Source organism: Aegilops tauschii, chromosome 7 (assembly GCF_002575655.3).
Source record: "Aegilops tauschii subsp. strangulata cultivar AL8/78 chromosome 7, Aet v6.0, whole genome shotgun sequence".
Lineage (NCBI taxonomy): Eukaryota > Viridiplantae > Streptophyta > Magnoliopsida > Poales > Poaceae > Aegilops > Aegilops tauschii.
In genome coordinates this window covers 56,849,398-56,920,542 of record NC_053041.3, presented here as the reverse complement: position 1 = coordinate 56,920,542, position 71,145 = coordinate 56,849,398, and the positions used below count along the sequence as shown (strand labels likewise).

The window sequence follows — 71,145 nt, the reverse complement described above, 5'->3', positions numbered from 1 at the left end:
AATTGCGAACAAAGTTTGAAATAGGAACATTTTTTGAAACTCCCAAACAAAATTTGAAAACATTAACATTTTTTGAAAACAAATTGCGAATAATTTTCCGAAAATTGTGAACGGTCTTTGAGATGAAATCATTTTTTTGAAGTTCTTGAACAACTTTTGAAAAGTTCTGAAATTTTGAAAAAAATCATAAAGAAAAGAAAACAAAAACGAAAAAAAATATAGAAATAGAAAAGGAAAAAAAGAATAGAAACAGAAAAGGAAAACGAAAACGAAAAATAAAAAAAGGAACCAGAAAACTAGTCCAAAAATCGGTTCAGGAACCTGCTAGAAGATTCCGAAAACCATTAGAAACCTGGGCTGGAACCTTCCTGAAAGTTCCTAAAACCATGTGCGATCTTCTCATTAGCTATACTAGCAAAAGGGCCCGTGCGTTGCAACGGGAGAAAAAGTATATCTTTAACACGGCATCCAACCATCATCGTGGCTATCCTTTATCCCGGACAAACTTGCTGGTCGATACTTTTGGCCACAACAATGTACACACGTGTACATGATTTGGAAGCAGGCAAATGGATGAATTTTCTGAGAGGCTTCCTAGCTAGTATGCCAAGCTATCTTTTTTTGGTGAGTAGAAGCACACATACACAATGCACCAAGTCATGATGGACTTCATGCGACATCACCGCTCCATGGCGGTGTCTGCTTGATTTCACCGGGTCCTCGAATTTTACAAGGTGGTGTCGGTGTTGTAGTACGTGTTGGGTTAGTGTTGGCGCACACCTGAACACGTAGTATAGGTTTCGACGAGCATAATGTGTGACCCTAGCAGTCGGTACTTTTGGACGAAGAAACACATCAACAGAATTACTTTGCGGTACATGCAAAGCTAATTCAGGGAAATGCCTTAATTGATCTGTACACTGGATCAAGTACGTAGCAAGAGCTAGCTGGACTGATTAAAATTTCAGCCCAAGCTGGACAAACACTAATAAGTTTAGCCCAAGCTGGAAGAACACTGATTATGGCTTTTTAGAAAACTCGCATGACAAATAGGGTGTCTTCCTTTCTTTGCCGGGTTAGTTAGTTGCCGCGGGTCGATCTATTCCGATGGCCCATGCACATTGTAGCATTTTGGACTTTTTTTTTATCATCGACTCACTCTCTTTCCCGGTGCTCTCTCTCTCTATCTCTCTCTCTCTCCACTCTCTTGCGCATTAAGAACAACTTACTGATTGAAGCTAAGCTAAGCTAAATCATCATAAGTCAATACTTTAGCTGGCACAACAATCAGGGACAGTTGCTCCTTTTGATCCATTCTCGGTGTTCCTTCGTTTCCTTGTTGGGTTAATTCTTTTTCGCCTCCTTTCCTTGGGTACCCAATTCTTCTTGTTGATCCTCCAAACTGCTTAAGTATATGAACCGGTAGAATTGTATCTAAAGAAGCGAGGTGGGACAGGAGGAGAGGTTCTGAGTTCTATCCAAGCTCGTATACACCTTTTTTTTTAGCAACAAGCTCGTATACACCTGATTCTGAAAAGTCCACTCACGTGCTCACAGCCCATAAAAAACTTCAGTACAAAGCCCACTTGCCTGGCTCATTGCTACACGGAAACAAAATCGGCCCAGTTGAACGTTGCTTAGACAACGTACGGCTTATTCTAGATGGACAAATTTTTAGTACCACCTCAAATCTATAACTACTAATAATACCACCTCGGATGTAGAAAATAATATAGGTGAAAAAAACTGAAAGCGTAAATTCACGGAAAGAAGCGTGTTGTGACGGTGAACCCACGGAGTCAATCCGTACTTTATTATTATTATTATTATTATTATTATTACTAGCAAATATGCCCGTGCGTTGCAACGGAAGAAAAAAAACTCAATCTTAGGAAAAGAGTGGTTTAAGAGCCCACATAGATACACGCCCACCATTTCAACACGGCAGAGAAGCAGTAATAGCATAAACCATGAATATGAAATATTACTAAAGCTTAATTTCCCAAATCAAGTTTAATAGTGCCAACAATAGTTACAGAGGCATGCATTGTTTTCCACTATAGAGATTGCTACAGAGTATCTACTTCTAGTGTGGATTTTCTAACATGTAGTTGTATTTTTACATGGTCTTCCTTGGTCTTTGTACCCGAAATATGACTGTTTCTTGCAAAAAGAAAACAAAAACTCAAATGTGCAGTTATTTTTTTTCATGTAGAGCATACATGTTTTGATTGTTTGAACCTATTCTTTAAAGATGTTTTGATTGTTTGCATCTAATTTTAAATTTAGAAAAGAGAAAATACACTCAAATCGTTGCTCCAAACATCAATTTTGTGAGTGCCCGTGAGTTTTATACAATTTTATATGGGTGTTCGGCTCGGCTCCCATCCCCATGGACATATGTTCATGTTCTTACAAACGCTTGTAGACGGTGGCAACTGCTGACGCGGATGGTGGTATGTGTGCATGGCATGGTGATCTTGGCTCCCACTCACCGCCGACCATGCTTCTCGACAGATTGGTCCTAGAGTATTCCTATTCCTATCGTCTTGAAGCTAGCGTTTATCAGGTGTCGTTGGAGGAATAACCTGAGGAGCATGGCGTGCTTCCTCATTGCATCACTCACCGCCGAGTCCATACTGGGTTATTCCTCTTTATTTTTTTGGCAGCAACATACACGGTGTGTTTTTCTAATTGAAATCAACCGATGTGCTTGCGGGAACCATGGGAGTATTTTTCCGTGATGGAAATAAATTCATGAGTTTTTCCTTGTGTACACGACTTGCCCATCTACTACTCCCTCCGTCCCAAAATTCTTGTCTTAGATTTGTCTATAAATACGGATGTATCTAGTTACATTTTAGTGTTACATACATCCGTATCTAGAGAAATCTAAGACAAGAATTTTGGGATGAAGGGAGTATTTGTTTGTGTATATTCATCATTTTACCAAACTTGCCCATCTTCTATCGAGTGAACCGCGTTTCGGCTAGCTCTGAGGCATAGTGATCCGTGTATATTTGTTTTCAATTAAATTTAAATTCCTCCATCATGACCAAATCCTATATGTTCCTGGATTAAGCACATTTAAATTGATCCAGGGCAAATATCCTCACTTCAAAACTCGAGGGGAATTTTCCTCACTTCTTTTAGTTCTCTGTTTATTCTAAATTAGAAAGAAATAAAAACAGCAGAGAGAGAGAGAGAGGCCCACTTGCCTAGCTGGTCTAGCAAAGGCCCATCTCCTGTTTCTCTTACCCTACCAGAAGTTGCTCAAAAAAAAAACCTAGAGCAGACCGATCCTAAAATTCCTCTCCTCTCTCTCTCGATCCTTTCCCTCTTGCACCGCCATACAGGCACGCTAGCCCCCATGCCCCGATCTCCTCGCTTCCCCCGCTGCCCGCGCCTCTGGCACGGCGTTGCCGCCGGCGAGCTCCTCCTCCGCGCCTCCTCTCCTTCCTTTTCTTCCCTCCCCTGACCTCGACGGTGAACCAACGCCGCCCAAGTTTGCCCGCTGCCGGCCCACCCTCCCACAGTCCATCGCCACCTCTGTTCTGGCCATGACATCGCCTGAGTTCCCTCTATTCTTTTGCCCTCCCACAGTCGACCACTGCCTCTGCTCGGGCCATGACATCGCCTGAGTTCCCTCTGTTCTCTTTCTTTGTTAATTCCTTTGATTCTTGAGGTAGCATCTCCCGCTCCATTTATTCCATCTTTGACCAACTCCTTTGATGCTACTTGTTGTCGTCAACTCACAAACACATTTAAATTGGTGGGACTGTCTACAAGTAAACGATGTGGGACTATCTATTAACCATAATCTTCTACATTTTATTACAGAAACACTCGCTGGGGCTGGAACATCTCACACAGACAGGCTGAGGCCCAAGTGGCAACGCATCAGCCACGAAACGATCGCAATTGGTCGATGGCACGCTCATTGAACGAGGCATTATCAAACACAATCATAAGCACAGAAGAAACTCACCTACATCTATCTCTGTGAACCCGCAAAGACATCCAAAATCCCACAACAATTCCACCATATTGCCCAATGCCATGCAGCAGCCATAAAATCCCAGTCACACATATGCAGATCCGCAACTGTAATTAGCGTTCATGATCCAGGGGTCAGTGGAGAAACATCCCTGTCACATACTTCCTGAGTAGTCATTAAAGTAAATCAGTAAATCTCTTTGAATTAATTGCATACATACCTGGCCTTCGTCTCTGATTGATGCGCAGGATGCACCTTGGCTGTGTCCCAGACCACCACCTCCTCGCTCTTCACCTCTCGTCCACGGACGGCCTCAACGCCAAGGAGTTCGCGCTGCTCCGCTCCATCGTGGCCGCGCGCGCGCCCAGCAGGCTGCTTGTGTTCGGCCTCTCGCCGCAGCTCCTCGCGCTCGCCGCGGTCAACTCCGGGCAGGGCGCTGCCACCGCCTCCGTCACCGACAGCGCCGAGGACGCGGGGGGCATGCTCGTTGGGCGTGGCCCCAGCAGCTCGGCGGCCGTCCATGTTTCAAGGTACCCCGACCCGGCAGGGGAGGCGTGGGCGGTGCTGCGGCGCGCGAGGTCGAGCCCGGTGTGCCGGCGCCCGACGGGGACGGTGCGCAAGTTGGGTTGCCGGCTGGTGCTGACCTCCTTGCCGCGGGAGGTGCTAGACGCGAGGTGGGACGTGGTCGTCGTCGACGGGCCGAGCGGGGCAGGTGAGGTCCCGGGGGGCCGGGGAGGATGGGCGCCATGTACACCACGGCCGCGCGCGTGACGGGGCCGAAGCGGTGGACGTGACGGTGCACGAGATGAACCGGACGACGGGAAGATCTGACGCCACCGCCAATCTTCTCCACCCAGCGGCGCCATGGCTGCCGACCGACGAGCGCCTCATCGCGGCTGCTGGCCAACGAGGACAGGGGAGCTCAGGTGCTGGGATGGAGACGCACCTAAGGGGGGCCGGGGACGCCGGAGGCGGAGGAGAGGCCGAGAGGGACAGAGGCGGAGGGGAGAGCCGGACGGCCGACGAGTTCGCCGACGAGAGCCCCGCCGGAGCCGTCCCCCATTCGACCTTCTCTGCTCGGCGGCGCAGCTCACGCGCGTATCCATGATGGCGTCCACGATGTTCGATCGGCGTGGTTCAGCGTTCTCTCAGATCTCGCTACTTATAGATGTGCCGCTCCTATCCCGATGGCTACGGAGGTGACAGAGTCTCCGAAACGTTTTAAGAAAATTTTAGCTACAAGTTTGGGCACATAAAACATATAGTACCACCTTGTGTATATGTTTTAAATTTAAAGTGAAAGCGTAAACTTACGGGAAGAAGCGTATTGTGACGGTGAACCCGACAAAGTCAATCCGTGCTTTATTATTAGGGAATATATATATATATATATATATATATATATATATATATATATATATATATATATATATTGCACACCTGCCCGTGCGTTGCAACGGGGTAATATATATGGTAGGCCCCTAGCTAAATTAGCATGTCTTAAGACTTCCATATCTTCACTGCTTATTTTTTTTTGCCCTCATCGATGGAGGCCATGGTGTCCACCTGATGACAAACATGTCCGAAAGTGGTCAATTCTATGATAAAACACACGACACACCTGTCATTAAACTTCACCAACGTACGACACACCTGTCATTAAACCTCACCAACGCAAGAGAATGTTTAAAGTTTAAAAACTATAGTTGCCAAGTTCGACGTGATGGCCACCCTCCGTGAGCTACTCCTCACACTTGGTCTATGCACCATTATCCTCTACAGTTTGGAGCAAGAGTTGCGCATCTAGACAACACATGGACCTTGCAGTTAAGAAGTGAGTTCTAGGCCACAATAGCGCTACCTTCGGCAGACCAGTTTAGAACTGCCAAACTAATCCCATTTGTGCATCATATAGCCAGAGAATGGGGGGTTTAAATTATATGCGTCATTGTGTCAGCCATGTCCGCCTTTCTAAACTAAATATTATGTCTGGAATATAAAAAATCTGAAATATTTGTGCATTAGTAATTGCAAGAAGTAGAAATTCACGTCTATAAGAAGCAGTAGCGCACACAACCAAAAATTACCTCACCACAAATAACCTAGATTCTGACCTTAGGTGGTTGGATCCGGTGACGGCGACTATTGAGCGTCGCTCCCTTTCTGAAGGCGTTGCTGTTGAAGAATCTCGTCGTTCATTTGGTGTAATAAGATGGTTGGTGTGGATATGGTCATTGATGTAGTTTTCCGATTATGGATTTGATCGATTCAGGGTTTTTTTTTCTCACCTATGCATAGCTTTGGTCTTGTATGACTTTGCTATTTGTTGGTATGTTCTTGTGTGCGTGTGTTGGTGTTGGCTGTGTGCATCCTAGCTATGCAGAGGCCGGGTGTGCTCATTATGTTTGTATCTTCTTGATGCTCTATTTTGAGCCAATAAAATTCACCCTTTGTCGAAAAACAAATAGCTACAATTTTAGTGTGTAAGCAGCAGCACATCCAATTTCCACGCATGCACACGCACAAAGATCAAGTGCCACACCGCCTTGATGCCACAAGACCTGAAGGAAAAAATAGAGTGGTTGAAAATATGGGCTCTCTTTCGCAAAAAAAACGAGCTCTCATCGTCTTGTGTGCACGCCGACGACTTTGGGCAAGAAGACACCATGCATCCACAAGCCTAGATCTAGGCAGTTGGAAGACTTTTTACACGAGCCATATACCAGATTCTTATCTCTTCTTGAAAAGCTTTGTCTATGGCCACCATATGCAGCCATGGATTGGTGCAACCGTGAGAGGGAAAAGGTTGACCAACACCTGGGAACTATTATGAGTACGATGTGCAGATGCGGTGGCCAGTAGGGATGCATCCAAGCACCTTCAATCTGCCTCACACCGCCACCTCTGCCTTGCTGCCTTCGCTGTTGCCACCAAACGCGCGACGGCCGGAGTGCCGGACGTAGTCCCTGCATGTGAGCTCATTGCCATCCTACGATGCCACCTGGCTGGGAAGATCAGGCCATCCAGTCGTGGCTACGCATGGCGCCCAGCGCCTCTACAACATCCTTTTTTAACACGGCCATAACAGCGGCCGGCGGCGATCATGATGGACCAGGTCCATGCCGGCAAGACCAACGACGGTTCGGCTGTCGGTGAGGCGGAGGGAGAGCATCAGGCATGTGGATGGCATCGGCGAGTTCCTGCCGTGATGGTGGCCCGGCTGTCGGCGAGGGCGATGGAGAGAATCAAGCTCTTGGACTTGCGGTGGTTTGGCGGCGGCATCATCGAGTTCGTGCGATATATGAGGAGGAAATCGAGGGGATTCTCTATGCGCATGTTCTCTTTGTATTAGGGATTAGTAACGTAGTTATTTATAAGTTTGGGAGTTTCCCAGTTCGTTCTTCAACGGGAGTTATCTCTGGAGTCTGAAACCTACACGTAACGTAGGACAAGGTGTCGGCTTAAAGTAACATCTAAAAAGGGACCGTAGATTTAATTAGTACCACCTTGAATTTTGGAAAAAATATGGACGTGTCGGAAAAAAACTGAAAACGTAAATTCACGAGAAGAAGCGTATTGTGACGGTGAACCCGACAAAGTCAATCCGTGCTTTATATATATATATATATATATATATATATATATATATATATATATATATATATAGGGAGAGATTATATTATTATTATTATTATTATTATTATTATTATTATAGCAAAAAGTCCCGTGCGTTGCAACGGAAAGAAACAACAATGCAAACTTGTGGTGGCCGTGTGACCTTGACGTCTCCATCGACGCCTAGCTTCCAATGGTATTGTTTTCCTAGCGCATCACAATATTTTGTTGGATCCTAACAAATATGTCCGTGTGTTGCATTAGGAAATTTTTTTATCATAATCCCATTCCCAACACCTCCCCCACACAGCCCACAACATCTATTTCAACGTGACACCCCATTTGTCGACGATTATCCTCTTTTCCACCATCACCAACGGTCTAACAGGTCGCAAGGCATCTGAACATGGTCAATCCCAAGACGACGAGCTCACCCATCCATTAAACCATACCAATACAAGGAAATGTTTATAACTTAAAAACACATTCCACTTGAGCTAGGCGTGAAGAGCTACTCTATGGTGTCCATGTATTGGTAAAGAATACAAAATCTCTTACAAACAACATATTTTACCTCGGTAAAATCGTACTCCAACATTGACCTCCATAATTGGAGTAGTTGATCAGAAAAAGCGAAATATTATTATTTGCAACAAAAATCTAAATTGTTAACAAATCACCTAATAAAATACACATTTCCATCTATTAATGGAATATAAAGGATACAAAAATCACACTCATTATTTAATATATTTTTAGGGGAACTCATTATTTAATATCACTCATTAAGCTTTCAATTTGCGCGTACATGCATGATTGCATGCCATTTGAGCGTGATAGATATGAAGGCTCCTGTTTGTTGGTTTTTTTCTAAACACCAGCTCGACTCAGACAACACACACATTCACATGAGGACACGGCAACAGAATAGCTCGGCCATGGCCATAATTTAAGCATCTCTGCTTCTTTTTTATGGGAGGTCTGCTGTTTGATCTACTACATAAAGACGTAGAACAGGGCATGTGTCCTGTAATGGGAAAGAGAAGATGTTTAAACGCCAATGTGTTCCATGTTAATGAAAGAAGCCTATTAGTGTCCACAAGCCGTACGTGTTAATTTGTCGTTCATGACAACTGCAAGTACACATCACTAATTCCTCCAGCCTGTTCGTCGCTGCTACCACAATCGTCTACTTACCTCTGCCTCCCGCTGTGCTGTCTTGCCGCTGCCGCCGGGCACGAGACGGCTGGAGTGCTGATGCAGTCCGTGGAGGTGTCTTACATGCGAAATCATTGTCCTCCTACGGTGCGACCTGATCGGGAACGACAGGCGTGCGCAGTCATGGCCACACGCGATACCCAGCGCTGTACGATATCTCGTTCGACCAGTGCATCGGCTGGCGGCGTTCATCGCGGACCGGGACCGTGCCATGCCTGCATGACGGCGGACCGTCTGTTGGCGAGGCGGATGGAGGGCATCTTGCTCATGGGCCGGCGGATAGCATGACGGCGGTCCGGCTGTCGGCTAGGAGGAGGGAGATCCTCAGGCTCCTCGACTTTCTGCTGATGACGACACAACGGACGACATCGGCGAGTTCCTATATGGCACCTATCATTGCCGGCACGGCCGTCTGTTTCTGCACCGCCTTCACATATCCAGGTCTCCGTCTCTGCCGAGACGATATTTATGGAAGGAATTGGGAAGTCAGTCGGCCAGGGATATCGGTGTTCGACTCCAACTGTCCTCGTCCTCTAGAGTCACGAAGGAAAAATAGTACTACGTGTTGGGTAACACCGTAGCAGGGGAGCGACGTACGAAAAGGCCGAGCCAGATAAAGTCAGGTCGTGGTTATCTCCAATTCATCGTCCGTCTAGCTTCAACTGGACGTGGCCTCGTGGGCCAGGCTTAGTTAGAAAAAAGAACTGAATTTGGCATATAACTTGCTGGATGAGTTGCCCGACTGCGTGAACAAGCATATTATGACATGAGAAGAAAGTGTATTGTGACGGTGAACACACGGAGTCAATCCGTGCTTTATTATTAATTATATATATATTATATTATTATTATATAGGGAAAGAAAAATTAGGGAATGATATATAGATGGGCCGGCCCAGTCGTTCGGTTAGTATCGTCGCTGTGTGCGTTACCTCGACATTTCGACGCAGAGAGCGTCGAATAGGAAATTCCAGGTTTAGCACCAACGCACCACCGGCCACCCTCTCACCCATGCCACTGCTTCTGACTCTCCGTTATTATCATCGCCGGTCTTCCTCCTCCTTCCTCTCTCGCCTAGCCGACCTGTGTTGGCAGTCATAGACGGCACACTCCACACTCCACAGTACATGCCCCTGCCCGGATGCCGCTACGTATTGAGCCCGAAACTGCTGCATCAATCTAAAATGTGATGACCACCATCACGGTTGCATCAATCTATGGTTCAGGTTTGAGACAGGTCTGCAACATTGGTGCTAGGAGGAGACGCCTGGGCCTGGCCGAAAAGACATGTGCGCCAGCCTGTGCTCGTCCGTCGCCAATTGGGAGTCCAAAGTTCATACTCTATCCAGGGACACGTATCTATTAGATTGATTCTCATCATAGTAGTAGCTCTATCTGTTGTGTCAGTGAACAAACACGCGAGGCTGCAGGATTCTAATCACTGACTCAATTTTAATTTTTGATCTGCCTTCTAAGGTAAGCGTGGAGTTATGGTTTGACCTTTTCATTGCCGTGTTTGCAAAATGGTGTGGCAGTAGCATTGGACAATTAGAGGGTGTTTGGATCCAAGGGACTTATTTTAGTCTGACTAAAAATAATCTTTTTAAGAGGCTAAAGTTCCAAGCACCCCTGACTAAAGAGAGACTAAAACTAATTTTAAGACTAAAATTTTTTAGTCAGGGGTACCCCTACTAAAATGTGGATTAGTCCTCTCTCTTCTCATTTAACTTCTCTCCTTTTGCGAGTTCTGGATTGGAGGCTTTGGAAGATAATAAATGCTCATTAACTTGATTTTAGTCTCTTTAGTATTTGGATCCAAGCATGGATGAGGCTAGCAAGTTTTAGTCCCACTACTTTTAGTCATAGCACTAAAACGTATCCAAGCTCCCTCTTAACCAGTGACGAGGAGCAACATCACAACTCTTCTCATAGTGCCCACAAGTTGTGGAGCCGCCGGCCTTCCCAAGCCGCCCTGATCAGGCAATAAAGTAAGCGAGTCTGTCCATGCATTTTTAGTTGCTCAACTTTTGATAATGTTTTTTTTAAAGGAGGTTTAAACCCCGGGCCTCTGCATCAAGCGATGCATGCGGCCATTTTTATTTATTATTTCACCAAGGTCTAACAAGAACATACATCAAACCACCCGAAGCCACCACTCTCACCTACAAAACTTGATTATGTGGAGTGCTCTCACTCCCCATATCTAAACCGATGTCGTCGCCGATTCATCCACATAACGTATCGGAACGAACAGCCGGTGCAGCAGGCCTAAAGTGTACACCACACATACACATCTTTTAGACGCCGCCATCATCATCGGACTGCTGACCCATCTTCAAGAGAGAGATCCGCATCATCCTTGTCAGTCCGTCCATCCATCGACGCCACCACGGCACACAATGGCGCCACCACCCCGCGCTCGTCCATCCAGACGCAAAGATTCTGGAAGATCTGTCGTGCGTAGCACCTGCCGACCAGGCATGACACAGCGTAGCACCTGTCGGCCAGGCATGACTTGACATCTCCACCGAAGCTCCGTGCAAGACGAAGCCGCTCCATCTCCTGCCTCTGTCTTCCAGCGCTGCTTCACAAACGATGCTCCCAAGAGAGAAACGACACCGCAGTACCACCATCGTCCGATCTGGAAGACCAGGTCCTAGGGTTTCCCTCGGAGCAGCACGAGTTGGTCGACAGTCGTTGCATGACGATGCGTTCATCAAGGTAACGGCGCATAGCGTCGTCATCGTCTGTCATCGGCTCGGTTTTCATCGGCAACTATGTCATCCCGACTCGCAGCCGGAACTAGATGACAGATCTCGAGCTCTGACCATCCAGCCTCAGGCCGACCACCTCCGACGGAGGAGATGGACACCACCGTTGGCTGCACCGGCCAGATCGGATCTGGCCGGAGGCGCCGCCAAGCCGCTTACCGGACAAAATCAACGTGAAGGACACCCGACCGCCGGAGGTAGCCGCCGCCACCATCATGGTTGATCCTGCTGCCAGACTGGACGCCATCCGCGCGCGTGCGCCCGCGCTGCGACCACCATGCCTCCATGGATCTGAGCAGGATCCCATTCCTGAAGAAGAGGGTTGCGGTGACATGGGCGCACTGCCGTGACCACCGCCGTCCTCCACCACCACCGGGCCTAGCGACGCGGGCGGTGGAGCGCCGCGCCGTCCACCCATCGCTCGAGCCTCCCGCCCGAGGACAAGCCACACCAGGGTGCCAGGGGCCCCATCGCCGCCGGATCTGCACGGGCTTAGCCAGGCCGAGTCCATAGGGCGGCGGCGAGGGGGGAGAGAAGGTGCGAGAGGGACCTGGCGGAGTAGATCTCGCTGCCGCCCGAGTCACCCTGGGAGGTGGGCGACGCGGGGGCCTGGGACAACTTCTTATAATAATAGTGACTTTATGTGATAATCACAGTTCAGTTAATCCTAGCAGGTTACTCACCATGCATTGTATTTTTTTTCTTACAAAGGACCAGAATATATGGCTCGGTAAGTATGCTCTCACTAAAAAAAATCTGGAAATAACTGCACTGTGAATACTTGTATGAACTGACAACAAATTTTGTGTTCCGAATATATGTTGTGTGACATAGGTGATTTTGGCAAAAGTATTGACTTCTGATGATTTAGCTTCGTCAGTAAGTTGTTCTTGCTCAACCCCTACATATGTAGGTCTTTCTCTTTCTAAGTTGCTTATGATTTGATATACCGTGTCTCTTTTGAAGGTTGTAGGAACTCCCAGTTACATATGCCCTGAACTTCTTGCTAACATTCCATTTGGCTCCAAGTCCGACATATGGTTTCTAGGCAAGTATTCCTATCTAATATTCAGACAAGGTGGAAGAAGAGAGAGAGAGAGAGAGAGAGAGAGAGAGAGAGAGAGCAGTGGGTGAGTGAGAGATTGAGGAAGAAGAGTGATCCTGCAGTACTATAAGCAAAAAATGCCATGATGTGCATGAACCATCAGAGTAGATCGGCCCCGTTGCAATGCACGGGCAATTACCTAGTCCAATAAAATGTCATTAGTACTAGTTCCAAGAAATCATGAATAGCCACGGTCATGATGTCTTATCGATAGGGCCTACTCCCCTCCTTTCAAAATAGAGTGCATATTTGTTTTGTTTGATTACACTTTGATCTAGTTTATAAGAAAGAAATATTAACATATACGATACTGATCAATATCGTCAAACCTATCATAAAAAAGTTTTCATATTATATTTTGGGGAAGAATTGGTCTGTGCGACTACCAAAATTGCATATCCGAGTCCTGCCACTTAAACTTCCATATTTCGGTTTGGGCCATTAGCGATTTTTAAAAAATAGGTGCATTTCCCCACAAGTCGTCACTACCAGTTACCGTCGACTTTGCGTCGTTTCCTCCCATTTTGGACCCTCCACTTCGCCACATCAAGAGCAACCATGAGGAGACTCGATTGACCCTTTTGGGCAATGTGGGGGGCCCACTGTTGAGGCCATAACTTCCATGTTCCACTCTGAAGTGTACCAACCAATATTGTTGACAAGACTCTTTAAGTGTTCTCGTCGATGTGGGAGCCCGCCATCAGGGGCGGAGCCAGGATTTGAGTATAGGCGGAGCCGAGCCAAGTTGAAAAAAAAATTATGTGCAACGTGAAAAATAAGTACCATAATAATGTGTCGTTTCAACGCAAAACACAAGTACATTTGTATTAGTTTATTTTTTTCCTACAATTGCCAATAAGATAAAAAAAATTAATAATTTCATCCAAAGATAACCTAATTGCTAGTAATTTCCTATGAATGTATATCATCATGTAATGTCAAAGTAAGTAATATTCCATTGGACTAGGATTGGTAACTCGCGCATTAGCCTTGTGTTTCAAAATCAAATCAAATCAATCTTTATGATGTTTTGCTCTTCATGATCACATCACAAATCAAACAATCAAATGAAATTAAAAATGAATTATAATCATTGACGTCGCCATCAAAATAACTAAAATTGGATGTATAATTTCAACACGTACAAGATGATAGTTGAGAGGGGTAGCACTCAATAATGCTAACCTTGGCGCTGGACCGCTAATATTGAAAGAGTCTAGTCTCCAGATTACCAATCGCGGTGCTGGTGGCGCCTGATTAGGCAGCGGCCGCCGCCAGCTCTAATCGCCTCAAGTCATACGTTAATCACGCCGAGTAAACCTCTTTTGTAGGGTATAATAAAATAACGAAAACACTAACGCCCACATGTGGGGTGTCTGGCAACTCGCCCACACGCATGAATCCTCGTCCAACCAATTCTGCACGAATCTTGGCGCGTTCTAGCAGTTTTTGTGTGCCACGTAGGACTAAGCTGGTGTGTGGGCATTCATCCGGTCGCCCACACGTCCTTTTTCACCACACGGGGCTGGTGTGTGGGCGTTTAGCAATTCGTCCACACACCAGTTTTCACGCGCGCAGAGGGGGCCGGTGTGTGGGCGTTTATCACTTCGCCCACACGCCCGTCTCCTTGCCCACACCCAAAGCTGGCAGTTGCCATGTGTTTCTGCAGGGTACATGGAAACTGCCCTAGCTTTGCTTGTAAGCAGATGGCAACTCTCTTTTACCTGAGTTGCCATGTGTTTTTGCATGGTACATGGCAACTGCCTTAGCGTGCACGTAAGCAGATGACAACTCTTTCTTTTTACATGGCAACTGCCCTAGCGTGCTTGTGAGCACATGGCAACTCTCTTTTTTACTCGAACATGTTTTTTTGCCATGCCTTTTTTAGTGCTACATGGCAACTGCCTAGTGTTAGTGGGTGGCAACTCCTAAAGTTTTGAAATCATGGCAACTGCAATAGACCAGACCATACATGGCAACTGCAGTTGAGCAACCATGACAACTGTAGTTGTCCGACATGGCAACCGAAGTTTAGCGACATGGCAACTACAGTTAAACGAACATGGACGAGGGTCTGGACCATGGCAACTGCGGGACGCGTGGTGACCGTCACGCGGGGCGTGCGGGACCACGAGGTACGAGGCCTGACGTAAGGGGCGTGTGGGCGTTATCTATTTCGCCCACACGCACGCGTGTGAGAGGGAATGGGAGGGAAAAAAGAGGTGTGTAGGCATTACTTGTTCTGCCCACACGTAGGTGTGTGGGCTGTTCCTCTTATACACCACACAAAATGTGTGGGCAGACCCCTTAACGCTCACACGTGTGGCACTTATCGGCGTCCTAAAATAAAGCCAGGAGCGTACTAGGAACGGAGAAGGCCATGGGCATGAATGGGCTTTCTTATGGGCCTTTTTCCCAGATTTTATACTCTCAGTTTTCACCGTCGTTTGAGTTAAGGCGAAATCATTAATTGAGGAGTACTCATTGCAAAGATCACTCCAATCCCGAGTTTTCCTTTTTTCGTAGATCTGTTTTTTCAAAACGTTTTATCTCTCAAACCGTGCGTCCAAATATCAAACCGCTTTCACCATTGGATTCCTCGCGTCGAGATCTTCAAAACTAGATCCCATGTTGATAGGTTTTGACGAACTTAACTGGACGAAAAAAAAGGGACGGAAAAACCGCACCGGGAGCACGAGTTTTTTCCCTTTTCGAGAGGCACGGCCGTGACTCTCGCGAAAGCACAACCGTGCCTCTCGTGAAGCAAAAACGTGACTCTCGCGAAAGAAAAAAAAACAGAAAACGCGTTTTTTTTCTTTCCGAGAAGCACGACCGTGACTCTCGCGAAAACACATCCGTGCCTCTCGCAGAAGCAAAACCGTGACTCTCGCGAACGAAAGAAAAACGGAAACACATTTTTTCCCTTTCCGAGAGGCACGGCCGTGACTCTCGCGAAAGCAAAACCGTGCCTCTCGCGGAAGCAAAACCGTGCCTCTCGCGAAAGGAAAAAGAAAAAGAAAACGCGTATTTTCACGCAAATTTTTTTCTAATTTTTTTTATTGAAAAGCTAAGGAAGACCGCTGGAAAACCAAAACATCGAAAAAAGCCGGAAAAAAGCCAAAAACGCGTGGAAAAAAAATCCGAAGGGAGCGCCCAGAGCACGACACGTGGCGAATGGCTGAGAGCGCGCCAAGTGGCGCTGATCGTTACGAGGCTCCCGAAGGAGCGCTCGTTAACTGGTTGCTCTCGAGTTAAGGGGGAAACAACATGTATTCCCTTGATCCAGTGCTAATTACTCGTAGCAGCCAAAGGAATTGTCGATGGATAGGGGGCCAGGCCCTGCTCGTCCCCCTGTCTCACCGAACGCCTGCCAGATGGTAGCTGGACAATTAGTGACGGGTTTTATTGTCAATTGCATGTAGACGCTACCATAGTAACTAGGTGGGATTTGATTAAGCAATTTGAGAAGTTTAGAACAATATGGGAGCTCCGGTTTTAGATACTCTTAGGGTATCTCCAACGTGGTCCCGCAAATTTGCCCTGGAATCCGTCTACCAACAGGGTGTCCAGTTCACGGACACGGATACAGGAGGCGACCATCCAAAGCTAGGCGCATATGTCCATTTAAACTTCAAATGAATTTTAATGAAAATGACCAAATTGATGCAAACTCAAACAAACCGGACAATATTCATTTAAACTTAGATAAGTTTTTCATAAAACCGGACAATATTTTGTACGGCGAACTAAAAACCATAAAAAAACCTAATCCTACACTACCCTGTATTTCACAGTGACCTCATAGACCGTGCCGGGCTGGCCAGCGGCTCCTCTGGCATCGTCACCGGAGCCGTTGCCGTCATCGTCGTCGTCGGGCTTCGGGAGGCGGAAGGGTGCGGCGTCGCGGCAGGGCTTCCCAGCAGCCGCCTAACGCTCGCGGATGATTCTCCCTGCTTCCTCCTCCGTTTTGCACAATGCCGCCGCGGCCACCGATGATGTGGACAGGGGGAGACGGCGGCGGGCCATGGAGGAGGCAGCGTTGGCGACATCGATCTCACTAAGAGACCACTTTTCGTTGTACTTGGCCATCTCCCGGTCGAGGTGACGAAGATGGCGCTTGCTCGCCATCGTCATGGAGTGATCCAGGACCTAGTTGTATGCCAGGTCCGGGTCCGCCGCGTTGTGTGGCGGCAGAACATTGGAGTCCATGAACTCAGACCGGTGCGCCGCGTTGTGCCTATCCCGCCGGCGTCGCTCCCTGCCGGCGTAATCCTGCGCCGTTAGGATGCTCCAGGACGACGAACTGTTGCCACCACCGAGATAGTGGCGAATGCGACTGCGCACCTTCAGGGTGATCGCAGGGACAAGGGCGGTGGTGATCGGTGCTCCTCCTTGACGCAATGGGGCGGCGGAGAGTGCTGCTCCTCCTTCACGCGGCGGGGCAGCGGAGAGAGTCGCTCATGCTTGACTCGTTGGGGCGGTGAGAGGGGCTTGTCCTTGACGCGACGTCCGGTCTGGACCCCGCAGTTGCACGAGGGAGAGCGCAGGGGGTAGGTGGGGTCAGGCTTCACGCGGAGGAGCGTCTCCGGTGGAGCCACCGGGCCGTTGACATGGAGGACGGAGCGACAGAGCATTACCTTCATCTGTTGATCGTACTCCTCTTCCATGACGGTGAACACCGGCGCCGACTGGTCCTCCTCGTCGCCGGAGGAGATGATGATCTCCGCCTTCTGCGAGAAGCCGCCCGCCGATGAGGACGACAACCCCGGGGTTTGTGGGCGGCATCGCCAAGATCCTCCGGAGCAACTCTGGTGCAAGTGCACCTTCAGGGTGATCGCACGGGACAAGGGCGGTGGTGATTGGTGCTCCTCCTTGACGCAATGGGGCGGCGGAGAGTGCTGCTCCTCCTTCATGCGGCGGGGCAGCGGAGAGAGTCGCTCATGCTTAACGCGTTGGGGCGGTGAGAGGGGCTTGTCCTTGACGCGACGTCTGGTCTGGACGCCGTAGTTGCACGAGGGAGAGCGCAGGGGGTAGGTGGGCTCAGGCTTCACGCGGAGGAGCGTCTCCGGTGGAGCCACCGGGCCGTTGACATGGAGGACGGAGCGACAGAGCATTACCTTCATCTGTTGATCGTACTCCTCTTCCATGACGGTGAACACCGGCGCCGACTGGTCCTCCTCGTCGCCGAAGGAGATGATGATCTCCGCCTTCTGCGAGAAGCCGCCCGCCGATGAGGACGACAACCCCGGGGTTTGTGGGCGGCATCGCCAAGATCCTCCGGAGCAACTCTGGTGCAAGTGCACCTTCAGGGTGATCGCACGGGACAAGGGCGGTGGTGATCGGTGCTCCTCCTTGACGCAATGGGGCGGCGGAGAGTGCTGCTCCTCCTTCACGCGGCGGGGCAGCGGAGAGAGTCGCTCATGCTTGACGCGTTGGGGCGGTGAGAGGGGCTTGTCCTTGACGCGACGTCCGGTCTGGACGCCGCAGTTGCACGAGGGAGAGCGCAGGGGGTAGGTGGGCTCAGGCTTCACGCGGAGGAGCGTCTCCGGTGGAGCCACCGGGCCGTTGACATGGAGGACGGAGCGACAGAGCATTACCTTCATCTGTTGATCGTACTCCTCTTCCATGACGGTGAACACCGGCGCCGGCTGGTCCTCCTCGTCGCCGGAGGAGATGATGATCTCCGCCTTCTGCGAGAAGCCGCCCGCCGATGAGGACGACAACCCCGGGGTTTGTGGGCGGCATCGCCAAGATCCTCCGGAGCAACTCTGGTGCAAGTGCACCTTCAGGGTGATCGCATGGGACAAGGGCGGTGGTGATCGGTGCTCCTCCTTGACGCAATGGGGCGGCGGAGAGTGCTGCTCCTCCTTCACGCGGCGGGGCAGCGGAGAGAGTCGCTCATGCTTGACGCGTTGGGGCGGTGAGAGGGGCTTGTCCTTGACGCGACGTCCGGTCTGGACGCCGTAGTTGCACGAGGGAGAGCGCAGGGGGTAGGTGGGGTCAGGCTTCACGCGGAGGAGCGTCTCCGGTGGAGCCACCGGGCCGTTGACATGGAGGACGGAGCGACAGAGCATTACCTTCATCTGTTGATCGTACTCCTCTTCCATGACGGTGAACACCGGCGCCGGCTGGTCCTCCTCGTCGCCGGAGGAGATGATGATCTCCGCCTTCTGCGAGAAGCCGCCCGCCGATGAGGACGACAACCCCGGGGTTTGTGGGCGGCATCGCCAAGATCCTCCGGAGCAACTCTGGTGCAAGTGCACCTTCAGGGTGATCGCACGGGACAAGGGCGGTGGTGATCGGTGCTCCTCCTTGACGCAATGGGGCGGCGGAGAGTGCTGCCCCTCCTTCACGCGGCGGGGCAGCGGAGAGAGTCGCTCATGCTTGACGCGTTGGGGCGGTGAGAGGGGCTTGTCCTTGACGCGACGTCCGGTCTGGACGCCGCAGTTGCACGAGGGAGAGCGCAGGGGGTAGGTGGGCTCAGGCTTCACGCGGAGGAGCGTCTCCGGTGGAGCCACCGGGCCGTTGACATGGAGGACGGAGCGACAGAGCATTACCTTCATCTGTTGATCGTACTCCTCTTCCATGACGGTGAACACCGGCGCCGGCTGGTCCTCCTCGTCGCCGGAGGAGATGATGATCTCCGCCTTCTGCGAGAAGCCGCCCGCCGATGAGGACGACAACCCCGGGGTTTGTGGGCGGCATCGCCAAGATCCTCCGGAGCAACTCTGGTGCAAGTGCACCTTCAGGGTGATCGCATGGGACAAGGGCGGTGGTGATCGGTGCTCCTCCTTGACGCAATGGGGCGGCGGAGAGTGCTGCTCCTCCTTCACGCGGCGGGGCAGCGGAGAGAGTCGCTCATGCTTGACTCGTTGGGGCGGTGAGAGGGGCTTGTCCTTGACGCGACGTCCGGTCTGGACGCCGCAGTTGCACGAGGGAGAGCGCAGGGGGTAGGTGGGGTCAGGCTTCACGCGGAGGAGCGTCTCCGGTGGAGCCACCGGGCCGTTGACATGGAGGACGGAGCGACAGAGCATTACCTTCATCTGTTGATCGTACTCCTCTTCCATGACGGTGAACACCGGCGCCGGCTGGTCCTCCTCGTCGCCGGAGGAGATGATGATCTCCGCCTTCTGCGAGAAGCCGCCCGCCGATGAGGACGACAACCCCGGGGTTTGTGGGCGGCATCGCCAAGATCCTCCGGAGCAACTCTGGTGCAAGTGCACCTTCAGGGTGATCGCACGGAACAAGGGCGGTGGTGATCGGTGCTCCTCCTTGACGCAATGGGGCGGCGGAGAGTGCTGCTCCTCCTTCACGCGGCGGGGCAGCGAAGAGAGTCGCTCATGCTTGACGCGTTGGGGCGGTGAGAGGGGCTTGTCCTTGACGCGACGTCCGGTCTGGACGCCGCAGTTGCACGAGGGAGAGCGCAGGGGGTAGGTGGGCTCAGGCTTCACGCGGAGGAGCGTCTCCGGTGGAGCCACCGGGCCGTTGACATGGAGGACGGAGCGACAGAGCATTACCTTCATCTGTTGATCGTACTCCTCTTCCATGACGGTGAACACTGGCGCCGACTGGTCCTCCTCGTCGCCGGAGGAGATGATGATCTCCGCCTTCTGCGAGAAGCCGCCCGCCGATGAGGACGACAACCCCGGGGTTTGTGGGCGGCATCGCCAAGATCCTCCGGAGCGGCCCGCCTGCCGGCACTGAGGCCCACGACTTGCCCATCGCCGGAGTTGTGGAGGAAGAAGGGAGGGAAGGAGGAGGATGTGCGGAGCGATGCGGTGAGTGCGATGTGGACAACGCCGGAGCACAGCTTATCAAGCCACGGCTAGGCCATGCAAACAGACGGTCAGCTGCTTCAATGTGGTGCAGCAGCTGAAATTGGTTCGTCAGGAAGATGCGTCCGCATTGAAGCAGCGACTCCCGAGAGGTCGCGTCGGTCAACGCCGCCCTTCCGTCCTATCACATCACATGACATCAATGTCGGCTGCCGCGTGCTCTGGGCCGGCCTTGATGCGGTGCGGGAAGCGGCGTGTGCATTGAAAGAAAAGCGTGGGAGATGCCCTTATGCCCTTATGTATAACAAATTCAAACGAGCACATAGTTTTACAACCTTAAATCAAGCCCAACTCTATGAACTTTTCTATACTGTACACATGTTTTCATTTTTTGGAATATCTCACATGCACACTTACACACGGATGCGATAAGAATGTATATTAACTCGCGACCATGAAATATATCCAGGTGTCTCCGGTCTCGAGAAACACCTCAAAAACTAACGAGGGGGGGCTCCACTAGTACAGAAAGCTTGTTTCCAAACTGCTAAAATTTCCATCCTTATTTGCCAAGGCATCCAATAATAAACTGTATCAAAAGATTTAAAGTGTGAGGTCAGGTGGCATTTCGTGACAGAACAGAGGAGAGTAGTACGAGTTCAAAAGAATGAACTATTAGTCTAGTGTTCTCTCGGTCTTTTGCAATGCTCTGACGCATGTCAAATGGTAAAAAAAAAGGTGAGATGAGTGAGTGCACTTGCACCAGAGTTGTAGTACAAACAGTACTTCTAGTTGTTACTCCCTCCGTCCCATAATATAAGAAATGTTCTTATATTTTGGGAAAGATGTCTGGAAAGATACTAAGATGGAAAGCATGACCACATTATTCCATACATCATCAGATAATTAGTGCTTGCTCGCAGAGAAGGAAGCGCAGTACACCTGACCGTGGCTCGCTGAACATTATGCAGGGCTACAGACCGGCCGGCGACCGGCGTACACGGTTTATTACCTACTACTAATGGATCTATTATAGGCTACTTAGTGGAAGGAGGTGTTCTTGAGGTGCTCTCACGTCCTGGAAGGAGTGCTTCCTGGCCATGGAGAGGATGGTCTTGTCGGCGACGACGAAGTAGGCCATCCCGGCGACCGTGGAGATGATGAGCGCCTGCCCGGTGGGGTTATGTGCTATGAACCGAGCAAGGATTTCGTCGAAGAACTGAATGGCTACTTACAATGGGGACTGCGGCAGCGACGGTGGCGACGGCCGCGGCCTTGGCTCCCGCCATGGCGGCCTCTGCAGTTTGGGATCGACGTAGGAATGTTAATCAAGATCAAGTTTCAGCAGTCACATAAGCTGCAATGAACTTCTGAAGTCTGTCGTACACAGCTTATATGAAACCAGGATCGAGCCCTCTGTTTTATTCTGTACATACATTTCGGCGTCAGATATTCATGCGGCAGCGGTTTCTTGGGACACTGACAACGACGCATACATTTTTTCTAGAATACGCGCAACGGCCAACGGCACAAGCAGGATAATACTAGCTCAAGGCCTGAAGAATGCCGGCGGACGGGGACGAGCTGCGGCGGCGGCGCCACCGTGGAAGGAGGTGTCCTTGAGGTGGTCGGGGGCGCTCTCGTACGAGTGCCTCCTCGCCAGCGAGAGGATGGCCTTGTCAGCGGCGACGAAGTAGGCCATCCCGGCGACGGTGCAGACGATGAGCGCCTGGCCGGTGGGGTTCAGGTTCGCCTTGGCCCATGGCAGCATCCTCACGCTCGCCAGCTGCACGATACACAGTTCAGTTATGAAAACCGGACAAAAGAAAAACTCTTGCTTTCCTTATACATGAAAATCAGCAACTCCTGTTGGACGGAGGAGCTCACCGTTGGGACCGCGGACGCGACGGTGGCGACGGCCGCCGCCTTTGCTCCGGCGAGCGTCGCTTCTGGGAAACATTAAGAAAAGAAATGCATTTGTAGTGTCAGACTATCAGTACACGACCTGGCTGAACTGAACTGAACTCTGAAGAAGTGGATCCTGGTTACTACGTACCTCTGGAGCAGCGTTTGGCGAGGGCGAGCTTGTTCTCGAGGTGGGCGCGGGTGACGGTGGCCGTCGACGACATCTTCGCCGTGGTCTTGTGCATAAACGGCTCAGCACGAAGAGTGCGAATGTGCGATCGAGATGAGATGACAGATGAGATGGGCTGGCTGTTGCTTGATGCTTCCGGGACGAGGAGTTGAGCCATGTATTTATAGCGGGCAAAAAGGTGGCGGCCACGCACGGTTTTGGGATCCAAACCGTGGGTGCTCTGCTCTGCTCACTCGTTTGGACTTGGAGTGATGAACTGCGTTGGTGGGCAGAGCACGCTTTCCGGGAGCGGCATGCAGGTTGCAGGGGCCGGTTATCCAAAACTGTGGTATGGGAATCCACAGGATTGGATGATGTTTGTCCGTTGGAGGGTGTTCTCCCTCGTCTTTCTTTCTTTCTTTCTTTCTTTACCCACCAAACTAAAGCTAGCAAGAAAAGGGAGATCTCGATCAATCTAAAGTTAGGCACAACAGTGCTGATCCGATCACAATATAAGGGCATGTACAAACCTAACTCCGATCTTACATGTACAAACCTTTTTCTTTCTTTCTCTCGCTTTTGCAGGCTACACCTGCTAGTGCGAGGCTATATCTTTTAGTCCGAACCTAACTCCGATCTTACATGGACCTGCGGGGCAGCAGGTTGAGGCCACCCATTGGCCATGCCCTAAAAGAAACGAAACAAAGCGGGTGCCGCCAGTTTCACTCGTAAATCGTCGGTCGGTCGGCGAGCGGCGCTCCCAGTTTTCGGGCGAAACCGGCGGCATCTGCTCCCCGGCCGGACTAGCCTTTCTCTGTGTGATGTGTGAACTGCTTCGGCAGTTGTTACGTTTTTTCTGGTCTGGGCCTACCGATGTTGCATACAACACTCCATTCAACCCAGACCCTCAAACAAACCACAAGTATGCGGATCAAGTCGTTCAGATTCAACATGGACTCCTATTTGTCCTCAGACGCATCCACGTGTTCGTTTTCTTGCTAATCGGACGCAAACCAAGGGGCTTTACGGGAGTTCAGACATGTGCCTCATAGGACTCCAACACAATTTGCCAGAGGCGGACCTACATAGTGCTGAGTGGGTGCCCAGGCCCCCAGTCAATTTTTGAAATTTCAGTAAAAGTTCCTTGTATTCTATAAGATTGTTTTTGAAATTCTTCACAATTGTACATTAAGTGCCCCCGCCCCTATTATTTGCCCCCACTCCACATCATTTCTGTGTCCGCCCCTGCAATTTGCCCACCCAAAATCATGGCGGAGCCCGCGCATTTGGAGAGGCTCGCACTGTTTTCACGCCAAAAACCGCGCTTTCCTCACCCTCTCTGCTCAATTCCCGTGCTTTTTGCCGTCTGCCACCGCATGGACCTGTATGAAGAGTTGTCGGAGATGACGGAGGTGGAGGATCCAGAGAAGGTGGTCGTCCACAAGATCAACTCGCCGAATGGTAAGCTCGTCGACTTTGATCAAATTTATATGGAAAAATATTAACATCTACGATATTAAAGTTATACAATATAAAAATTATATTCATAACACACCTAATGATATTGATTTCGAAGTGTGAATACTGATTTTTTTTAATAAAGTTGGTCAAACTTTACGAAGTTTGACTTTGGAAAAAACAATCGTATACGCACAATAAAAAAGGACCAGAGAGAGTATATACAATGCACACTTACACGCGGATGCGGTATGAATACATTTTATCTGACTCACGACCAAGAAAAATGTTGAGGTGCCCCGGTCTCTGCGGACAAACACCTCAGACCTACACACGGGGTCCTCCACTAGTACAAAAGCTTGTCCCAAAATAGCTAAATTTTTCATTTTTCAGAAACATCCTTACTTGCCAACCCATCCATTAAACCATACCAGAAGATTCAACGTGTGAGGTGGCATGATGCTCACGTGCATTTCGGAACACAACAGAGCAGGAGTAGGGGGGTCACTGTTATCGGTCTTTTGCAATGCACTGACGCGTGTTAAATGATAATCGCAAACAAGAAAAAGGGTAAGATGAGTGAGTGCACTTGAACCAGAGTTGTACAAAATTAGAACTAGTAGTTTTTATTAATTCAAGATCTCCGGGAAGGTACTAGTAGTAAGATGGAGAACATGGCCACATTATTAGTGCTTGCTCGCACAAATTGAAGGGCTGTACACCACCTTTCAGCACTGCAACCATCGTCGCCTCGCCTGCTGGCCCTGTCGCTGAACATCATACGTTTCAGAACACACGTTTCCACGGGCCAGCGTACACAGTTTATTGGGCACTGGCTAATCAAGTGTCTAATTAGTTTTTTTGAACCAATCAAGTGTCTAATTAGTGGAAGGAGGTGTTCTTGAGGTGCTCTGGCGCCGTCTCGTACGAGTGCTTCCTGGCCATGGAGAGGATGGTCTTGTCGGCGACGATGAAGTAGGCCATCCCGGCGACCGTGGAGATGATGAGCGCCTGCCCGGTCGGGTTCAGGTGCGCCCTCGCCCACGGCAGCATCCTCGCGCTCGCCAGCTGCAGAGAAAGCCACGGAAGAAGAAGTGAGACTGAGATGCATGATTGTTGTATGTTTGCAAGACAGCCGTGCCGGATGAGAAACGTGTACTTACAGTGGGGACTGCGGCAGCGACGGTGGCGACGGCCGCGGCCTTGGCTCCAGCCATGGCAGCCTCTGCAGTTCCGGATCAACGCAGACATGTGTTAGTGACGACCAAAGTTTCAGCAAGAGACAGTACGTAAAGCTGCAATGTGGCCTGGAGAACCGCTTGGTTTTGGTTACCTTTGGAGCAGCGGTTGGCGACGGCGAGCCTCTGGTCGAGGTAGGCACGGGTCACCGTAGGCATCTTCGTGGGAGAGAGTCTGGTGCCGAAGGAAGGAAGCGAACTGGTAGCTAGTGAACTCGAGTACTCCTAGCTGATATCAGTAGTAGTGTGAGTGAGGTGAGATGAGATGGATGGACAGGTGCGGTTCTCCGGCTGAATTTTTATAGGTTGCAGGAAACCGCGCAACCAGCGGGCGGGGAGAAAGGCGATTTGATTCGGTGGGAAGCGAGACCGCGGTTTTGAGACGAGCGGCGGGCGGGCGGGATGGCCGGCGCTGCGGCAGAGAACAGGTGGCGGCGGCTCGTTGTCGTTCGTCTTATGGAAAGCGGAGCACGTGACGGGCGGGCGCTCCACTACACTCTGCACAGGATAAAGAGGAGGCATCGATCGATCCATCGGGGTTGGCAGCGCATCTTAGGATAACACGTACCGTAGGTAGGAGCATGTGCGTGAGTACAGTGTCAGTCAGTGTGCACTCCGTTTCTGTGTGGGCGGGTGCGCCCTGTTTTCGGCCTAGCTAGCTCGGCTAGCCGCGTCGGCAATCAGGCCAATTCCGCCAGTGGTTCGGCGCAAAACCATTGTTTGTTTGGCTGGCGTCCTTCACCGGAGTACGTTAGGGCAATTCCAACGCGCACAGCCAAGGATGTGCGTTTTATCCGCCTTTTGTCCGTTTGGATTAATCGAGCAGATGGACGCGTCCGCTTTCTGGCTTAAGTCGGCTGGTGCATCTCACGGATGGCCGACCCATTTTCACCCGTGTCAAAAAGAAAGCAGAAGTTCCGAAACCACACGGCCGAAATAAACATAATTGAACATTAATGACCGGTCAACTGTCGGCCAAAGTCTACTTAAACATTAAAAAAAATAGCGTGGTCAGCGTGCTGCCCTTGGCGTCGTCATCGTAGTCTACTTAAACACGTAGGTAGGAGAATGTGTGTGAGTGTAGTGTCAGTCCGCATGCACTCTGTTTCTGTGTGGCGGGTGCTCACCGCAATCAGGTCAATTCCGCAAATGGTTCGGTGCAAAACCTTTGTTTGTTTGGCTGGCGTCATTCCCCGTATTACATGATACTAGTTAGTTAATTTGCAAAAATTAAAAAAAAACAAGACAGAAGATTTATCGTTTTCATTAATTAATTATAAAAAGAATTGTCCAGTTATTAATGCAGGAAAATTGGCAAAAACCGTAACAATACACCCAACAGACTATCATCATGGAACATAACAATACACATGGCAGCGGCCAATCTAGCTACCAACGTAGACGTACTCCAGACACAACCGGAAAGAGCAACCATCATCATCACTTATCGCCCTAGATCCAGCGACTTTGACTTCACCGAAGGCGACCATAAACAAAGCAATCATCACAAGTTGACGCACGAAACCAACATCTACTAATAGAAAACGGGCATTAGAAGCAGCCTCCACAAGTGATTGTGATCAAATAGAACGACGTCGCGTGTAATATGTACACCGGAGGCGGTTAGAACAGCATAACCGCTTGCAGTAAGTATTGGAGGCGGTTGGTAATAAAAAAAACTGCATCTACTATCGAAACCGCCTAAGCTTAGTGGGTAGCTCAGGACAGGGCCTTCAGTTCCCTTTGTCTACTGGTCCTCTACCTTCACTTTAGTTTCCGTCCATTTCCCTTCCCTTTTCCAGTTCTTGGCCAGACCTTGTGCCAAACTCGGTCCCACCAGATGAATGGTTCGTAATTTTTGATTAACCGTTGGAGTTTCTGAGAACTCTTTAATTGGTATAGTATAGATAGATAGATTACACATATAGGATCCACAACAAACAATCCTTCTGTGTTCCGTCAAAGAGCAAAGAGTTGTATTCATATATGATTTTTTGATTGTTTTCTGAGGAATTGAGCACACGCAGAGAGTGGTTTACCCTGGCTCTGAGGGTGTTTTGGATATCCAAATGCAATATCGAGCTTTGCCAATGGGGTGCAAGTGCGGGAGAAAGACGTCGTTGATATACACGAGGGTATGTGTTTTATTTTATGCTTTTGGAAGGATGGTGTTGTAAGGGTTGGACCATTTTAATTTTTTGAACTCGGGAAGAGCCCAGAGTTAAATTAGATAAGCATGCAACATTTTACAAAAGGACCCAACAGAAAGTAGAAATTACAGTCCAGGTGAGAAACTTTGCAAATAGGACCCCAAAGGACGAAACTAAAAAGCAATCAAGTCCTTGGCACCTGCTTTGATCCTGGCCCGGATCTACCGCCGTCGGGGACGAGACCATTTTAATACATGACCTTGGCATTCATGCAAAACGAAACATTGTGCATCCCTGAATTCACAAACAAGCCTGTCAATAGTAGTCGGTTTCTACTAATTGGCGATATACTCCATTACCCCATAAATGCTTTAAAAAATTATGTTCTCTGCGAAAATAAAGCATGTCGCCATGACACGGACGATCTTGACACAATGTACGACCAACAGAATGATAAAACAGAGATTCCCAAAGGAACGCACTACAGACTCATGAGGTCAACGTGTATGCTTGGCCACTATTTTTTCTTCTTCTTAAATCAATGCGGCAAAATAATCTGGTTTTCAAAAGGACTAAAGTAAACATAAGCTAGTCTCTTTGCGGTATATTCCGAACAAGATATATAATAATCTCCTCCCATTTAATTATGTAAGTAACTAGTACAATAACTTCTTGAAAGTAGCATCACAAAAATTTAGGATTAGGTAACACATGAACCACATATATTATTTATATATTAAGCTTACTACTTGGGGGAGAATAAAGCCACACATCAAGATACAATGGATGGTGCGGGTGAATTGGCCAATCCGCTACCGAACCCGCAACAATAGATGTTCCTAGGGCAGCACACTGGATTGTACCCCACCGGTCTAGCAGCTGCATGTGCTACCGGTGCTGCCATCATCATGAGCAAGCAGACTTGCGCCATGAGAAAAACAATGATCACTTGGAAGATGCCATTGTTCGCCATTGCCCAAGAACAAAACAACAGAAAATATATAGTTATGCAATAGTCTGTCAACCACTGGTAGAAAAAAGCCCTTTAGTCCCGGTTCGCAACAGCCTTTAGTCCCGGCTGTGCAACCGGGACTAAATATGCGCGACTAAAGACCCCCCCCCTTTAGTCGCGCCTCTTACGGACCGCGACTAAAGGCTTTAGTCCCGGTTCTTGTGGCTGACCGGGACTAAAGGCCCGTCCACGTGGGCGCCCGTGGTCCGTCGGGGCGGAGGACCTTTAGTCCCGGTTCTCGTGGCCAACCGGGACTAAAGGGCTACTCCGCAGGTTTAGGGTTTTAGCCCCCCTAAACCTGGTTTCTTTTTAGTTTGGAGTGTTTTATTTCTTTTATATTATATTTTGTGTTTTATTTTAATTTTGATAAAGTTTCAGTACACATATTTTACGCTACTATATACATGCATATGAAATTTCAAACAAGAAGAATTCAAGAGGAATATATAATATATATTCAATCTCGGGTGACCATATACAACTTCGAACAAGTTTCCATACACAATTAGGATGGATGACCATATACAACTTCATACAAGTTTCAATCTCGGGTATGCATATAAATTTCTTCGTCCTCGGTATAGTGTTCTCCTTTAGGATTGATGACTTCCCTCATGAAAAATCCTGCTAATTCTTCTTGAATTGGTCGGAAGCGAGCTTCTGGACTAAGCCTCCTCCGCAAGTTATCCGTCGCGTTCCGCACGCTATCTGATGCCTTCCGCTCAGTGGTGTGTCTCCGGATGTTCTCACAAACATAGTATCCACATAGATTGGTCCCCGGTGGCTGCTTATCCACATTAACTAACCTTCTGAAATCTAGCTCATGTTTGAATTCACCGACAATTTCTTCTGAGAACCGTCTCCAAACCCTACAGGGCAAAGAAAATTAAATGAATAAGGGAGTTATTAGTTACTTGATATTAGGAAATGAACGAAAGAGACCGATCGATATAGAGCTCAAATGATTGAAAATAATTACTTTTGCAGCATTTTTCTCATGTCGGCCCAACGCTTTGGATCCGAATCCATAGAGTCCATGATTAGAACTCTGGAGGTGTGAAGTTCAATATTTAGCAGAATCCAGTGGAACCTGCGGACACGTTACATGCACAGTCATGCATAACTCATCGATTAGACATACCATGCATGGAGTAAACAAAAGAGAATGGGCACAAGAGAGAAACACTCACCCAAAATGGTAAGGAAATAGAATATGACTTTTGAGTTGATGCTTTCTAAGAAACTTGTACAGGTCTTTCTCCACGTCTTCGGGGTGATGTTGTAACACATGTCCATTAACGATATGTGGGTCAATGAACCCAACATCATGGATGTTTCTTATTTTGCATTCCCAAATCTTCAATCTGCATAATAGCGTACGCAACAATATAGTTAGGACAATATATATATATATATATATATATATATATATATATATAGTGCAGGCAATGAAGAACGAGATGAGGTAGAAATAAATCACTTACAGAACGTAGCAACTCAGCATAGATTTGTCGAGGTCGCGCAGATTGAACAGCTGGAACAATTCACTCATATGAACTTCTACAGAGTACCGTTTGGTGTGATGCTCATCTGTAACATCCGCATAAACATATTCTTTGTCGGCCCATGTTATGAATTGCTTGTACCAACGTAGCAGATTTTGCATTTGTGGTGGTAGACTCTTTTCCCGCGCAGGCTCGACGAGAGGCCCATTCCGCACATATTGTAATGCTATCTCACATACTGGCGCATCCTCAAGGCCTAAGAAGGCACGAAGAGTCAAACCCATCTCGGACGCTTGTTTCATGGCACCCGCTACAGTCAATCCAAGTGCTGCCGCAGCTGCTATGATCTCGGGGTCCTCTTCCGGACCGGCTTTCACTATGAGCGGGGGGATCGATTGTTTCTTCTGCATCCCGAGCTGGTCAACTTGTTTCCCGCTTTTTTTACTTTCTTCTTTCTCCTCCTTCAATATTTTTTCTTGCCTACGAAGTTCATGTCCATAGTCGTCAGGCATATTCAGCTCGGCTTGGGACGGTGTCGTCAAAAAATCCTTAGCCCACTTCTTTTGCTTCTCAGTGAATACTTGCTTGGGCTCAGGCTCTTTTTTCGCCTTCATATCCGCCTTCCATTTCTCATAATCAGCAGACGCGGCCAATTTGGTTTCAGCTTCACTAAGTTCCCCAGGCCTTGGGAGGAGAGGCTTCAGTGATGGCTCCGGTACCCTTGTGGTCTTAGGTACATAAGGGTCCGGGTTAATAGTCCAGGAGCGGGTTTCCTTGCTGTCCGCCTGCTTCTGCTTCTTCGCCGGAGGTGGATTGGGGGGCGTCGTACCCGCCGGAGGAGGATTGGGGGGCGTCGTACCCGCCGGAGGTTGTGGATCGGGGGACGGCGTCGAATGGCGTGAAGGAGGTGTAGGTGAACCACCACGACCACCACCACCGCCACCACCGCCACCACCACCACCACCATCGGAGGGGGGTGGACTTGCTAGCCTTGGCGCCTCGCCTGGAAACACTATGTACTTCTTTTTCCATAGAATGAACTGGCGCTTGACATCTCCAAGTCTTCTCTCCCCTTCGGGTGTAGGTTTGTCAATCTCCAGGTCCTCAAACCCTTGGACTATGTCTTCCACCGTGACAGGAGTATAGCCATATGCAATGGGGTTGTTGTGGTGGAGTGCTCTAGGTGTACAGGGTAAAGCACTGCCGCTAGCTACCTTCGTGGAAACGTTCCCCACGGGATAATGCAGATCACATTCTTTCATCTCCTTTACATCATCCACGGGGTAGTGAGGCTCCGGTGCACGAATCTCGATCATCGGTGCACTAGCACCAGGCGGGGCATCCGTGGAAGCCACGCTGCTTCTCCGCTGCTGGCTTCCGCGATCCGCTTCATGATCTTCATGCGGCCCTGCAGCCGATTTTTCTTTCACTAGTTCATGCACGGTCTGCTTCAACTCATGGAGTTCCGATGCAAACTTCGTCATAAGATCTGCATCCCGGTCCGTCTTTCTCTTACGGCTTCTGTAACAGTACGGGTCATTGTCCTGGGAAAACCCTACTTTCCACGGAACTTTGCCTTTGCCTCGTACACGTCCTCCGTGTTCATCATTCCCGAGGGCTGTTGTCAGTGCGTCTTTCTCTCTGTTGAACTTGATCAAGCCCTCTTGAGCTTGGGTCATTGCGTCAATAAGGGCTTGGGTGGGAGCAAACTGTCTCTGCCGGTGAACACACACCCCTGTCTCCGGGTCTAGCGATCCCCCATGCCCGTACCACCAGCTTTTGGCCCTTGGGTCCCATCCCTCTGTACCTAGAGGGATTCCTCGCACCCTCAGGTCCTCCTGCATCTTCTGCCACCTAGGCTCCGAAAGGCGGTATCCTCCTGGCCCCATAATATGATGGAACTTTTTCTTACTCGCATTATCCTTATTTTTTTTCGATATTTCCTTGAAATGCTCCGATTGCTTTTGCCTCACAAATTCTGGCCAATCATCTTTCAGTTTCTCATGTTGTCCATTGAAATCCGGAGTCTTGCCCTTGTTGACATAGTCACGGGTTAAATTTTTCTTGAAGTTCCGGAATGCTTCGCCCATCTTCTGAAGAGCGAACTCTTTAACTAGCCTCCTCCTCTGACGTCCACCCGGAACCTCGTTACCGAATTCATCGACTTTGTTGTATTCCGGAGGTAGAATGAAATGTTCCATAAGCTTTCTGCAGCAATCCTTTTTCGTTCTCTTGTCGACAAAACTGAAACCAAGACGTGCCTTCTTTGGCTCCTTCCATTCCTGGACGGTGATCGGGACGTTGTCTCTAACAACGACTCCGCATTGGTTGATAAACTTTGAGGTGTGCTGTAGGGGCTTGCCGGTTTCACTGACAAACTCAATGGCATATGTTTCTCCTGTTTTCATCGCCTTGGATTTGCCACGCTTTGTCGTACTCGATCCGGAGGGCTAAAAAAAGAAAGAGAGTCGCGCGCGTTAATACATATGTATTCACATTTCAGTAAGTTTGTATCACGAGAGGCTCTCAATGTATATATATACCTCGCCGGAGGTGGTTGCTACTTGCAATTCGAGTTGACGGTTGACCTCCGTCGACAATGTCCGTTCCTTCACCTTCTTGATCATCGACAATCTTTGTTCCTCCGTCAAGGTTCATATAAGAAGAGACTACATCCTCTTGTTGCTCATATTCTGAGCCCGGCACATAAGGAATCTCGTTGTTGATGATGCCCATTAAATAACGTTCAGCCTCCGGATCCCTAAGCGGCTCGGTTCTATCGTCCGCCATATGTCACTCCTGCATGTAGTAAAAATTCTTTAAGTATAAAGGAATTAAAAAATAAGATTAAGGGGACATAGAGGAGGAGGAATTAAAAAAAAGATTCTTTAAGTAAAAATTCTTTTTTTCTTCTTCTTCCTTTCTTCTTCCTCTTTCTTCTTTCTTTCTTCTTCTTCCTTTCTTCTTCCTCTTTATTCCTCTTCCTTTCTTCTTCTTCCTTTTTCCTTTCTTCTTCTTCTTTCTTTCTTCTTCTTCCTTTCTTCTTCTTCCTTTCTTCTTTCTTTCTTCTTCTTCCTTCTTCTTTTTTCTTTCTTTCTTCTTCTTCCTTTCTTCTTCCTTTCTTCTTCTTTTTTTCTTCTTCCTTTTTCTTTCTTCTTTCATTTGGTTTTCATTTGGTTTTCATTTTTTTCTTCTCCCTTTTTCTTTCTTGTTTTTTCTTCTTCCTTTTTCTTTCTTCTTTCTTTCTTCTTTCTTTTTTTCTTCTTCCTTTTTCTTCTTTCTTTTTTTCTTCTTCCTTTGTTTTTCTTCTTCCTTTATTTTTCTTCTTCCTTTTTCTTTCTTGTTTTTTCTTCTTCCTTTTCTTTCTTCTTTCTTTCTTCTTTCTTTTTTTCTTCTTCCTTTTTTTTCTTCTTTCTTTTTTTCTTCTTCCTTTGTTTTTCTTCTTCCTTTGTTTTTCTTCCTCCTTTGTTTTTCTTCTTTCTTTTTTTCTTCTTCCTTTGTTTTTCTTCCTCCTTTTTTTTGTTTTTTTGTTTTCTTTTGTTTTTTTCTTCTTCCTTTGTTTTTCTTTTGTTTTTTTGTTTTCTTTTGTTTTTTTCTTCTGTTTGTTTTTCTTGTGTTTTCCTTTTTTTTCTTCTTCCTTTTTTTTTCTTCTGTTGTTTTCTTCCTTTTTCTTTTTTTTCTTCCTTTTTCCTTTTTTCTTCCTCTTTCTTGTTTTTCTTCTGTTTTTCTTTTGTTTTCTTCTTCCTTCTTTCTTCTTCTTCCTTTTTCCTTTTTCTTTCTTCTTCTTCTTCTTCCTTTTTCTTCTTCCTTCTTCTTCTTCTGCCGGCGCGCGGAGGACGGCAGGCAGGGCCAGCGGGCGGCGGGCGGCGGGCGGCAGGGCGTCGGGCGGCGGGCGGCGGGTGGCGGGCCGGCAAGGGCGCAGGGCACGGGCGGCGGGCAAGGGCAGGGCACGGGCGGAGGCGGCGCTCACTGGGGACGGGGACGGCGGCGCGCAGGGCTTCGGCGTCGGCGTCGGCGTCGGGGCAGGGCTTCGGCGTCGATCGGCGTCGGGGCAGCGCTTCGGCGTCGAGAGAGAGGAGAATGGGAAGTGGCGAAACTGCTAAGTGCAGTATTTATAGACGCACCTTTAGTCGCGGTTGGGGAGGCGGATCGCGACTAAAGGTACCCTTTAGTCGCGGTCCGCCTCCCCAACCGGGACTAAAGGGTTTTGGCGCCGCTTTCGCTCCCGCGCAGAAAGACCCTTTAGTCGCGGTTGGGGACAACAACCGCGACTAAAGGGTACCCTTTAGTCGCGATCCGCCTCCCCAACCGGGACTAAAGGGTCTGTGCTGGAACTGGCGCGGTGCGGTGGGATGTTTAGTCACACCTCGCTAGCCGAGAGGCTTCGACAGTGGTTTATAAGCGCGGCTGCTCTCACCACTTCGAGCTCCTCTCAAATGCAGGCTTACGGGCCTATTCTGTCACTGTGTGCCTGTGGGCCTACTGGGCCTTCTGCGGGCCTGAATCCTGGCCCATTAATGGGTTTCTAGTCGTATTGAGGCCGTGGTGGCCCAGTAGGTGGCATATTTTTTATTTTTTGCCTGTTTTTTGTTTTATTTATTTTGTTTTGTTTTTCTTCTTTTTTTTCTTCCTTTTTTCTTTTTTCTTCTGTTTGTTTTTTTCTTCTGTTTTTTTCTTATGTTTTTCTTCTGTTTGTTTTTTTCTTCTATTTTTTTCTTCTGTTTTTTTCTTCCTTTTTCCTTCTTTCTTTTTTGCTTTATTTATTTTGTTTTGTTTTTCTTCTTTTTTTTCTTCCTTTTTTTCCTTTTTCCTTTTTTCTTCTGTTTTTTTCTTCTGTTTGTTTTTTTCTTCTGTTTTTTTCTTATGTTTTTCTTCTGTTTGTTTTTTTCTTCTGTTTTTTTCTTCCTTTTTCCTTCTTTCTTTTTTGCTTTATTTATTTTGTTTTGTTTTTCTTCTTTTTTTCTTCCTTTTTTCCTTTTTCCTTTTTTCTTCTGTTTTTTTCTTCTGTTTGTTTTTTTCTTCTGTTTTTTTCTTATGTTTTTCTTCTGTTTGTTTTTTTCTTCTGTTTTTTTCTTCTGTTTTTTCTTCCTTTTTCCTTCTTTCTTCTTCTTCTTCCTTTTTCCTTTTAAAATCAGAAAAATAAAACTAATTCATTTTAAAATCTTAAAAATACAATTTTATATCAAAAAATCAGAAAAATAAAACTAATTCATTTTAAAATCCCTTGAAGGTTTGACAAAAGGTTTGATACATCATTTAGTTCATCGACCAAATACAAAGTTTGGTACAATAAATTATTACACATCAATTCTTTCCTTGTGTCCCTGCTTGCTTACGATTGTGCCGTATCCATGGAGCATCCTCATCATTTAACTTAATGCTTGGGTCAGTGTTCACTTTGAAGGGCGGAATTTCACCAAACATATTATAATCTTCTGACATGTCTGTCTTGTCCTCCACTCCCACGATGTTTCTTTTCCCTGAAAGAACAATGTGGCGCTTTGGATCATCGCATGATGTACTGATCGTTTTCTTATCTTTCCGTTTCCTCGGTTTGCTACTCATGTCCTTCAAATAAAAAACCTGAGCGACATCTTTGGCTAGGACGAACGGTTCGTCAAGGTAACCAAGATTGTTGAAATCCACCATTGTCATTCCGTATTGCTCGTCCACCTTTACCCCACCTCCTGTTAGCTTGAACCATTTGCACCGGAACAAAGGGACCTTAAAGGAGGGTCCATAGTCAAGTTCCCATATCTCCTCTATGTAACCATAATATGTGACCTTTTGCCCATTCTCGGTTGCTGCATCAAAGCGGACACCACTGTTTTGGTTGGTGCTCTTTTTATCTTGGGCGATGGTGTAAAATGTATTCCCATTTATCTCGTACCCTTGGAAAGTCGTTATAGTCGAAGATGGTTTCTTGGCCAACATGTACAGCTGATCTCCAACATCATTGTCATTCATTAAATGTTTTCGCAACCAACTGCCGAAAGTCTCCATGTGGGCCTTTCTAATCCAGGATTCAGGCTTCCCCGGGTTGTCCGAGCGTAAATATTCTTGTGTTGCTCAAAGTACGGAGGCACCAAGCTGGAATTTTGCAGAACTGTGTGGTGTGCTTCAGTCATAGAATGACCGTCCATACATATCGTGGATTCCCTTCCGATCTTGCCTTTTCCACTTAGTCTCCCCTCGTGCCGCGATTGAGGAATACCAATCGGCTTAAGTTCAGGAACATAGTTAATACAGAACTCAATTACCTCCTCATTTCCATAGCCCTTGACGATGCTTCCTTCTGGCCTAGCACGGTTACGAACATATTTCTTTAATACTCCCATGAACCTCTCAAAGGGGAACATATTGTGTAGAAATACAGGACCGAGAATGGAAATCTCTTCGACTAGGTGGACCAGGAGGTGCGTCATAATATCGAAGAAGGATGGTGGGAACACCAACTCGAAACTGACAAGGCATTGGACCACATCGTTCTGTAACCGTGGTAGATCTTCTGGATTGATTACCTTCTGAGAGATTGCATTGAGGAATGCACATAGCTTCACAATGGCTACTCGAACATTTTCCGGTAGGAGCCCCCTCAAAGCAATCGGAAGCAATTGCGTCATAATCACGTGGCAGTCGTGAGACTTCAAGTTTTGGAACTTTTTCTCCGCCATGTTTATTATTCCCTTTATATTCGACGAGAAGCCAGACGGGACCTTCATACTGCTCAGGCATTCAAAAAAAATGACCTTCTCTTCTTTGGTAAGAGCGTAGCTGGCACGACCTTGAAACCATTCCGGATGCCGGTCATCTGGGTCTTTCAAAAGTTGCTGGTCCTGCCGTGCTTCCTTTGTATCATTTGTCTTCCCATACACGCCCAAGAAGCTTAGCAGGTTCACGCAAATATTCTTCGTAACATGCATCACGTCGATTGCAGAGCGGACATCTAGGACTTTCCAATATTCTAGCTCCCAAAATATAGATTTCTTCTTCCACATGGGTGCGTGCCCGTCAACTCCCCGCGGAACTGATTGTCCGCCAGGACCCTTTCCAAAGATGACTTTCAAATCCTTGACCATATCAAATATCTCAGCACCAGTACGTTCCGCAGGCTTCGGCCGGTGATCCGCCTTGCCGTTGAAATGCTTGCCTTTCTTTCTTACGTTATGATTTCGGGGAAGAAATCGACGATGACCCAGGTACACGTTGTTCTTACAATTAACCAAACGTACACTTTCAGTCTCATGTAAGCAGTGCGTGCATGCATTGTATCCCTTATTTGTCTGTCCCGAAAGGTTACTGAGAGCAGGCCAATCGTTGATGGTTACAAAAAGCAACGCTCGTAGGTCAAATTCCTCTCCTTTGTGCTCATCCCAGACACGTACACCAGGTCTGGCCCACAACTGTAAAAGTTCTTCAACTAATGGCCTTAGGTACACATCGATGTCGTTGCCGGGTTGCTTAGGGCCTTGGATGAGAATTGGCATCATAATGAACTTCCGCTTCATGCACAACCAAGGAGGAAGGTTGTAGATGCATAGAGTCACGGGCCAGGTGCTATGGCTGGAGCTCTGCTCGCCAAAAGGATTAATGCCATCAGTATTTAGACCAAATCTTATGTTCCTTGCGTCAGCTGCAAAATCTTTGAACACTCTGTCGATCTTTCTCCATTGCGTTCCATCAGCGGTGTGTCTCAACTCCCCGTCGGACTTACGGTCCTCTTTGTGCCATCGCAACGACTTGGCATGCTTTTTGTTCATGAACAGACGTTTCAACCGTGGTATTATAGGAGCATACCACATCACCTTGGCGGGAACCCTCTTCCTGGGTTTCTCGCCCTCAACATCGTCACCAGGGTCATCGCCTCTGATCTTATAACGCAATGCAGTGCATACAGGGCATTCATTCAAATTCTCGTATTCACCGCGGTAGAGGATGCAGTCGTTAATGCATGCATGTATCTTCAGAACCTCTAAACCTAGAGGGCAGACAGCCTTCTTTGCTTCGTACGTACTGGCGGGCAACTCGTTATTCTTCGGGAACATATTCTTCAACATTTTCAGCAAATTTTCAAATGATGAGTCACCTACACCTTCCTGTGCCTTCCATTTTAGCAAATCCAGTGTGCAGCCCAGCTTTTTCAGACTATTATCGCATCCTGGATACAACGACTTTTTGTGATCCTCTAACATGCGATCCAAATTCTCCCTATCCTTGTCAGTTTCGCAGCGTCTCCGTGCATCAGCAATGGTCCGACCAAGATCATCAGCGGGCTCATCATGTGCCTCTTCTTCACCTTCACCTAACCCTTCCCCACCTTCAGCATCATCCTCCATGAAAGTATCACCGAAATGATCATGATAGTTGTCATCGATATCATCCCCTTCTTCATCTTCTTCCATTCTAACCCCTCTTTCTCCATGCTTGGTCCAACAATTATAGCTTCGCATGAAACCGTGCCGAAGCAGGTGCATGTGAACGTCTCTTGACGAGGAGTAACCCTTCTGATTCTTACAGACAGCACATGGACAGATAATAAAACCTTGCTGCTTGTTCGCATTTGCCACTACGAGGAAATCTTTCAAACCCGTAGTGAACTCACCGGAGAGTCGGGGACCGTACATCCATTGTCGATTCATCTGCATTATTATTATATAAAGTATATAATTAACCATCATGCATTTGTTAAACTAACTAGCTAGAAATAATACAAATTAAACAATGAACTACACACATGCATATTTTATCAATGACACATGAAAGGTTCAAGTTGCTAACCGCGATCGCGGAGGAAAAATAAATGAGAAAGCTCAAGTGTGGCTCGGACACTTCATATCATGTTTGTTTTAGGCTCTCGGGCATTTCATCAAACACCTTGTGTGCATAGGAGAAACCAAAAGCAAACCCACCACCCCCTTCTGAAAATTGTGAAGTGAGCTGAGTGAAGTGAAGTGAGCTGAGTCCTATATATAGGGATGGGCCTTTAGTCGCGGTTGGCCAGGCCAACCGGGACTAAAGCCCCTCCCGTCCGCCAGCTGGATGGGCCTTTAGTCCCGGTTGGCCTGGCCAACCGCGACTAAAGGCCTTCGGGGACCTTTAGTCCCGGTTGGCCAGGCCAACCGGGACTAAAGCCCCTCCCGTCCGCCAGCTGTCGACCGAGCGCGCTGGGCCCAGATAGTTGGTCGCGGGTCTTCTCCCGAACCGCGACTAAAGACCCCTTTGGTCGCGGTTCGATTGTTTTGGGGACTAATGGGGGCGTATGGAAGCCTCTTTTTCTACCAGTGAACCAGTATGTTTTTGTGGTCACGAGGGGTACCGTTCAGTCGCCTTATATAGATGTGGCGGCATCAAGGTTATCCTTATCCAATTAATGTCATTAAATGATATGTTTCATTTTTCTTTGGATAATGGCTATCCTTCTCCAAATAAATGCCAAATAGTTCCTCCATCCCTAAATATAAGTCTTTTTTAGACATTTCAATATGAACTACATACGGATGTATATAGACATAGTTTACAATGTAGATTCACTCATTTTGCTCTGAAATCTCTAAATAGACTTATATTTAGGAATAGAGGGAGTAAATCCTATGAAATGTCATTGCTAGTATACCGAAAAATCATCAATAGGCACGGTCATGTTGTCTTATAGATAGGGCTTACTCCCCTCATTTCAGAATAGAGTGCATATCAGTTTTGTTGATTACACTTTGATCTGGTTTATAAGAAGGAAATATTAACATGTACGGTAGCAATCAATATCCTCAAACCCATCATGAAAAAGTTTTCATATTATATTTTTGGGACGAACCGATCTGTGCCACCGCCAAAGTTGCATATTCGAGTCCTGCCACTCAATCTTCTGTATTTCGGTCTGGGCACTAACGATTGTGAAAAAAATAGGTGTATGATACTGCACGTCATCTCCATCGGTTGCCGTCAACTTTGCGTTGTTTCCTTCCATTTTGGACCCACCACTTCACCACATCAACTGCAGCCACGAGGAGAATCTATTGACCCTTTCGAGCGATGTGTGGGCCCCTCAGATGAAAGTGTGGGCCCCTCCGATGAAAGTGCAGGCCACTCTGATGTGGGCCAACCAATATTGGCGACAAGACTCTTTGAGTGTCCGTCGATGTGGGGGCCCGCCGTTGGGGCCATAATTCCCATTTTGCCCCTCCGATGCGTGCCTTTCCCCACTATGGGCTCACCTGAAGTGCTCGATAGTGACACGTCCCTAAATTTTGTTGTTAGACACCCTTTTCCCCACCACTTTGAGTCATATCCTTTCGTAGATCTGTCACCGCCTCGTTGCTTCCACGGCCTCCATTCACCCGGATCTCGGCGGCGAGGGACGACGCCCTCTAGAGCCCGTTGAAAGTGGCATTTCTCCCATTTGGTAAAGAAATCAACCATTGTCTTGTGTTGTTTTGTGATTCCCCTTTTGTGTTTCGAATAGTGTGGTCATGCTATGTGAAAGGATCGATATAGTTGACTAGAGGGGGGGGGGGTGAATAGGCAACTAACTATTTTTAGCTTTTCTTTACCAATTTAAACTTTGCATCAAAGTAGGTTGTCTAGATATGCAACTAGGTGAGCAACCTATATGATGCAACAACAACAAGCACATAAGCAAGCAAGAGATATAACACAAATAAGCTTGCACAAGTAAAGGCACGAGATAACCAAGAGTGGAGCCGGTGAAGACGAGGATGTGTTACCGAAGTTCCTTCCCTTTGAGGGGAAGTACGTCTCCGTTGGAGCGGTGTGGAGGCACAATGCTCCCCAAGAAGCCACTAGGGCCACCGTATTCTCCTCACGCCCTCACACAATGCGAGATGCCGTGATTCCACTATTGGTGCCCTTGGAGGCGGCGACCGAACCTTTACAAACAAGGTTGGGGCAATCTCCACAACTTAATTGGAGGCTCCCAATGACACCACGAAGCTTCACCACAATGGACTATGGCTCCGCGGTGACCTCAACCGTCTAGGGTGCTCAAACACCCAAGAGTAACAAGATCCGCAAGGGATTAGTGAGGGGAATCAAATTTCTCTTGGTGGAAGTGTAGATCGGGGCCTTCTCAACCAATCCCGAGCAAATCAACAAGTTTGATTGGCTAGGGAGAGAGATCGGGCGAAAGTGGAGCTTGGAGCAACAATGGAGCTTAGGGTTGGAAGAGGTAGTCAACTAGAGGAAGAAGACACCCCTTATATAGTGGAGAACCAAATCCAACCGTTATCCACTTAACCAGCCCGCGACCTGCAGTACTACCGCCCCTGACAAGCGGTACTACCGCAAGGCCACACGGTACTACCGCGAGTGACCGTGGTACTACTGCTGCTACGGCAGGAACTAGATCAGGCCTGAAGCACAGAGGCTGAGGGCGGTACTGCCGCAGGCGCGGTACTACCGCTCCCCCATGCGGTACTACCGCAAGGCAGGAATGGCCTAGCCTGGGAAGGGCGCGGATGAATAAAAATACATCCGTGCCTACTTCTGCTGAAAATCAATCGATGCAAAAATCTGACACGGTACTACCGCACATGGCATGCGGTACTACCGCGCAGGGAGCGGATGTAAAAAAGTACATCCGCCCCTACTTCCGCTCATGTAACTGTGCCAGACCAGGACTCACGGTACTACCGCGCGCATGGGGCGGTACTACCGTGTAGGGCGCGGACGTAAAAAATTACGTCCGCCCCTACAGCCGCATGAGCAACTGAGTCTGGTCTGAGGCCACGGTAGTACGGCTCCGTAGGAGCGGTACTACTGCGGGCGCCTACGGTACTACCGCAAAGGCTTGCGGTACTGCCGCAAGGGCCTGCGGTACTACCGCTCCGTAGAGCAGTACTACCGCATGCCCCAGAATAGCAACACTTAGGAATCCTTCTCTTTGCATAGAAATGAGGAAAACGGAGGATGCTCCAAAGCACAAGGGGAAAGGTGGTGCAGAGGAAGAAAATGTGTACGTGATGATTCCACCCGAACCTTTCCGAAGCGAACCCCCTCTTAATAGTACGGCTTTCCTACGACTCAAATCCACCGAAAAGAAACGTAGAAAAACGCCGTCTTCAATAGTCTTCGAGGGGCACCAAACCGTCTTGTGCCTAGCGATGAAACGTCTGAGAAACTCAAGGCACACGATTAGTCCGCAAAAGCATTGTCATCAATCACCAAAACACCTTAGGGATAAATATGCCGTTACAATCTCCCCCTTTTTGGGGGATTGATGACAATACGGGATTTGCACAAAGGGAAATAATATAGAGCATACGCAAACCCCTCCTCTCTAAAATATAGACGGGCTCCCCCTAGATGTGTGCAATCTAGATAGGTGCTTTGGACTGCACGGCACACATACTAGGATCAACACTCCCCCTATATTTTATAGACTAGGAATATCTTGCAATAGTAAGGCTAACACTAAGCAAGATAGCAAACAAGAGCATAACATAAGTAGCACAATATATCATAAGCTCACTAAGATAAGATAGAGTGCATATGTCTTACACCATATGAAGGATAAGTCTCACAAGCGCAAATCAAACCAAAGCAAACGAGGTTCAACTGAACAAACACAAACGAAGCAATACGAAAAAATGACTCGTAAATCCTACACTCTCTCCCCCTTTGGCATCGAGATGCCAAAAAGGCAGAGAGGACACCTACACACAAGGGGTGGCTCAGGCAGAGTAATCACTCCAACGCTCCTCGTCAGACTCGGCAGCGGGGACGGTCTCCTTGATGTCCTCCTCAGAATCAGTCCACTTGAAACCTTGCTTAGCCATCCACTCAGCCTCTGGAGTGATGACCTCCTCAGAACCGCCAGAGACTTCCTCTCCAAAGACCTTCATAATCTTCTTGTCGCGGCGGCGACTCTCCTTGGAGGCCACGTGAGTCCTGTATTGCCCCTTTGCTTGCATGCAAAACAGAGTCTTCATCTTGTCCTTCAGCTTCTTGGCCCACGAGGGCTCAGAGAAGGGAGGGGCAAACCCAGCAGCACGGTCCTAACCAGCATCCTCCGCCTCAGCCTCCTCCCCATCAACAACCCTCTGAGCAATAGTCGCCTCAGCACGAGTAGTAGTGTTGGCCCACTTGGGCTTGACACGAAGACTGGTGGACTCATGACGAATCCAGTCTGGAGCAAGAAACTCATCACCGGAGAACAGCTTCTCCCAAGTCTTGGAGATCAACAGAAACATGTACGGTCCATAGATGGGTACCTTGCAGTTGAACACCGCGAACCGAAGCTCACACCACATGATATGTGAGACATCAAGTGGTTGAGACTGAGACACACGCGCCTCCTCGCACAGGAGCATCATATCCACCAGATAGGCATGTACCTTGTACTTGTCACCAATGCGAGGGAAAAGAGAGTTGCGGAAGATGCGATACATGATGTCCAGAAATGGGTTCAGCACCCACGTCGTCTTGCCACTGGGAAGTGTCTTCGCAACATTATACTGCTGGAGCTTGTTCTTGCTGGCTGACTCAGGGTTGGCATGAGGGCGAACACCAACGGGTGTGTTGAGCCCCTCATCAGGTACGTGGAGCAAATCCATGAAGTCCTTCCAGGTAGCAGTCAACTGACGTCCATTGGTCATCCAGGTCATCCTTCGATCCTCCCCAGAGTGAAAGTGAACTGAGGCAAAGAACTGGCAAATATTCTCAGGGTCAAAGTCCAGGTGGAAGGAGATCACATGTTCAATGCCAAACTGCTCCACCAAGTCCAGAGCCTCTCCAAAGTAAGCACGGTGCTTGTCCTGCCTCATGTGATTCATGTCAATCCACTTGACATCCACATAGGTGTTTTGCTTGGCCTTAATCACATCCAGGTAGATGAGAGTCTGCTGCTTGGTCCAAAACAGGTCATTGCCTCTGAAGATAGCACGGACATTCACATACGGGTTGATCTGCCTTTGAGGGATAAACTCAGAAAGAGGTATCTCGTCCATTCCCTTTGTGGGTTCCTTGTACTTGCTAGCGGAGGACTTGACATTGCGCTTGGGGGCACTGGAGCCCTCTGGAGCTTCATCTTGATTGCGCAGACGCTTGGAGCCAGTGTCACGACTGGGATTAGAATGGCGAGCAGGAGCACCGGAGCCACCACCTAAGACACAAAGCAAAAAGCACACAAAAAAGCGAGAAGAATCAATGCATAGACCTCAGCAAGACAAGGGAAACAAGTAGAAAGCATACGTGGTAATTGCTAAGAAGAAGATTGGACAACAACGGTAGTACTACCAGTTCGTGTGGTACTAAAATTTTAGTACCGCTCCTAGTCGCGGTAGTACCGCGTGAAGGCGCGGTAGTAGGACCTTAGTACCACGGCTCGCGCGGTAGTACCGCACCTGACGGGCGGTAGTACTGCACAAGCGGTAGTACCGCACCAGAGGTGCGGTAGTACCGCACAAGCGGTAGTACTGCACCAGAGGTGCGGTAGTACCGCACGACGTCAGATCTGAACCACTTTGAATCTGAGAACAACCGCGAAAATGAGGCGGTACTACGGTTGATCAAATCTACAACGGGACAACATATCAAGTATAGTTTCTACGCAACACTACTCTCCTACATCCTACTCTTGCATAGATTTAGCCTAAAATCTCAAGAACACATGCATCTCCCCTAAAACCTAGAGGCAAAGGAACGAACAAAAGAGAGAGGGATTTGGGGAGAAACCTTGTTCCATGGCAAGAGGAAGTGGTGGGGAACGATCCCACCGGTCGGAATCCGAGGAGAGCGGCCGGAGACGGAGATCCGGCGAGGGTCTCCGGCGCCGTTCTTGAGCAGGAGAGAGAGGCGGCGGGGGAGAGAAACAGACGAATGGGTATGGGGGAGTTGGAACTCCCCCTGCCCGAGTCTTAACCCCCACGCACACTCGTCAGCGCGGTAGTACAACATCTCATCGCGGTAGTACCGCTCGGGCGGAAGTACCGCACCGAAGTGGTAGTACCGCTCCCCCAGGCGGTAGTAAAAAATTACTGCCGTGCTGGGTGCGGAAGTACCGTGCGCTCCACACGCGGTAGTACCGTGGCAGGCCGCGGTAGTACCGTGAGCTAAAGAAGATGCAAGTTCCGAACGAAAGAAAAAGGGTCTTTGCAAGGAAACTTCAAGCGAACGAGACACCACTAGAACACGCTCAGCACGAAGAAAGAAAGGCAAGAAACAACAAGGACCAACCACGAGACACAACCTCTCCAAGGAGAGGGCGGTGGCCGGAGCCACCTATGTTTGAGTCAATTGGTATGGCACCACGAAGGATTATCCTTGGGCCCGTGACGAAAACTCGTCTTTGAAGCACAAGTACCATAAAAAATGGCTAATGTGAAAGAGTTGATCAATTTATGCATAATGGGGGAGGGAGAGTTCATTGAGAGAACAACACTCCCCCTATGTCCATGCCTACATCTAAACGAGACAACAAGTTGAGTATGGTGGGGTGTGCAAGGATTCAAGCAACATTGCTCGAGTCAATGATATTTAGCTCATGCTTTAACTCGCGAAATCTTGCTTCATCTAAAGGCTTCGTGAAAATATCTGCAAGGTTTTCATGAGTGTTGACATAGTTGAGCTCGATCTCCCCTCGCCTAATGTGATCCCGGATGAAGTGATACCGAATCTCAATATGCTTCGTCTTGAAGTGTTGCACCGGGTTAAGAGAAATCTTGATGGCACTTTCATTGTCACACCAAAGAGGCACTTTGTCACAAGTGACACCCTAATCCTTTAAAGTTTGCCTCATCCACAAAAGTTGTGCACCACAACTGTCGGCAGCCACATACTCCGCTTCGGTGGACGAGAGAGACACACAACTTTGCTTCTTGGAAGACCAACTCACCAAAGAGCAACCAAGAAATTGGCACCCTCCGGAAGTGGACTTCCTATCCACTTTGTCTCCCGCTCAATCGGAGTCCGAATACCCTACAAGCTTGAAGTTTGCTCCTCTTGGGTACCATAAGCCAAAGTTTGGGGTATGAGCCAAATATCGAAAGATTCGCTTGACCGCCACAAAGTGTCTTTCCTTAGGTACGGCTTGAAACCGTGCACAAATTCCCACACTCAACATGATATCCGGTCTAGATGCACAAAGGTAAAGCAAGGATCCAATCATGGAACGATATACCTTTTGATCCACCGCTTTACCATTGGGATCAATGTCAAGTTGGCACTTGGTGGGCATTGGAGTGGAAGCCGGCTTGACATCACTTAGCTTGAATCTCTTGAGCATGTCTTGAGTGTATTTGGCTTGGTTGATGAAGGTTCCTTCTCTTCTTTGCTTCACTTCAAAACCGAGAAAGAACTTCAACTCTCCCATGGAAGACATCTTGAACTTTGAGGTCATGAGAGCGGCAAATTCCTCATTGAAAGCTTTGTTAGAGGAGCCAAAAATAATATTATCAACATATAGTTGGCACACAAACAACTCCCCTTTGACCTTCTTAGTAAAAAGAGTGGGGTCGATTAGCCCAACTTCAAATCCACAGTCTTGTAACAACTCGGTAAGGTGGTCATACCACGCACGTGGGGCTTGTTTAAGGCCATAGAGTGCCCTATAGAGTTGATACACATGATCCGGAAAGTAGGGATCCTCGAACCCGGGGGGTTGCTTGACATATACCAACTCATTAATAGGACCATTAAGGAAAGCATTTTCACATCCATTTGTTGCAACTTAAAGTTGTGATGAGAAGCATAAGCAATCAACAAACGAATGGATTCAAGGCGAGCAACGGGAGCAAAGGTTTCACCGTAGTCGATACCCTCGACTTGGGAGTAGCCTTGTGCCACCAACCTTGCCTTGTTGCGAACAATGGTCCCATGAGCATCTTGCTTGTTCTTGAATATCCACTTGGTTCCAATGACATTGTGGTTCCCCGTTGGCCTTGGCACCAATCTCCACACCTTGTTGTACTCGAAGTTGTTGAGTTCTTCATGCATGGCATTAAGCCAATCCGGATCTTCGAGTGCCTCATATACCTTTTGGGGTTCAACACAAGAGACAAACGCGTGATGTTCACAATAGTTTGCCAATTGTCTACGAGTGCTTACCCCCTTTTGAATGCTTCCAAGCACATTCTTCATAAGATGACCCTTGGTAGAGAGCTTGGATGCAATCTTTGCGGCACGACGCTCCAATTCCTCCTCGGAGGTGAGTTGAGGAGCGGTCACTTGATCATCTTGAGTGTCGTCTTGAGCTTGTTCTTTATCTTGATCTTGCTCTTGATCTTGAACTTGCTCGGAGGAGGGAACTTGACCTTGGGCATCACATGGTGACTCAACACCGTCTTGAGGTTGATCTTGCCCTTGGTCATGTTCATGAGGTTGAGGGCCTTCACTTTGTTCTTCGGAAGCGTGTGGGCCTTGGGTTGGTGATGGCTCCACTTGAGTGGAGCATTGTCCTTCTCCTTCGGCCACAAGGGGTTCCTTAATGGGTAGGATAAACCCAACTCCCATTCTTCTTATGGCTTGAGGAGGAATTTCATCACCTACATCACAAGTGCCACTTTGCTCCACTTGGGAGCCGTTATTCTCATCAAACTCCACGTTACATGTCTCCTCAATAAGTCCCGTGGACTTATTGAGGACACGGTGAGCATGAGAGTTTGTAGCATAACCAACAAATATGCCCTCATAAGCTCTAGCCTCAAATTTAGACAAACGAACACCTTTCTTGAGAATGAAACACTTACACCCGAACACCCGAAAGTACTTGAGGTTGGGCTTGTTACCGGTGAGTATCTCATATGGAGTCTTGTTCAATCCCTTGCGGAGGTAGAGCTGATTGGATGCATGACACGCGGTGTCGATGGCTTCGGCCCAAAAGTTATATGGAGACTTGAACTCCGCCATCATGGTCCTTGCCGCATCCATCAACGTCCGGTTCTTCCTCTCCGCTACACCATTTTGTTGAAGGGTGTATGGTGCGGAATATTGATGCTTGATCCCCTCATCACTAAGGAACTCATCCAAGGTGTAGTTCTTGAACTCGGTGCCGTTGTCGCTTCTTATAGTCAAGATCTTTGCATTGTGTTGACGTTGGGCTTCATTTGCAAAGTCAATGACAGTTTGTTGGGTCTCGCTCTTCCTCTTGAAGAAATATACCCATGTGTATATTGAATAGTCATCCACAATCACAAAGCAATACTTTCTACCCCCAAGACTATCAAAGGATGGAGGCCCAAAGAGATCCAAGTGAAGGATCTCCAAAGGCCTCTTCGAGTAAATGATAGTCGTGGGAGGGTGAGCCTTCTCATGTAGCTTCCCTTCGATACAAGCATTGCAAGCACGATCTTTAGCAAAACTAACATTTGTTAGTCCACGAACATGGCCCCCCTTGAGAAGACTTTGCAAAGATCTCATATTGACATGGGCTAAACGGCGATGCCAAAGCCATCCCACGTCAACTTTAGCCATTAGGCATGTCGCGGTCTTAGTGGGTCGCTCCGAAAAGTTAATCACATATAGACCATTCTCGACATGCCCCAACAAAGGCTACTTTAAGAGTCTTTCTCCACAAGAGGGCCACGGTATCAATATCAAAGAAGGTGGAAAAGCCCATGATTGCAAGTTGACGAACGGAAAGTAAATTGTATGCAAGGGACTCAACAAGCATGACCTTCTCGATCGTGAGATCATGAGAAATGACAACCTTGCCGAGTCCCAATACCTTAGAAGATGAGGCATCACCCCACTTGACGTTGGTGGGCATAGATGGAATCTTGTGCACGTCCACCACCAAGTCCTTGCTTCCGGTCATATGATTTGTAGCTCCACTATCGAGCAACCATGATCCCCCACCGGAAGCAAACACCTACAAGAGATCAATGCTTGGTTTTAGGTACCCATTTTGTAATGGGTCCTTTGATGTTAGTGACAAGGGTCTTCGGAACCCAAATATTCAATATACTCATGAGGAGAACCAACAAATTTGGCATAAACATGCCCATCACTAGCACGACACAAAACATAAGAAGGGTTAAAGTCGCCGGCTTTGTTGGAAGGGGTGGCATTGCCTGTCTTGACACCACCACCCTTCACATTGCTCTTCTTCTCCTTGGAAGCACCCTCTCCCTCCTTCACAAAGGTTTGTTTGAGAGGGGGAGGTCGTTTGGTCTTGTCAGTCTTCTTCTTGTTCTTGGGCATGGGTGCGAACCCAATCCCTTCCTTGGCCACAACTTCCTTTTGATTGCTCAAAAGGTCGTTGAGGTTCTTCTCACCTTGAATGCACGACACAAGGCCTTTCTCAAGTTGCTCTTTCAACTTAGAATTCTCCTCAACAAGATGCACATGCTCACAACAAGGGTTAGTAGCATTTGCATTATCAATTAACACCATATGAGGAAATGTGGCTTTCTCCTTGGTTAGCTTTACTTGGAGTTGATCATGAGACTCCTTGAGGCTAGCATGAGCACCCTTCAAGACTTTGTGAGCCTTGTCAAGTATGTCAAACTCCTCTTTGAGTCTAGCAAGATCAACCCCAAGCTTGGCTTTCTCGGAATTGAGCACACGAGAAACAACAAGAGCATGATCAAGATCTTTCTTTAATTTAGCATGATCATCGTTGTGTGACTCCTCAAGAGCCAAACGAAGACCACACTCTTCTTCAAGAGCATTGGAAAGATCCGAAATCTCATCAGCATAGTCACGACTATGCCCCTCCATCTTAGAGATGGTATCTTCGTGAGCCTCAATCATGTCATTGGCTTCACCAAGTTGTTCCAAGAGAGCAACGAAGTGCTTCTTGGGTTTACCTTTGAGTTTGTTCATAAAAGACTCAAACTCATTATCCTCCACACTAGATCCCTCATGTTCATCAATGCAATCCGTCAAAGAAGGATGATTAATGATGGTAGTTTTGATGTTCGGGATTACCTTGTTGGTGGCTTTAGCCATGAGGCACTTGGCGGTGATGTTCTCATTGGGTGAGTCGAAGAGTGACACCCGTGGAGTCGTCGCAATGGCAACCGAGGCCATGGCAACCGACTCACCATCTTCATCATCATCTTCATCCTCAATATACTCTTCTTGTACCACCAATGCCTTGGGAGGAGTCTTCTTGGTGAAGTTGTTCTTGTTGGGGAAAGACTTGGCTTTGTCCTTTCGGATGAGCTTGCCACCATTGTCTTCCCTCTTCTCATACGGGCACTCCGCAACAAAGTGGCTCACATTGCCACAATTATAGCAAGTCCTCACACGTTGCTTGACCCTTGCGCCACTTGAATTGTTCTTGTTGAAGTTGGGCCTTGAGTTCTTCTTGCTCCAAAATTGCCTTGAGGCAAGAGCCATGTGTTCATGATAGGCATAATTTGTATCTTCGGGGTTGCTCTCCTCTTCTTCCTCTTCGTCCTCCTCCTCCACATTAACCTTGGCCTTTAGTGCAAGGTTGGGCTTCTTTACTCTTTGAGACCGTAGCACCACATTGTCGGCGGTCTTGTCCAAGATGCTCATAGCAACGAACTCATCCAACACTTCACTTGAGGACAAGGTGTGGAAGTCCGGCCTTTGACGAATGACGGAGGGCATGGCCTTGTGGTAAGGCATCATTGCCTTGAGGAATTTACGCTTGATCCAATTGTCATCCGTGTCCTTGCTTCCATGATCTCGGAGTGAAACCGCGAGTTTGGTTACCCTCCGATAAAGCTCATGAGGTTTTTCATCTTCTTTCATTGCAAACTCATCGGCTTCATCTTGCACCACTTCATAGTTTGAGCGTTGAATGCTTGCACTTCCCCGGTAGAGAGAAACAACTTGGTGTCAAGCATCTTTGGCCATGGAGTAGGGCCGGAGATGAGGAAGATCTTCGGGTGGAATCGCTTCTTGGATGATGAATAGAGCATTCTCATTGAATTGATTATCCACGGCTTCTCTAGGAGTGAAGTTGCTTCGGTCATGCGGATAGAAACCTTCTTCAATGACTCTCCAAAGATTAATATTCACATGATTTAAATGACGCTTAAAGCGATAGACCCAACAATCAAAGTCCACATTCTTCTCAATCTTAGGGGCCGGGCCGGCATGATTCAAATGAGTGGAAGGAAGCGGTCCACCATACACAAGTGGAGGTTCCACATGGGCAAAGATGCCGGTGCCATTTTTACCACTAGAAGAAGGAGATTTCTCGCTAGTAGCTTCCCCCTTGTCGGAGGTAGCATCCGTCACCTTGTTAGCGGGATCACCCACTTTGAACGGTGCGGTGGAAGTTTAAGCCCTTCTATGTATTTATTAAACATGCTTTCGACCTCGGTCGTCATGGAGGTCTTCAATGTGTCCAAGGCCACATTGAATTCCTCACGAGAGACTGCGGTTCCCCCATCGGCCGTAGACGAGAATGGATTCACACCGGAGTGCTCCTCCGCACTGTCTACGGTGTCAACCATACTCTTCGGACGGCAAAGTCCTTAATAAAGAGACGAGGCTCTGATACCAATTGAAAGGATCGATATAGTTGACTAGAGGGGGGTGAATAGGCAACTAACTATTTTTAGCTTTTCTTTACCAATTTAAACTTTGCATCAAAGTAGGTTGTCTAGATATGCAACTAGGTGAGCAACCTATATGATGCAACAACAATAAGCACATAAGCAAGCAAGAGATATAACACAAATAAGCTTGCACAAGTAAAGGCACGAGATAACCAAGAGTGGAGCCGGTGAAGACGAGGATGTGTTACCGAAGTTCCTTCCCTTTAAGGGGAAGTACGTCTCCGTTGGAGCGGTGTGGAGGCACAATGCTCCCCAAGAAGCCACTAGGGCCACCGTATTCTCCTCACGCCCTCACACAATGCGAGATGCCGTGATTCCACTATTGGTGCCCTTGGAGGCGGCGACCGAACCTTTACAAACAAGGTTGGGCCAATCTCCACAACTTAATTGGAGGCTCCCAACGACACCACGAAGCTTCACCACAATGGACTATGGCTCCGCGGTGACCTCAACCGTCTAGGGTGCTCAAACACCCAAGAGTAACAAGATCCGCAAGGGATTGGTGGGGGGAATCAAATTTCTCTTGGTGGAAGTGTAGATTGGGGCCTTCTCAACCAATCCCGAGCAAATCAACAAGTTTGATTGGCTAGGGAGAGAGATCGGGCGAAAGTGGACCTTGGAGCAACAATGGAGCTTAGGGTTGGAAGAGGTAGTCAACTAGAGGAAGAAGACACCACTTATATAGTGGAGAACCAAATCCAACCGTTATCCACTTAACCAGCCCGCGACCTGCGGTACTACCGCCCCTGACAAGCGGTACTACCGCAAGGCCACACGGTACTACCGCGAGTGACCGCGGTACTATCGCTGCTACGGCAGGAACTAGGTCAGGCCTAAAGCATAGTGGCTGAGGGCGGTACTGCCGCAGGCGCGGTACTACCGCTCCCCCATGCGGTACTACCGCAAGGCAGGAATGGCCTAGCCTGGGAAGGGCGCGGATGAATAAAAATACATCCGTGCCTACATCCGCTGAAAATCAATCGATGCAAAAATCCAACACGGTACTACTGCACATGGCATGCGGTACTACCGCGCAGGGAGCGGATGTAAAAAAGTACATCCGCCCCTACTTCCGCTCATGTAACTGTGCTAGACCAGGACTCACGGTACTACCGCGCGCATGGGGCGGTACTACCACCTAGGGCGCGGACGTAAAAAATTACATCTTCCCCTACAGCCGCACGAGCAACTGAGTCTGGTTTGAGGCCACGGTAGTACGGCTCCGTAGGAGCGGCACTACCGCGGGCGCCTACAGTACTACCGCAAAGGCTTGCGGTACTACCGCAAGGGCATGCAGTACTACCGCTCCGTAGAGCAGTACTACCGCATGCCCTAGAACAGCAACACTTAGGAATCCTTCTCTGTGCATAGAAATGAGGAAAACGGAGGATGCTCCAAAGCACAAGGGGAAAGGTGGTGCAGAGGAAGAAAACGTGTACGTGATGATTCCACCCGGACCTTTCCGAAGCGGACCCCCTCTTAATAGTACGGCTTTCCTACGACTCAAATCCACCGAAAAGAAACGTAGAAAAATGCCGTCTTCAATAGTCTTCGAGGGGCACCAAACCGTCTTGTGCCTAGCGATGAAACGTGTGAGAAACTCAAGGCACACGATTAGTCCGCAAAAGCATTGTCATCAATCACCAAAACACCTTAGGGATAAATATGCCCTTACACTATGCTACTTTGCACAGGTTGGTGCCGCCCAATAGCTTCATGATGTCGTTGAAGATACGGCATGGGTGTCACACTGATCGCCTGCCCGATGGTAGCTTGACAATTAGTGACATGTTTTACTATCAATTGCCTTTAGACGCTACCATAGTACCTCAGAGGGATCTGGTTAAGCAATTTGAGAAGTTTAGGACGAATATGGGAGCTCCGGCTGTAGAAGCTCTTACGTAACAAATTCGACACACACAGTTTTACAGCCTTAAATCCTGCCCAACAAGAGGAACTTTTGTATATTCTACATATGTTTTTTAACTTTTGGAATGTCTTGTTAAAGTTGGAGGAAGCGTTGAACCCTTTGGCCTCTGTCCGCGATGTATTAATTTATTGAGAGGTTTGCCGTGGCACAGGCCTATGTCGGGCTGTAGAAAACAGTCTGACGCTGCAAACAATATGCAGGCTAGGCCATAGGCCATTGCATGATCAAGTTTACCTATTTTTACTTTACCACTACGTGCCATTGCATGCTCCTATTTTTACTTTACCACTATGTGCCATTGCATGCTCCTTTTTTTACTTTACCACTATGTACCATTGCATGCTCCTTTTTTGATGCTTTGCATGCAAGCATTAAACACATTTAGCCGCGCGTGAAGGGCGCACGCTGGTGATGTCCACATGGGCAGCCTAGGAATAGTGTATCGATTTTGGTAGCGAGAGAGAAAAAAACGCAGCGATACATCCATCAATCAACAAAAAGAAATTCCCAAGTTCAAAAAAAAAAAAAGAAATCCCCGATTGCTTCCTTCGCTGCCCCTCTCTCATGTTTCTCTTCTCTCGATTCCCCAAGCCGAAGCCAGCCGCCGCAGACTCCCCAACCCCGACCTCCACTCCACCGCCGGCGGCCTCTCCCCCTCTCTCCCTGGACGCATATCCACTCGAGCAGCACAGCCCACAGTCAGATCCGCCCCTCTGTCCTCGCGCCAGAAACCCTAGCCGTCTGGCCATGGCGACCGACCGCAGGCACATGCCTCGACGATGGTGGTATGTTATCAATCCCTTCTCTCCTCCTCCTCCTTCTTCTCGCCCTCTCTGACCCCCGTCTTGTCTCATCTCTGTACTAGGGCCCACGGAGCGGAGCTTCCTCTGCCTGAGACGCTGCTCATGTGCTCATCAAGGTCCGCTGCTCCTTCCTCCAGTCCCAGTCCCAGGATAAGCAGCAGCAACATTAAGGTACGGCCCTCTCTCTTGATTTCCTCTTATTCCCTCCCTTTCCTTTCCCTAAGGCATGGGATTTGCTTTCCTTGGTAGGTGCACGCATCTCCTCCTCCTTGTCGTTTGTTGTGTTGCTCCATGAGCAGATACCTTTCTATAGTAGAGATCTAATAAGCTTCTGTTGATTTTTCAGCGGAAAAAAGTTACATTTTCTTGACCATATCTATCCTTTAGTGAACTTTGTAACAGGCTATTCAAGCAAGAGTATGTGTAGACATATTTGTTGTAACTGATGAATACACCAATTTGGCTTCGTCGAAGTTTTAAAGTATTGAAAGTGGTGGCTCATTATTTGTCTATGCAAACTCGGATGATTCAACACTTCACCAGGACATGTGAGCTTGATCTTATGATTGTCCTCTGTATTTTATTTCTGAAATTCCCCTGCGTAGGTTCCTGATAAGATGTCAAATTCCACCGCCTAGGTTCTTGATAAGATGTGAATGGTCTTCTCCTTGTTGCCTTGCCTTTTCTTATGAACAGGTATCGCATGTTGAGTTGATCCTATGCATTTGGTTGTGTTCTCAGGCTGAGAACATCACAAGATTTTGATCCGGGCCACTCTGTAAGCCTTCAAGCTACCCGTATTCACATTATCTGTAGGATCAAATCCCATGTCTGTCACAGTAAAAGTGTTTAACCCACCTTGGGTGCCACTGACCTGTTAGGTTTGGACCCACATGCCATTGATGCAATAGTGGCATAACTGTTATGAAAAATTGCAGTGACAGATAAGGATTTAACACTTAACCATACCATCTAATTTTAATGTATCCATCTTTTTGCAGTATGGCCATTTCTTCCCTGATCCTCAATATGAAAATGTGCAACATATTAACTGCTGTGATTCAATTCAGATTATCATAGGTAACTCGCATAATGGATTGTCATAAATAATTTGCATCATGTTGTACCAACAGACAAAGGGAGTGCATGGTTCTACTAGCTTATTTGTGTTCGAGCCTCCAACAGGCTTTGCATGCCCCAAGATTTGAAGCGTGGCTGACTTTTTTGTGTCGACTGAATTCTTTTGTTACAATCATCAGTGGAGATTTCTAAAAAAAATATGTGGATTGGTAAGACTAAGTTCGACTATCGTATTTAATGGGTCATAATTTCTTATTCCCAAAGCAGATGTTAAACTAAAATACATGAGTTCATGGGGGAGCACGTCAACAAGGCTGCTGCATGAGTTCATGTCGTCGGCAGTGGCTCACACGTCAACAAGGCCGATGAAATCAGGGGGGCACGAGTGGGTCCGAGGACGAGCACACTTGATGCTTCTTTAATTCACTACAGCAAAATACTACTTCTTGGTGGCGTATGGATGTCGCACTGTATGGATCTTGATCTGTAGTTGGATAGTTCCTGACCTCATTCCAGGAGGCTGGTTGGAGCCTGGTACTTCACTTTTCTCCTTACTGATAAATGCTCCTATTCATTAATTTGGTAATGCACATGAGTTGTTGCAAGCCAAGCGATAGAAAAGTTTGAAACTAATGCTGCAGATGATGTTTCTTTTTTTTCTTCTTCATGACATTTTTTGGGTTCAGCATGTTGATAAGAACTACTCACTCTGTTTCCAAATAAAGTCTTTTTAGAGACTTCAATGTGGACTAGATACGGATGTATATAGACAGATTTTAGAGTGAGATTCACCCATTTCCACTATATGTACTCCATATTGAAATCTTCTAACAAGACTTATATTTAGGAACAGAGGGAGTACTTTGTTTGTAGTCTTTGTACAACCTGCTTTGTTCAGAAGAATGTTCTATCAGGCAACCATGTCTGATATGTTCACATGACTTCTTTCATGTGGTCGTTCCTCACATTCCTTTGCTTCCAACTATTCCAGCCAACTGCAATGAAGTCCTCCATAGAGAAGGGTTTGTAGAAAATGATCTTGGCATCCCAGATAAGCAGGTCGGGGTCAAAGCCAGTGCCGAGGGGGATTTCAATGGATTACCAACACGAGAAACTGAAATGGCAGGACCAGAAAAGATGGTCCCAGATCTAACTGCAGCCGGATGTGCAAGAACACATCAATGATCATCTGTGAGACTCACACTGAAATTTTGTCGATGGAGCATTATTTCTGCTATTTAGCTTCTAGAGTACAATGACTTGTACGTACAACTATAACAGCTAGCAGCATGGTTTATCCCCTTCTGGTTCTACTATTTCTCTAGAGTGATGGCATAGGAAGAGCATGTGTATATGTTGAGGTTAGTCTTCCGAAACTAATGCTGCAGATGTTCTTTCTAGACCCAGCATGTGTATTTATTTTATTTTTACTTCTTTGTGACGTTTGTTGGTTTGGCATGTGGATAAGAATTATTTTTTTGTTTATGAATTCTTTCATGTAACACCCCGGATGTAACTTTCCATATTTGTAACTCCAACTCTTGCCATTTTCGGCTATGTGTTATGATATTCCCTCCGTGGTCGGGTTATGTTTTTCGTTTTGCATTTTGTTCATGTCATGCATCTCATATCATTTCATCATGTGCTTCTCATGGGCATACATGTTCATCTCATGCGTCCGAGCATTTTCCCCGTTGTCCGTTTTGCAATCCGGCACTCCCACATGCACCGGCGCACCCCTCTTGTTTCTTTTCATGAGCGGGTGTTGAACGTTCTCGGAATGGACCGAGGCTTGCCAAGTGGCCTTGGTATACCACTGGTAGACCACTTCCATTTGGAGGTCGTTTGATGCTCCAACGGTTAACCGGGCCACCACAAAGTTCTTTTGTGTGTTGCAGCAAAACCCCCCTCCAAAAAGTCGAAAAACCCCTCTAAGTCTCTTCCATGCTCTAGGTCGTTCGATCACGATCGTGTGGGCGAAAACCGTGCTCCATTTGGAGTCTCCTAGCTCCCTCTAGCTATATATATGTGAGACTCCCCGAAATTCCGGATCCCCGAAACCCTAGCCCTCTCCCTCCGCGCACCGGACACGTCCGCCCGGCGCCGGACGAAATCGCGCCGCCGCCCTCGCCCAATCCGCCGCCGCCACGTGTCATCGCCGCCGTCCCCGCCGCCGCGGCCCGGAGAGCCCGGATCGGGCCCGCGCCCCCACGCCGCCGAGGCCCGGCGCCGCCCTCCGGCCGCCACCCGTGCCCGCCGGCACCCGCGCGCCCGTGCGCCGGCGTGCCTCGACGCCATCCTCGCCGCCTCCTCCCGCCGCGTCCCCGCCGACCCCCGCGTCCCCCGGCGCCTCCTCCTCCTCCCTCGACCGAGCTCTCTCCGGCGCCCGAGCCCGCTGCCCCGGCGAACTGCTCCCGATCCGATCTGGAAACTCTAGGGTTGACTTCCCCCCCCCCTCTAATTTCTGCCAAGTCTCGGATATTTTCACATACTGTGGCATACTTCATCATGGCATAACCCTCTGCATATAACTACGTTTCGCGCGTGTAATATATCGAAATGTTCTTCTCGAGATGCTCTTCATTTTGTTCCATTATGCCATGTTCATTTGAGTCCATCTTGATGCCAAAATCTCTAGTGCAAGAGTGCTATATGCTGTTACCTGCTGTTACTTATCAGAACATGAGGATTTGTTATTTGTTCTGCATTTAATATGTGCATCTTATGGGCATGAGCTCTACATGTGTTTTGATGTATGCCATCCCATCTTTACAGAGGTGTATGCCATGTATTTTTGTGATCTCTGTGCTGACTAGCACAAGCATGCAAACTAGGCTTCGTGATGTTTCTGTTTTCAGGGGCTTAGTAATTTTGCTAATTCTGTGACTGCTGTTATTTTGTTGCTATGTATCCATGTGGCTACAGAGGGATCCATGCTTCTTTTGGTGATGTTCAGTAAGGATGTTTTGTAGATATAGTTGTACTCTATGCATCCATGTCCCTGTTTGCAATTATGGAGTACCTAGCATGACTCAATCTTGCTCTACTTTTGCTATAAAATATTTCTGGCAGATTGTTTACGTGTTATTCAATTTTTCCAAGCTTGTTGTAGTTGATCCATTCATGCTTTGTATTTGTTCTTGCCATGGATAGCTTCATAAACTTGCCATCTTGCTGTAGGTATGCTTGTTTTGTCATGCATGGCTTTGTGGTGAGTGAATCAAGCTCACCAAGATGCCTTCATAATGCTATTACTGTCATGCTCTGTTTTCTGCCAAGTCTGAAACCTGTTAACGGAACTTGCTATGTTTACATGGTTGCCATCATATCTTCTGCTCCTTTTTGGCTTATGGTCAGTAAGGAGCTTTTGTTTTATGCATTTAGTAGGTTCATGCGATGTCTTGTTTTGCTATGTTAAGTTCCTGTAGCATGTTGATTTCTTGTTCTGAACATTGCTACCTGATATTGTTTCAGCCATGTCCAGTAATTTCACCAAGTCTGTGAACCTGATATCTTTTGCACTTTTGCCATGCTTGTTTGGACCTGTTATGTTGTGATCTAGCCGTAGCTCAGTGTTCATCTTTTGTCAAGCATCTCCTGTAGATTACTGCCATATGCTTTGTTGCTATGTTGGAGTGCTGTAGCGTTGCTACTTGTTGCATTCTAAGTGCTATCATGCTGTTAATCGCAGAATCGTGTCATTCTTGTTTTGCTTGCCATTTGCAAACCGTGCATCCGTTTCCGGTGATCTTTATATCGATTTCGACCGAAATCATCTCATCTTTCCAGTGGCATGCTTGGTTTGCCAAGTTACTGCCTTGTTCATCATTTTTCTTCCGGAGCACGCATATGCATCGCATACCACATCTCGCATATCATACATGTTTTGCAACATGTTGGTTGTGCATTTCCCGTGATTGATTGTGGTTACGTTGCTTGTGTTCTTGTTGTGGGTAGAGCCGGGAGACGAGTTCGTGAATGAGGAACCTGTCGAGTACGCTTACGAGGATTAAGCTTTCGACAACTTTGAGAACCTTGCAGGCAAGATGACCATACCCTCGAAATCACTTCTATCTTTGCTTTGCTAGTTGCTCGTTCTATTGCCATGCTGCGCTACCTACCACTTGCTATATCATGCCTCCCATATTGCCATGTCAAGCCTCTAACCATCCTTTTCCTAGCAAACCGTTGTTCGACTAAGTTACTGCTTTTGCTCAGCCCTTCTTATAGCGTTGCTAGTTGCAGGTGAAGTTGAAGTTGGTTCCATGTTGGAACATGGATATTTTGGAATATCACAATATCTCTTATTTAATTAATGCATCTATATATTTGGTAAAGGGTGGAAGGCTCGGCCTTATGCCTGGTGTTTTGTTCCACTCTTGCCGCCTTACTTTCCGTCATACCGGTATTATGTTCCTTGAGTTTGTGTTCCTTACGCGGTTGGGTGATTTATGGGACCCCCTTGACAGTTCGTCTTGAATAAAACTCCTCTAGCAAGGCCCAACCTTGGTTTTACCATTTGCCACCTAAGCCTTTTCCCTTGGGTTTTCGCGAGCCCGAGGGTCATCTTTATTTTAACCCCCGGGTCAGTGCTCCTCCGAGTGTTGGTCCAAACTAGAGCACCGTGCGGGACCGTCCCTTGGCAACTTGGGTTACGTTGGTACCTGTACGCTTCGCTTATCCGGTGTGCCCTGAGAACGAGATATGTGCAGCTCCTATCGGGATTTGTCGGCACAGCGGGTGGTCTTGCTGGTCTTGTTTTACCATTGTCGAAATGTCTTGTAAACCGGGATTCCGAGACTGATCGGGTCTTCCTGGGAGAAGGTTTATCCTTCGTTGACCATGAGAGCTTATGATGGGCTAAGTTGGGACACCCCTGCAGGGTATTATCTTTCGAAAGCCGTGCCCACAGTTATGAGGCAGATGGGAATTTGTTAATGTCCGGTTGTAGAAAACTTTTCACTTGACCCTATTAAAATACATGAACCGTGTGTGTAGCCGTGATGGTCTCTTCTCGGCGGAGTCCGGGAAGTGAACACGGTTTGAGTTATGCATGAACGTAAGTAGTTTCAGGATCACTTCTTGATCATTTCTAGCTTCTCGACCGTTGCGTTGCTTCTCTTCTCGCTCTCATTTGCGTATGTTAGCCACCATATATGCTTAGTGCTTGCTGCAGCTCCCCCTCATTACACCATCCTTTCCTATAAGCTTAAATAGTCTTGATCTCGCGGGTGTGAGATTGCTGAGTCCTCGTGACTCACAGATTCTACCAAAACAGTTGTAGGTGCCGACGATGCCGATCCAGATGACGCAACCGAGCTCAAGTGGGAGTTCGATGAGGAACGTGGTCGTTACTATTTTTCTTTTCCTGATGATCAGTAGTGGAGCACAGTTGGGACGATCGGGGATCTAGCATTTGGGGTCATCTTATTTTCATTTGGGTTTTGACCGTAGTCGGTCTATGTGTGGATTTTGGATGATATGTATGAATTATTTATGTATTGTGTGAAGTGCCGATTGTAAGCCAACTCTCGTTATCCCATTCTTGTTCATTACACGGGATTGTGTGAAGATGACCCTTCTTGCGACAAAACCACAAAGCGGTTATGCCTCTAAGTCGTGCCTCGACACGTGGGAGATATAGCCGCATCGTGGGCGTTACATTTCATGTCAGTATTTTTTTATGCTCAGCTGTAGATGTCAAATATTATCGATCCATGCATCTTATTTACTTTTTTGTCGTCGGTTAATCGACTGACAGAGGAGAAGTATACCATACCCAGGAATCAACATTAGCATAGTCCAATGTACAATTTAGTTCCAATCAAACAGCTTGCATTCTTGAGATTCAGCCGGCTTTTGAAGTGATTCATTCACAGTTTGTGTCCTTGACGGAATCACAAACTAAAAAGGAAACAGATTACTGGATCGGACGTGGAAGGGGAAAAACAATCGCCAATCGGAAGAAAATCCATACACCAACTCGGACCAGCAAAAGTTGGACTAATATAAAGTACCCAGCTTTCAGAGATTGGACGCCTAGATTAGTACACACGAAAAAGTACGGGCAACTTAGTACACACCCAGGTTACAAATATTGATTTTGATTTCTAAAGAAGAGCAAATCTCCAAGTATACTCCAAGCTACTGAGCCAACTAGAGCAGATCAATCTACAAGCAATCTCCAAGCTACTGACCCAACCAGAGCCAAGGAGCCATAAGTATATTCCTTATCCCCTTATCATGATTAATATACACCAACTCTATAATCCATCTGTCCATACAACATCCTTCAATATCCTTACAAACAATGTGGTACCTGCCATGCATATACATAAAATTTATCATCAATAATTTTGAACTTCTGGACAAGTAAAATCAGTTAATTATGAAATTTATCACCATCAATTTTCAACTTCTGGACAAAGAAACAAACAAGAAGAAAAGTACACGCCACACATAAACAAAGGAGAGGAAGAAGAAGAAGAAAAAAGAAGAATAAGACCAGTACAAGCGAGACATACACCAAGAATATTGTCTACATGGAAGACCTGACCAAATAGGTAATGCAACATTTCAAATTTCAGTTTCTAATTCTATGTTAATATAAAACAAACTTAAGCATTTATGTTACACATTGCATTACTAATTTTCTAAACTTAAATTCATTACTTGGATTCTATAGAACGATCCCACTGTCAACTTCGGACTTAGAATTCAGTACTACTTGATTGTCCCGAAGGAGGATGTCTTCATGTACTCAACCGGTAACTCATTCGTGGAAATAGTGTTTCATTTTTTACGAAAATGTTAACTTTTATTAAAAATAAGAAAATTACCAAAATTAACCTAATTATCGATGTTTATATAAATTGGACATAAAAATGATGCAACAAATATCATGATGCTAACAACAACTGTTTGTTTGCTAACAATCGAGGACTAATGTGTGTGGGCGTATGAAAATGGCCGCACGAGACGCTTCGAGGCGCTGCAGCAATACAGGTGCGCACAACTTCGTGTCAAGAGGCGCGCCATGGGTGCGCCCCAACCCCTAGTATGCAAGAAGTAGATTGTAGTGCAGCGCATTGTTAGCAGCCGTGCAAGCATGCATGTCCAACAGCCTACAGCCTAGCTTACAGCCTAGCCTACAAGGTACATTATTTGCAGGGACGTGGCTCCCTGGCGCACGGGCGCCCGATCGCACCACCGAGCGCTCTCCCATAAAAGGAAGCAACGACCCGCGTGCGAGCAGACAACCGAAAAGGGAAAGACAGCCCCGCGCGCGCGAAATCAAGGAATCGAAGCCTGCGCGAATCACGGGTGGATCGCACGCGCCCCGATCACACCTGGTCCACCTCCTGGTCCCCGTGCGTTGGCCCCCTTCTCTCTCTCACGCGCCCCCGCAATCCCCCTCTCTCTCCTCTCTTTTCTCTCTTTCTTGACCAGCACGTTCAGATCTCCCCTCATCATTTCCTCCTCCTTTCCTCCCTCCTCTTCCTTTGTAACCAGATTTGAAGAATCAGGCTGATCTTGGGGTGTCCATGGTGTCTTGACAAAGCAAGATCAGAAGGTAACTACCGTCCTCCAAAACCTCTACCCCCTCTTCTGTTCGTGATTTGCCTACAAATCCCGTCCCTCTCTGGTCGGATTTGTAGGTGTGTGCAAAAAACTAAGGAACTAGTGATTTTGGGCAATTCTATTACTTTGACTAAGCAACTACAAAAAACCGTCCATCTCATGCTTGATCATGAACACCCCACCCCCCCTTCATGTTTGGTAAAATGAGCAACTAGTACTCCAAACTTTAGGCAATTCCATTGTGGTCGTTGAGCAACTGCAAAAAAAATGAGGGGGGTATGAACAAGAAACCTAAAACCTTTGTCCCTGCTTGAGATATCAATAGGGTTTGTATGTTCCTGATTTCAAAACTAAGCATCTATGTGCATTGTGTTTGTCTGTTCCTGGTCAATAGGCCTACAGTTGTTTTGCAAAAAGCAAACTGAGCAACTAGTGCTCCAACTTTAGGCAATTTCATTGTGATCGTTGAGCAACTACAAAAAAATGTGGGGGTATGAACAAGAAACCTAAAACCTTTGTCCCTGCTTGAGATATCAATAGGGTTTGTATGTTCCTGATTTCAAAACTAAGCATCTATGAGCATTGTGTTTGTCTGTTCCTGGTCAATAGGCCTACAGTTGTTTTGCAAAAAGCAAACTGAGCAACTAGTGCTCCAACTTTAGGAAATTTCATTGTGATCGTTGAGCAACTACAAAAAAAATGTGGGGGTATGAACAAGAAACCTAAAACCTTTGTCCCTGCTTGAGATATCAATAGGGTTTGTCTATTCCTGATTTCAAAACTGAGCATCTATGTGCATTGTGTGTGTCTGTTCCTGATCAATAGTCCTAGAGTTGTTTTGCAAAAAAAAACTGAGCAACCAGTGCTACAACTTTAGGCAATTCTATTGTGGTCGTTGAGCAACTGCAAAAAAATGAGGGGGGATATGAACAAAAAACCTAAAACCTTTGTCCCTGCTTGAGATATCAAAAGGGTTTGCATGTTACTGGTTTCAAAACTGAGCATCTATGTGCATTGTGTTTGTCTGTCCCTGGTCAATAGGCTTACAGTTGTTTTGCAAAAAAACACTGAGCAACTGATCCTCCTACTTTACGCAATTGTATTGTGTTCGTTGAACAACTGCAAAAAAATATCTTTTCCCCTGCTTGAGGGATCAAGAGGGGGTGTTTCTTTTCCTGATTTGTAAAACTAAGCAACTATGTCCATTATGTAAAGAAAAGAGAAACAATTTCCAAGCAACTTCCCACCTCTCAATGGTTTTGCAGACAAAACTGAGCAACATACAGTTGTCATGAACAAAAGTATGCATCAAGATGCTTGCATTCATCAATCCGGCAAAAACTGCATACGGTTCTCAATCTGGTAAAAACAGAAAATATTCACACAAAAGCATTCAAACGTAGTTCAGTACATGTGTATCCTCTCATAAATAAGGACACAAATAAAAAACATATTAAAAGTAACAACGTTGCATAGAAGATCTGCCTAAATCCACACAAATCCACTACTAAAAATGAAAAAAGGTCTTCTGCCCATGCTTAGACCTGCCTAACATATATGCATCTTTCCCCCACTTCAAAAAGTGTTTGCCACCTCCTGCTGAAGAACAAAAAGGGAACACACTTGTCAGCAAATTATACACATATTGTGCGCTGGTGGGTAACACAGAGAAGAAAAATGTATGACAAAAAAATTGAACTTGTGTGAAAACAACACAAAAAGTTGCCTCTGCTTACCTTTACAGTTGCCTAGAAAATTGTATATGGTTGCCCTGATTTAATCTAGTATAGACTTTTACTTCAATTTGTCCTCCTAACAGAAAAGTATGTTTATATTGGTTGTGTTATTGACAATGAAAATGTCTCTGCAGGGTGAGCTGGTAAACAAAACAAAGAGGGACAAGAAGAATAAAATAAAACAATGAAAAAACTCAATGAACCACCGGTTGACGTCGAGTCTGTCAACATTTCGGTTGAGTTGGGTGCGCCGTTCTTAAATACAGCATATGATCAGCATGATATCCATTTGGAAGAGGGGGTTGGTGAGTCACCAGACCCCGCATTGGCTCTAATGATGCTCATGCTCCGACCACCCATGTCGCTGCTCCCAATGCTGTACTTGGTCCTGCTAATGCTACAGTTGATGATAAACCTGACTTGGAAGATGAAGAAGCAGGGTCGCAGCCGCAACTGCCCTATGTTGGTATGCGCTTTGACACGCTAGTGGGGGCAAGAGAACACTACAATCGCTATGCTCTAGGGGTGGGTTTTTCAATCAAGTCAAACACGTCCCACAGGTCGGCATACACAGGGGTGCTGGACAGGCAACAATTCTGTTGTAACAAGTTTCGTAAGCCTGTGGAGAGGGTTGGAGTATCAGATGTCTCATCAAGCAAAAAAAGTGCATGCACAAGCTCCCCTGAAGAAGATATTGAAGAGGATGATGAAGAACCCACTTATAAGAAGAAGCAAAAAAGGGAGACTATAAAGCAAACCAAATGCCCTACTAAGATGGTGGTCAAGCTAATAGATGGCAGATGGGAAGTTATAAACTTCATTGCAAATCACACCCATCCGTTGGTTGACAAACCTTCACTATCCAAATATCTCTGTTCCCACCAAGGCATCCCCCCAGAGGAGAAAAAATTTCTGACTCATCTACACGACAACAACTAGACAGGTACATAAAAAAACACCCCACCACCCCTCATCTTTTTGGTCAGAAAAAAGCAACTCTGGCAACTCTCTTTTTTTAATTTGAGCAATTCTGTTTTGGCTTTGAGCAACTCTGATAAGATACGTGGTGCCCAGCATATAAAAAACTACTAACTTCTCACATTGTGCATTTCGTGTGCATAGGGGGAAAACTAGTAAAAAGAAAGAACTTTTTATGTATATGAAGTTGCTCTATTTTATGCATAAGTTGCTCCTTACATCATGTTTTTGTTGCTTCAAAAAAATAACACAAGGTATTGTGAAAAAATGTCTTTGACAGGGAGAATGATGATGGTGATGTCATCATACTATGGGGCAGAGTTGATCATCCCTTACACGTGCAAAGCCATACATAACCACTGTTCAAAGCTGAATGCTGCAACTAAAGACTGCGACGTTGAAGAAACCCTGAACTACTTTTGCAAAGTTAAGGAAGCAGACCCTGGTTTTTTCTTCAAGTGCAAGACGGATGCGGAAGGCAGGTGTGAGAACTTGTTTTGGGTGGATGGTGCAGCCCGGAAAGCTTATGCGACGGCTTACCACGATTGCGTATCATTTGATGCAACTTATCTCACGAACATGTACAGTATGCCGTTTGCCCCCTTCATTGGCATCAACAGACATGGGCAATCTATTATGCTTGGGTGTGGCTTTGTCCGGAAGGAGCTAGCCTCAAGCTATGACTGGCTATTTGATGCGTTCTTGGAGGCAATGGATGGATTGGCTCCGCACAACATAATCATAGACCAAGATGCTGCAATGGCGGCATCTATCAAGAACAAGTTCCCCGCAGCAATACATCGTTGTTATCGTTGGCATATTATGAAGAAGGCGCAAGAAAAACTTGGACCAGTGTTGGCTAGGAACCCAGATTTGGTGAAGGACTTCAATGAGTGTATTGACTTCAGTTTCACCCCTGCGGAATTTGAGCGAAAGTGGGTTGCACTCTTGATAAAGTATGATGGGCTCATGTATGGGCACTTTGAGAAACTGTATGAAGACCGGGCTACATGGGTGCCATGCTACTTCAAATTCAGGTTCTTCCCGTTCCTTCAATCAACACAACGCAGCGAAGGGTTCAACGTTGTCTTGAAGCGCTATGTGAACCCACACAAGTCGCTCCTCAATTTTGTCAAGCAACATGAGAAAATTTAGGTACACATACTCGTGAGGGAAGGCGGGAATGACTACCGGACAGAGCATCTAGACGCACAAAGATGGTCGTGTTTCCCCATTGAGAGACATGCCTACAAGGCATACACTAGGGACATCTATGTGAAATTTAGAACTGAGTTTTAGATGATTGGCCAGTACGATGTGTTCCCTGCTGGAATCCACTTCTATCACCTTGAGCCCAATACAGAAGAAGTTCTAGGGTATGGCTCAAGGAAGTACCTAGTCATAGTGAGGCCAGAGCCAGCAATCTATGATTGTGAATGTTGCAAGTGGCATAGGGACGGCATACTTTGTTGCCATGTATTGAAAATCTTCAGACACCTTGCCGTTAATGAGATCCCTGCACACTACATCAAGCAACGTTGGACGCAAGATGCAGTCCCAAGTGTGCCCTCGCCAATTGACCAAAATTCTGGCCCAGACTTGCCCCCTGAGTCAGAGAACCAAGTGCGCCAAGTGAATATGACAATGGATTTTGCAAGGTTGGCAAAGAAAGCAATGACAAGTGATGAGGCTGCTCCTGTGGTTGCGAGGCACATGAAGGCAGCAGACGCTGAGGTTACTAAACTGAACTAATTAAGGAGAAAGAAGCTCAAGGCAGCCCGGGAAGCAGTCCGGGCTAAGGAAGCATCAGATCCAACAGCCCCCAGTGCATCGGGTCAACCTCCTCCTCCACCTGCCCCCTACCCCCTATGGACCCACCCAGGTCAGTCACAAAAGGCCGCACCTGCACCAGACGGTTCAAATCAGCTCTAGAACTACAACCAAAAAGAAAGAACAAATGCAACCTTTGTGATTCAATTGAACACAATGCTCAAAAGTACACTTAGATGTTCAAGTGACGTGGACAGACGAAAATGACCCACTCAGTCTAGGTGCCGTACACTGGAAGCAACTGTTGACCTCATTTTTTGAGCAGATGATGAGGCAATTTAAAGCAACCGCGCCACAGGTCAGGTTTTATGTCAAAAACCGTGTCGATCGATTTGGAGAAGCTTGTAATAATTTATATTTGTCCTTGTTTCTGTCTTCGCTTTAAATTCATAATTGCAGACATATAGCTTCAAAGAAAATGGTCGTTAATTGAAAGGAAAATGTGGAAATCTATATGCTTAATCATTCTGTGGTTTTTGATTCCTCTTGCCAAAAAAGTTGTCAGCAGCTGTGTTTAAAAAAAACAACTCATGCACAGTTTTTGAGCAAACAGTGGGGCAGTATGAAGCAACTTGTGCGTTGATTTTGGGCAGGTGATGTGGAAAATGGTTAACACCTAGTTCTTTGCTTTAAGTTCATAGCTGGATCCATTGTATGCTCAATCAAATGATAAAAATCAAAAAACATGATTGATTGCCAGTAATGTGAGGTTGTTTCACTTGATGTGCTGAAAAAAAGATGAAAAACCTCTGTACCGATGTCCTTTTACTTTTTGACTGGTTTGAGAATCTCCTGCCATGGCTCCTTGTTTAGTTCACACTTGATCATGGAGATGGTCATTCGCTTCCTGATATTCTGTATGTCAGCTTGTCCGTAGTTGGGAAGCCATGTCCCATTCCAGAATAATACGTTCATCAGAGCAAAAATCCCACAATCACCTCTGCATAAATAAAGAGAGAATCCTTTATGTCAGAAGAACACTTGAAAAAAACCACACATAACTCCTACGAACTCTGCAAGTAAGTAGTTCTTACGCTATGATCTGCTTCGGTGCATCAATGTCAACTAGTGGGAATTTCTCCATGATTTTTGCCTGCTCTGGATAATGTATATCCCACAATGTCCGAACAGATGCTACAATGCACCTTGCTACCCCGTCCAACCTTTTGCTTTTCTTGACGAGTCTCAGCGAGTCAAACACCTCAAACCTGCCGTCCCTCAAATTTATGTTGAAAACCCAGTAGTGGCATGTGCGATTGGGTGTGTCTAGCTCTAGGTTTTCAAGCACATGGATCATCACCTGCAGAAGGAAAAAGAGTGGTCACAATCAACAAGAGTTTTGAAGCAACTCTGAGACTGTTTATAGGCAACTTCAATATTTAAAAAGAGCAAAGTGATGAAAAAAATGCAGCAAATCTCACTGAACCTTACATTTGATTGTGCTTAGAATTTGAGTACTATTATAACCAATTAGCAAACAAAAATCTTTGAGAATAAAGTGGTTGCAATCAACAAGATTTTTTGAGGCAACTCTTAGGCTGTTTACAGGCAACTTCAATATTTAAAAAGAGCAAGTGATGAAAAAAATGTAGCGAAGCTCACTGAACCTTACATTTGATTGTGCTTAGAATTTGAGTATTATTATAACCAACTAGCAAACAAAAATCTTTGAGAAAAAGTGGTTACAATCAACAAGAGTTTTGAGGCAACTCTGAGACTGTTTACAGGCAACTTCAATACTTAAAAAGAGCAAGTGATGAAAAAATGCAGCAAAACTCACTGAACCTTACATTTGATTGTGCTTGGAATTTGAGTATTGTTATAACCAACTAGGAAAACAAATCTTTGAGGGGGTGTTTGTGAGCAACTCTGAAGGTAGCTCTGACCAGTTGCTGATCTTGTTTTGAGTGTGGTTTTGAACAAATTCTGGGGGTGGTTGTAGGCAACTTAGGTATTTAAAAAAATCTCGGGATAGTTGAAAAGCAACTTAGATCTCGAAAAAAAGACAACAGTTATATGCAACTTTTAATTTGATTGTGATTATAATTTTAGTGTGGTTATAAAGTGACTAGTAGAACAAAAATTGAAATGTGTTTATAAGCATCTCTGGGTGTGGTTGTATGCAACTTTAAAAAATTTAAAAACTGCAAAGTGATAAAACAAAAAATTCAGCAAAACGCTATGAAACTTACATTGATTGTGCTTACAATTTGAGTGTGGTTATAAAACAGGCCTCAAAAAATCTTTGAGGGGTGTGGTTGTGAGCAACTCTGAAGATATCTCTGGCCAGTTAATAATTTTCTTTTTGTGTTTGATTTTGGGCAACTCTGGGGTGTAGTTGGAGGCAACTTAGCTACTTAACGCAAGCAACTCTGGGTATAGTTGAAAGCAACTTAGATATCTAAAAAAGAGCACTTGTTGCTGTGTGGATACATACCATATCTTGCTGATCCAGATGGTTTTCTGCCTTAAACCTGTTCGTCAACTCAGCCCCGCTCAAATCAACTTTTTGGAGCGCAATCTGGGGGGAACAAGCACCAAATGAAAAATCAGTGCCAACAAAAAATAAGAAAACAAAGAAAAAATAATTTGAAAAAAATAGAAGTTGATTATTCTTACCGAAAACCTTAGAGGCATGATTACTTTCTTGGAGCCCTGCCTTCTGTTGAACATGATTGCCTCGATCACTAACTCAAAGACATGGGTCATGAGCCACCCATTCCTCCTCATTGATTGAGCTAGCTCCTTCAATGTGCAAAAATAGCCACGGTAATTTATGATATGCGGCCTGTATAAGCAGAAGAAGGAGGTGTTTCAGAAAAGACCAACGGATAAGTTAGGGTGATGCCAAAAAACATGTTATTGAAAAAAAGAAAGAACCGCACGTTTGATCCTCCTGACTTGATGTCCTTGTTGTCCCCGTTCCTGCTCCTCTGAGCATCAAAACCAATGCATACAACCTGTTTACTTCTGGTGAACAATTGAAGTCCTTTTTTACTTCTAAGTTCACATACGGTGACCTTTGTGATGGAGGTGGTTTTAGTATTCTCCTCTCACGCTTCTGGGCAATGGGATAGTCGTGGTTGCTGGCACCACCTTGGCTAGACTCCCCTGCACCGGGAATTTTTGCCTCACCGGTTGGTGTGCAAAATCCAGAAGGTGACATCTGCCCCGACCCCTCACCTACAACACTTTTGACTGCCCCTTCAACAACTCCATCGAAATCCAGGTTGCACCAGTCAATTCCCCACTCAATGTCGGCAGTGGCAGGTTCGTTTGTCACCGCCTTGTCCTTTGACATCTCCTTGTCCTCCTCCACTTTGTTTTCTGGCATTTCATCTATTCCAAGATCGAAAGGTGGGCCTGGGCAATAATTATCCCAAACAGCGTTTCCAGACTTTGATCTTTGGAGTGATTGTTGTGCTTCACCTGAATCAGAGACTTCTTTGCTTGTTGCCTGATTAAGAACGGGAGACGCCCGTATTATAGGAATAGTGTCGGCAGACTTACTTCTCATGAGTGGTGGCATTGACCCTGGAGTCACACACCTTTCCAGTAGCTCGTTTATGTCCCTGATATCAGTAAAAGATATTTCTTTCCTTTGTCCAGAGCAAGCTTGCTTGGTGTGAACAAAAGGAGGCTTCTTTGTTGTCTGGGCTGCAACTTCATCTGTAGTTGCCTGGTTTACTACAGGAGTTGCTTCCTTAATCACTGCAGTTGCTTCTTTCAGCACTGCAACTCCTTTCCCCTTGATATCCTCTTTGGCACTCTCATTGACTGCTGGCTATTTCGACTGCT

The 71,145-nt window shown here is 47.1% G+C and overlaps 3 protein-coding genes, 1 long non-coding RNA gene and 1 pseudogene across 10 annotated transcripts; 3 read left to right on the top strand and 2 right to left on the bottom strand.

The window, feature by feature from the left end:
• The first annotated feature begins 4,246 nt into the window (after positions 1-4,246).
• Positions 4,247-5,105, top strand: LOC109743973 (uncharacterized; annotated as a pseudogene).
• Positions 5,106-21,872: 16,767 nt separating this feature from the next.
• On the bottom strand, positions 21,873-22,748 carry LOC109743966 (early nodulin-93). Its single transcript, XM_020303061.4, has 3 exons — positions 22,538-22,748; positions 22,369-22,430; positions 21,873-22,267 (listed from the first exon to the last, which is right to left on the bottom strand). The coding sequence occupies exons 1-3, from the start codon at positions 22,731-22,733 to the stop codon at positions 22,031-22,033; spliced, it is 495 nt and encodes a 164-aa protein (XP_020158650.2). The 5' UTR covers positions 22,734-22,748; the 3' UTR covers positions 21,873-22,030.
• A 1,865-nt stretch (positions 22,749-24,613) lies between these two features.
• LOC109743967 (early nodulin-93) lies at positions 24,614-25,600 on the bottom strand. Its single transcript, XM_020303062.4, has 3 exons — positions 25,347-25,600; positions 25,177-25,238; positions 24,614-25,081 (listed from the first exon to the last, which is right to left on the bottom strand). The coding sequence occupies exons 1-3, from the start codon at positions 25,408-25,410 to the stop codon at positions 24,896-24,898; spliced, it is 312 nt and encodes a 103-aa protein (XP_020158651.1). The 5' UTR covers positions 25,411-25,600; the 3' UTR covers positions 24,614-24,895.
• A 27,851-nt stretch (positions 25,601-53,451) lies between these two features.
• Positions 53,452-56,818, top strand: LOC109743972 (uncharacterized). 7 transcript variants are annotated; one of them, XR_006666606.2, is made up of 5 exons: positions 53,463-54,124; positions 54,205-54,920; positions 55,144-55,222; positions 55,490-55,756; positions 56,214-56,818. It is a non-coding gene; the product is annotated as an uncharacterized lncRNA (long non-coding RNA). The 7 variants fall into 7 exon arrangements; XR_005763352.3 differs by having other exon boundaries at positions 53,452-54,124; positions 54,205-54,313; positions 54,392-55,756; XR_005763353.3 differs by having other exon boundaries at positions 53,455-54,124; positions 54,205-54,313; positions 54,530-55,756.
• An 8,984-nt stretch (positions 56,819-65,802) lies between these two features.
• Positions 65,803-66,672, top strand: LOC141026799 (protein FAR1-RELATED SEQUENCE 5-like). The gene has a single exon (XM_073503652.1). The coding sequence runs from the start codon at positions 65,803-65,805 to the stop codon at positions 66,670-66,672; it is 870 nt and encodes a 289-aa protein (XP_073359753.1).
• Positions 66,673-71,145: the final 4,473 nt, after the last annotated feature.

What these genes read in the sequence shown, in the direction of transcription:
- LOC109743966 (XM_020303061.4), bottom strand. Translation starts at nt 22,733, where the DNA reads ATGGCTCAACTCCTCGTCCCGGAAGCATCAAGCAACAGCCAGCCCATC. An exon ending in CGCCAAACGCTGCTCCAGAG is followed by an intron (nt 22,431 to 22,537) that starts GTACGTAGTAAC and finishes AATGTTTCCCAG; the next exon opens with AAGCGACGCTCGCCGGAGCA. An exon ending in TCGCGTCCGCGGTCCCAACG is followed by an intron (nt 22,268 to 22,368) that starts GTGAGCTCCTCC and finishes TGTATCGTGCAG; the next exon opens with CTGGCGAGCGTGAGGATGCT.
- LOC109743967 (XM_020303062.4), bottom strand. Translation starts at nt 25,410, where the DNA reads ATGCCTACGGTGACCCGTGCCTACCTCGACCAGAGGCTCGCCGTCGCC. An exon ending in CGCCAACCGCTGCTCCAAAG is followed by an intron (nt 25,239 to 25,346) that starts GTAACCAAAACC and finishes CCGGAACTGCAG; the next exon opens with AGGCTGCCATGGCTGGAGCC. An exon ending in TCGCTGCCGCAGTCCCCACT is followed by an intron (nt 25,082 to 25,176) that starts GTAAGTACACGT and finishes CTTTCTCTGCAG; the next exon opens with CTGGCGAGCGCGAGGATGCT.
- LOC141026799 (XM_073503652.1), top strand. Translation starts at nt 65,803, where the DNA reads ATGATGATGGTGATGTCATCATACTATGGGGCAGAGTTGATCATCCCT.